Source organism: Rattus norvegicus, chromosome X (genome assembly GCF_036323735.1).
Source record: "Rattus norvegicus strain BN/NHsdMcwi chromosome X, GRCr8, whole genome shotgun sequence".
NCBI classification, from domain to species: Eukaryota; Metazoa; Chordata; class Mammalia; order Rodentia; family Muridae; genus Rattus; species Rattus norvegicus.
In genome coordinates, this window is record NC_086039.1 from 149,004,674 (window position 1) to 149,076,762 (window position 72,089).

At 36.8% G+C, this 72,089-nt stretch overlaps 1 long non-coding RNA gene across 1 annotated transcript; it reads right to left on the minus strand.

Moving 5' to 3' along the window:
* Positions 1 to 12,648: 12,648 nt before the first annotated feature.
* On the minus strand, positions 12,649 to 47,675 carry LOC134484026 (uncharacterized). The gene is made up of 2 exons (XR_010061345.1): positions 47,568 to 47,675; positions 12,649 to 12,785 (listed from the first exon to the last, which is right to left on the minus strand). It is a non-coding gene; the product is annotated as an uncharacterized LOC134484026 (long non-coding RNA).
* Positions 47,676 to 72,089: the final 24,414 nt, after the last annotated feature.

The following is a 72,089-nucleotide window of genomic DNA, read 5'->3' on the forward strand; positions in this document are numbered from 1 at the left end:
GGGGAGGCAGGAATGGAATGTAAATAAACTAATTAAATTAAAACAAACAAAAGAAGCAAATCTCAGCTATTTGTATTTAATCATTTAAAAACTCTCTGATATTTTCAAGTTTGAAAGATAGAGTTTTAAATTAGCTCAAAACTCAGCAACAGGATCTGACTCAGGAAGACAGATTGTTAAAAATGCAGGAGAACTGGTTCAGAGACACTGACCCTCCCGCTTATCACCAGACCGAGTAAATGAGTAATGGGTTTTGTTCTGCCCCTGTGGTGTTTGTTTAAGTCCCCTTTGTGCTCTCCAGCCAATGTGTCCTGCAGAGAGTATTCCAGGAAACCAGGTGCCCAAGCCTAACTAGATGTGTTTCAGATGCAGATGCCTCATCAACTCTGACAAACATTTACCCAGAAGGACAATCAGGATCTGTTCTCAGGAGAATGTTTGACCTTTCCCCTCATTCAAACCCTAAAGTCTTAAGTTGAGAGTTTCCCCTTGTGACATTTTTGGTATTTCCTTTTGACATCCCCCCATCTCCTGGAGCTTGTGACTTCTTCCTATAAAAAGCCCTTCTCCCAGCAACTCGGGGTCGACACCTCTGTCTTCTGTGTGGGATACGTGTTGGCCTGGAGATCTCCGTAATAAACCTCGCCTTTGCATATATTACATCTAAAATGGTCTCTCTGTGTCTTGGATCCGTGATTTCCCGAGACTTGAGTAAGGGTCTCTCTTCGGGGATCTTTCAAGTTCAATTTTTTTCTTTTTTCAATTAATTAATTGATAAATTGACTGATTGGTTGATTGATTTACTTATGTATTTTATATGCTGATCATGCACAGATCCCTTCTCTCCTGGGAGTTCCACCTGCCTAGCCAGCCCAGGGGTTGGGGAGGTTTGTCTTATTTCTTGTTGGTTCTTTTTGAGGCAGCAGAGGTAAAAGAGCTTCAGCAGAGGGGAAGACTTTTGTCTTACAAGATACTTCAGGTTGCAGTATAATAAAAAGTTTACTTATCTAAGTCTCAGTATGTTACTAAGCTACTGTAGCTGACTTGTCTTCTGCATTCCTCTGAGGCCGGAAACTGCAGTATCTGGCACTTAGCACCACATCCTAATAAAGCAAAGGATTAAGTACACAGCCTTTGTTCTATCTCAGCAGGAGCTTCTAACCTCTAACTTTCAATCTGCTAGTCTGAAAATACAGGGACACTCAGAAAAGCCAACCTTGAAAGAAAATGTAAAATTCAAAATGCTCCTACCACAAAACATCCAAGAAATCCAGGACACAATGAGAATACCAAACCTAAGGAAATAGGTATAGAAGAAAATGAAGATTCCCAACTTAAAGGGCCAGTAAATATCTTCAACAAAATTATAGAAGAAAATGTCCCTAATGTAAAGAAAGAGATGCCCATGAACATACAAGAAGCCTATAGAACCCCACCCAGATGGGACTAGAAAATTTGTCCCTTCACATAATAGTCAGAACAGGAAACACACAAAACAAGGAAAAATATTAATGCAGAAAGTGAAAAAGGTCAAGTAACATATAAAGACAGATCTATCAGAATTATACCAGATTTCTCACCAAAGACTATGAAAGCCAGAAGATCCTGAGAAGATGTCATACAGATTCTAAGAGAACACAAATTGTTGGCAGCGATGCCCTTGAAGCCCTCCATTGTTAATGTTATTATTATGGTTAGAATTAAGTATGACTGGGTTCATGGAAAATCCCCAGTCAGCTGCAGAAGACTAATACAAATCTGGTGGTCAAAATAATAAACATATGATAAAGATTTCTAAACAAATATCAGGTACCAAAGTTAAATCAGGATCAGATAGACCATCTAAACAGTCCCTGAACTCCTGAAGAAATAGAAGCAATTATTAAAAGTCTACCAGCCAAAAAAAGCCCAGAACCAGATGGATTTAGTGCAGAATCCTATGACCTTCATAGAAGACCTAATACCGATACTGTGCAAACTATTCCACAAAAAAAAAAAAAGCCAAAAAACAAAAAAACACAGAAGTAACACTACCAAATTCCTTCCATGAAGCCACAATTATGCTTATACCTAAACCACACAAAGATGCAACAAAGAAATTGAACTTCAGACCAATTTCCCCTATGAATATCAACACAAAAGTACTCAATAAAATTTTCACAACCCGAATCCAAGAACACATCAAAAAGATCATCCATTGTGATCAAGTAGGTTTCATCACAGGGATGTAGGGATGGTTCAATATACAAAATCCATCAACATAATCCACTATGTAAAGGAACTCAAAAGAAAAAAAAACACATGAACATCCCATTAGATGCTGAGAAAGCACTTGAAAAAATTCAACACCCTTTCATGTTAAAAGTCTTATAAAGATCAGGAATCCAAGGCCCATACCTAAATATAGTAATGGCAATATACAGCAAACCAGTAGCCAACATCAGACTAAATGGAGAGAAACTGGAAGCAATCCCACTGAAATCATGGACTAGACAAGACTGCCCACTCTCTCACTCTTATTCAATATAGTTCTCGAAATCTTAGCCAGAGCAATCAGACAACAAAAGGTAAGTCAAAGGGATTCAAGCTGGAAAGGATCAAAATATCACTATTTGGAGATGATATGATAGTATACTTAAGTGACCCCTTTAGTAAACTACTCAGCTTTGATAAACAAATTCAACAAAGTGGCTGGATATAAACTTAACTCAAACAAATCAGTAGCCTTCCTCTACTCAAAGGATAAACAGGGTGAGAAAGAAATTAGGGAAATGACACACTTCACAATTGTCACAAATAATATAAAATACTTCATTGTGACTCTAACCAAGCCAAGCAAAAGATCTGTATGACAAGAACTTCAAGTCTCTGAAAAAAGAAATTGAAGTTCTTAGAAGATGGAAAGACCTCCAATGTTCATAGATTGCCAGGATAAATATAGTCAAGATGGCCATTTTGCCAAAAGCAATCTACAGATTCAATGCAATCCTCATCAAAATTTCAACTCAATACTTCACAAAGTTAGAAAGAGCTGTTTGAACATTCATCTGGACTTAGAAAAACCCCAGAATACTGAAAACTATCCTTAACCATGAAAGAACTTCTGAGGGAATCACCATCCCTGACTTCATGCAGTATTACAGAACAATAGTGATAAAAACTGTATGGTATCAGTACAGAGACAGGCAGGTAGATCAGTAGAATAGAAGTGAAGACCCAAAAATGAACCCATACACCTATGGTCACTTGATTTTTGACAAAGGAGCTAAAACTATCCAGTGGAAAACAGATAGCATTTTCAACAAATGGTGCTAGTTCAACTGGATGTAAGCATGTAGAAGAATGTAAATTGATGCAGTTTTATAAACCTGTACAAAGCTTAAGTCCACGTGGATTAAGGACCTGCACATATAACAAGATAAACTCAAACTAATAGAAGAAAAATGGGGAAGAGCATTGAACACATGGGGACTGGGGAAGATATCCTGAACAGAACACCAATGGCTTGTGTTCTAAGATCAAGAATCCACAAATGGGACCTCATGAAATTGCAAAGCTTCTGTAATGCAAAGGACACTGTCATTAGGACAAAACTTCAACCAACAGATTGGGAAAAGATCTTTACCAATCCTAATACAAAGAACTCAAGATTGTAGACACCAAAGAATCAAATAACCCTATTAAAATATGGGGAACAGAGCTAAACAAAGAGTTCTTGGTGGATGAATACTGAATGTCTGAGAAGTACCTAAATAAATGTTCAACATCCATAGTCATCAGGGAAATGCAAATCAAAACAACCCTGAGATTCTACCTCACACCCGTCATAATGTCTAAGATCAAAAACTCAGGTGACAACAGATGCTGGTGAGAATGTGGAGAAAAAGGAATACTCCTCCATTTTTGGTGTGATTGCTAGCTGGCACAACCACTCTGGAAATCCATCTGGAGATTCCTTAGAAAACTGGATATAATACCATTTGAGGTCCCAGTTATAATATTTTGGGCATATACCCAAATGATGTTCCAACATATAATGAGGACATATGTTCCACTATGTTCATACCAGCCTTATTTATAATAGCCAGAAACTGGAAAGAACCCATATGCCCTTTAATAGAGGAATGGATACAGAAAATGGGTACATCTACTCACGTATCAAAAACAATGACTTCATGAAATTCATAGGCAAATGATGGAACTAGAAAATGCTTTCTTGAGTGAGGTAACCCAATTCCCCAAGAAATATCCATGGCATATACTCACTGATAAGTCGATGGTAGCCTAAAAGCTAGAATTACCCAAGATACAATCTACAGACCACATGACACTCAAGAAGGATGACCAAGGTGCTTCATTTCTTCTTAAAAGGGGGAATAAAAATATTCATATAAGGAGATATGGAGACAAAGTTTGGAGCAGAGACTGAAGAAATGACTATTCAGGGCCTGCTCCACCTGGCCATCCAGCCCATATATAACAGCCACCAAAACTAGACAATATTGATGAAGCCAAGAAGTACATGCTGACAGGAGCCTCATATAGCTGTCTCCTGAGAGACTCAGCCAGAACATGAAAAATACTGAGGAGAATGCTTGCGGCCAACCAGTGAACTGAGAACTCTGTCCCTATTGGAGGAGTTAGAGAAAGGATTGCAGGAGCTGAAGGGGCTCGTGACCCCATAAGACCAACAATATTGGGGGGAGGGTAATGGAGGGAGAATGGGGAGTGGAACACCCATACAGAAGGGGAGGGGGAGGGGCTAGGGGGATGTTGGCCCAGAAACCGGGAAAGGGAATAATAATCGAAATGTAAATAAGAAATACCCGTCAATAAAAATGAAAATGAAAGAAAGAAAAAAAAAAGAACAACAATATCAACCCAAGAGAGTTCCCAGGGAATAAACCACAACCTAAAGAGACATTGGTTAGACCCATTGCTCCAGCTGCATATGTATTAGAGGATGGCTTTATTGGGCACCAATGGGAGGAGAAGCCCTTGGTCCTGTCAAGGCTGGACCCCCCAGTGTAGGCGAATGTCAGGGTGGCAAGGTGGGAAGGGGTGGGTTATTGGGGAGGGTGAACACCCTCATAGAAGAAGGGAAAGAGGCTATGGGATAGTGGCTCTTGGACTATGGACAGGAAACCAAGAATAGGAATAACATTTGAAATGTAAATAAAGAAATATCCAGTAAAAATAAAAGGAAAAATAGAAAAGTGATTATAATGTTTATAACTAAGTTGTAAAAAGTTTCCTATGAAATTTATCTAAGGGGAAATGCAGAAAGATCCTCAGAGATAAAAGGGAAAAATTATTTCTTAAGGGAATAAGGTTCCTTCTTTCTCTCTTTGTCCTCAGTAGTTATACATCTTTCAGAATACATGATCACATGTTACAAAGTTCATTGCAAGTTCACACAGAAATCAAATCATAAATAGAAATGGAAGTTTACAACAGAGTATTTTTAAATGCATATCCATTAGGAGTAATTATATGGCTAAACATCTATCACCTGTCTCAGTTCTACAGGTTCACTGAATGTTTAAAACCATATCTAAGTTTATTAGTGAAGTTTTGTATAAATAGAGCCAGTCAATATTTTATCTTCTGTCCTACCACCTATAATAAATCATTAGCTCTCTTTTTATGACCTTTGGTTAATTGTTTTAGAACCTCTTGGAATGTGCTCTGAGTAGGAGAAAGTTTGGCTACTATTTAAGAGCAATTAATTGGTGATACTTGGGAGACTGGCAGAGTTCTAATTGCTGTTTTGACAATCAGAAAAAGACATAATAGCAGTACCCTATAAAAGAGGTTAATAATCACTGACATAATTTTAGGAATTCTTATAGGATCATTATTAAGACTTAAGAAGTCATCTATTTCTCTATATAGCATCACTACGAGAGAGTAGATCTGTAGAGATCTGCTCCAAAGGGGTGGACTATTACCTAAAATAAATTCCTTATATCCTTGCTTAATAAGGGCAAACCTGTCACAGATTATACAATAGTGTGAAGCAGGACATCTTAGTGGGATCACCTGCTAGTTATTAGCTTGTCCCATTTTAGCTCCTGAAACCACCCTTACATAACTATACCCCCATTAGTTCCACCCTTCTCCTCAGAGAAGGAGAAACCTACCCCACTACCTTGAGTACCATCCCACATCCAGTCACAGGCCTAAGCACATCAATTCCAAGTGAGGTCTGACCAAGCAATTCAGGTAGTCAGGGACGATGCAATGGGAGGCAACAGAATCAGAGACAGCCCTCACTCAGTTTGCATGAAGGCCAAACTGCACATCTTCTATGAATGTGTAGGGGACCTAAGTATAGTCCCTGCATACTCTGTGATTGGTGGTTCAGTCTCTGTGAGCTCCATGGGCGCAAGTTAGTTGACTCTTTAGGTCTTTTTGTGTCTGTGAACAATCCAGTTCACTCAATTATATTCCTCACTCTTTCCAAGACTCCATGAGCAATACCTGATGTTTGGCTGTAAGTCATTTCATCTGTTTCCATTCACTACTGAATAAAGCTTCTCAGGAGACAGTTATGCTAGGTTCCTGTTTGTAAGCATAGCAGAGTATCATTAATAGTATAAGGGATCGGCTTGCTTACATGCAATATGTCTCAAGTTGGGCCCCTTTTTGGCTGTCTGTTCCCTGAATCTCTGTTCTATCTTTAGCCCTGTAGGCAGGAGAAATTTTGGGTTGAAGGTTTTGTAGGTGGTTTAATATCCCTCTCCCTACACTGAAAGTCTGGCCTGGCTAAATGAAGGTATGCCCAAGAAAGACACCCATAGTTTGTACTCACTTACATGTGGACATTAATGATATTCAGTTTTTATATTCTCTGCTGATGGGAGTCACTGCCATAGACATCTCATGGCCTCCACCATACCAGGCCCTCAGCCAGACCCAGAGATTTCGAACATAGTTTTTCATTTTTTTTTCTTTTTCTTTTTTTCGGAGCTGGGGACCAAACCCAGGGCCTTGCACTTGCTAGGCAAGCGCTCTACCACTGAGCTAAATCCCCAACCCCATAGTTTTTCATTCTTAATCCCAGCCCTCTCCCAAACCTCTTTATCCACCTGAATCCCATCTCCATTCTCCTTCTTATTGCCTCTCCCACACATTTCTCTCTCCCCATCCACATCCAAGGACTATTTTGTTTCCCATTGTGAGAGTCACACATATTCCCTAAATTTTATGGCTAAGGTCTACATATCAGTGTACCATGTGTGTCGTTCTGTGTTTGGATTGCTTTACTCAGGGTGATAATTTCATTTCCATCCATTTTACCTGCAACTTTCATGATATCTTTGTTTTTACTAGCTGAATAGTATTCCATTTACTACATTTTCCTAATCTATTCTTCAGCCAAGGGACATATAGGTTGTTTCCAAATCCTGGTTATTCTGAATAAAGCAGTTATGAACATAGTTGAACAAGTGTCCTTGAGGGGTTGTGAAGCATCTTTTGGGTATATGAACAGGAGTAGTATAGCTGAGTCATAAGGTAGAACTATTCACAGTTTTCTGATAAATGGCCAAATTAATATCCAAAGTGGTTGTAAAAGTTTACACTGCTACCCACAATTGAGCTCCAAATCCTTGCAGTCATGGAATATCACTTTAGTTTTTGATTTTATCCATTCTTACTGGTGTCAAATAGAATCTCTGTATTGTTTTGATTTGCAATTCCCTGATGACTAAGGTCTTTGAACATTTCATTAACTACGTCTTGGTCATTCAAGATTTATCTGTTGAGAATTCTTGGTTGAGCTCTATAATCCATTTTTAAATGGGTTATGTGCTTTGTTGATGTTGAACTTCTTGAGTACTTTATATATTTTGGATATTAGACTCTGTCAGATATAGGATTCATGAAGAACTTTTTTTTATTCTGTAGGCACCATTTTTCCTATTAATGGAGTCTTTAACCTTACCAAAGCTTTTTCAGTTTCATGAGGTCCCAGTTATTAATTGTGGATCTCGACATTGTATTTGTATTTGAAGTTCTAGCTAGAACAATAAGAAAACTAAAGGAGATCAAGGGGTTATAAATTGTAAAGGAGAAGTCTAAGTATCTTTATGCAAATGATGTGATAGTATACATAGGTGACCCACAAATTCTATCAGAGAATTCCTAGAGCAGATAAACACCTTTAGAAAACGTGACTGGATACAAAATCAACTCACAGAACCAGTAGCCCTCATTTATACAAACAATTCATGGGACGATAAGGAAATTAGGAGCAGACACACTTTACATTAGCCACAAATAATATAAAACAATGGGTGTAACTCTAACCAAGCAAGTGGAATAACTATGTCACAATAACTTCATCTCTTTGAAGAAAGGAATTGAAGATACCAGGAGATGGAAACATCTCCCATGCTCATGGATCAGTATTATTTATTGCCAATATCCAGCTTTGGCATCCAAGGGGTGGGTAAACCAAGGCAGGCAGTTGATGGAGGTCAATGCTTAGAGTAGCTTAATGGGGTTGGTCCAGATATTGACAGTTGTTACTGCCTATTAGCTAGTGATTAGAGAAAGTACTTATAAAACTTTTCTCTGATGCAACAAAGCTTAATTTACTGAAACTGGTACTCCCTGTTGCTAACAAAAACTTTGAACTCTTTAAATTCTTTGGGGTCAATGAGATAACAAAAGGAAAGAGAAAAATTTCATACACAGACCTACACAAACATACACATTGAGTAAATGAAGCAGAAGGCAGGCTCCAGTAACTTCATACATAAAAATACATACATGCATGCATACATACATTCATATATACTACAGATATGCATAGAAACCTACAAACAGGCATATATATATGATCACACATTGAATGACTGGACCAAAGATCCAATAAACAGGTTCCAGTCATTTCACACATGGATATACACACCAAGACAAGCTTTACATATACACAAACATACAGGTTTGATGGATGGAACAAAGTTCCAACACATTCTCACACAGACTTTACATATACCCATACATACACACACATCTATGCATATATACTTGGACAGTGGAAGGAACAAATTTCCAATATACTCTCACACAAACATTTCATACATACAAATATACATGTAGTTGATGGATGAAAGAACCAATGTTCCAACAATTATATTCTTTCTCTTATGACTTATATATCTCAGGAAAATATTTCAAGCAATATAAAATTACAATGTGATTTCATTTCAACATTCTGTTGTGAATGACTATGAAAAAGCAATGTGTCCACCAATAACTTTACAAGAAAAAAGTTACATAGTACAGATAAAGAAAACAATTATTCTCAAGAACCTATGTACATTCATAACTAGTCAACTAGGTATAGATTAACAAAGTGTATGTAAACAAGTATTCTCAAACAGTTTCTGTTATTGGCAGGTAGCAATTGGCAGTTGCAAAAAGATTATTTTGTTATTTATCTTTAAAAGTAATCTTACAAGGGAAGGGAATATCATTTGAAATAAAAATAAAAAATATCCAATAAAAAGGAAAAAAAAGAATATTAAAATCACAATCAGAAATCTGAATTTTGATATAAAACCACTCATATGTACTTTAAATCCTCAGAATTCATATATACTAAGCAGAAATTCTTAAACCCTATCATGAAGCTGAGGGTGAAAATGGATATAAGAAATCAATTATCTCCGATACAACCACAATGAGAATCACATCAGCCAGTGCTGCCATTGTTCTTGTTCCCTGACCATAAAGTGCCTTTCTGAACTTCAAATTATTTCCTAAGATTTTCTACATCAAAGACAGTTGCAAAAACATCTTAAACTACCTTCATTAAAATTTTTATTTTTCCATATGTTGTCTAAGGGTGACGGTCATTGCTAACAATCTTCATCTCTAAGTTCTTTCTTAAGGTGGTGACTGAATCATTAATCTGCTCAAGCAGCAATGTCTGAAAGAGATCAAGCACTATTATTGTGAATACCAGAGACAGAGATACTGCACAGTGAGGGGATGGAAGCCCCCTTAGCATTTTCATGTCATGCGTAGATTAAAAGCAAGTGATGACAGGAAACAAAGCAGAACTCCATAACACCATGAAGGCCCCAGGACAAGTAGTCCTCAGGGCCTTGCCTCAACTGAGGCCAACCATCATGGGTGTGATAACTGTTAGACTGCATTCCATGAATACTAAAGTCTTTTGTATTTCCTCCTGCATGCCCCTCAGCAATTAATATAGTAAAATTAGCTATCTAACCAAAAGCAGTCTACTGATTCAATGAAATCCTCTCAAAAATCTGAAACAATTCTTGAAAGAGCAATTCTCAACTTCATATGAAAACACAAAAAACCCAGCATAGCTAAAACGATCCTGCATAATAAAAGAACTTTTGGAGGCCTTACCATCCCTAATTTCAAACTATCCTATAGAGCAATAGCAATAAAAACCACATGTTATTAGCATAAAAACAGACAGGTTGATCAATGGAATAGAATCAAAATCCCAGAAATATAACCATGAACATACCGACAAAGCATACAATGGAAAAACAAAGCATCTTCAATAAATTGTGCTGATCCACCAGGATGTCTGCATGTAGAAGAATGCAAATAGATACATATTTATCACGCTACAAAAATCTCAAGTCCAAATAGATAAAGACCTTTGACAAGTATTTTTTAAATGCTGGTACTATATTGATTTTACTATTACAACTATGCTGTATAACTTGAAATCTTTTCAAAATTGTCTTTGCAATCCTTGAACTTTTGTGGTTCCATGTGAATTTTAAGATTTTTTTCAATTTAAGATCTCTACTGTAGTTTTAATGATCATTGTATTGAAATCTTTTTGGAAAAGTGTTTATTGTCACAAAATTACGTGTACTAATTGACAAGTATAGGGACTCTCTCTGTATTATGATATTGTGTTCAGTATAATGTTTTTAGTGTCTGAATGATTTCATTGTACACATCATTCACTTCCTTGGTTAGAGGTATTCTAATTTTTATCTTTGTGGTTATTGTGAAGGAGATTGCTCCATGGATTTTTTGACATTTTGTTATTGTTATATAAAAAGATTACTTGCTTGTCTTCCTTTCTTTCTTTCTGCTTTCTTTCATTCTTTCTCTTCCTTTGTTCCTTTCTCTTCTTTCTTTCTCTCTTTTTCCTGAACTTAATTCCCATTTGCCCTCCTCTGCTTTCTCTCTTTGCTTTTTTTTCCCATAAATCTTTTACTGTTTTTCTTTCTTCAGGAATCTCTATTACAGTTACATCACATACTAAAGAAACTATTCTATAAATCATGCTAAGTATGCACTCCTATATTCAGCATGCTGTTTCTGCTATTCTTTACCTATTATTTTTTGCATTTATGAGTTCAAAATATATGTTCTCTTCCTTAAAAAAAATCCTTTACTCTGATGTGTACATGACTTCTTTCATCCTGGTTCAGATTAATTCTTTGATTTTATTTTTTCAATAAGAGCCTTCTTTGAACATTTATCTAATATAACTCTTTATTCAACCTACTTTTTATTTCTTTCCTTCAGCAGTCATTTTCATGTTTGTGTAAAGCTATTTAAAATATAAGCATCGTTTATTCATTGTGTTTATTCAAATTATCATTAGTGCAAGTGCTTTTTATGTTATATTTCTATGCCTACCTCTAAGACCAAGAAATGCTCTTGGCACATAAATATTGATGAATAAATAGTTGAGAAATCGAATGAATGAGTTAATATATGCACATAAAAGAACTGTAATTTTGTGGTAGGTCATTTTATTGCTTACTTTTGAAACTGCTTCATGCACTTTTAGTTAATGACAATTTATTGATTTTATAATGACAAATATGTAATTAAAACTATTGCAAGTTAATAGTTGAAAGTGAGTAGATTACTTGAATCAAAAGGTCAATGTGTTTGTAAGTCATTTATAATTTGAATTTTCTGTACTTTTGAAGCTGCCAGTATAATGAAAATAATGCATGCAGATTGAGCAACTGACAAAAAATAAGTAGAAAGATAAAAAATATTAAATGCTAATTACTTAAAAATAATTCATATATTAGTAATCTCTAAAATAAGAGATCACAGACTATTAAAAATGAACAATTTCCAGATCATTTATTAAAAATATTTGTGATATAAAGTATTAGTTCACAGCTGTACTCACCACAGTGAATATAATATTTTATGGATAATAGAAGAATGTTATTTTAATTCATAACAGGAAAATTATTTATTTCACACTTTGAGGGAAATTTTTTCTCAAGGTTGACATCAATAAACCCAGAAGCTTCCTAGTGCCAGAGCCTAGATTGAGAATGTTCTTTGTGTGTTAATGTCCTTTCCTGGGTAGGTTCTTTCTTGTTTTTGCACCTGCCCCTTCTCACCAAGCTCTGAAATCCCATAAGCCTAGTTTCATATCTATAGCCATAAACCCTCCTCCTTTGTATCCTCTTTGCATGGTATAAGTCTAAACTGGTGTTTTGGGAGCACTGGTTTCTAATCTAATTTAACAGCTTATTCTCCTGCTGTCACTTTGTCTAAGGATGGCCAGATTATCACATTAGACCCACCACCAAAGGAAAGAAATACACCTATCCAGGAAAAATCACAAAAAGAAAAAAAACATGATTGACCAAAACATCATATCTTAAATCAACCCACCAGTTCTATTAAAGTGTTCTTTCAGTCTATGGTAGAGGAAGAGATACATTTCAGGTCAATGTTCAAGAGGGTTGTCTTATAACACCAACAGTAAGGCCTGAAGGTGAGAGAGTCGGGATCTGGAAAACATGAAGGACATTATAGAAAAACAAGTTAAGCAGGAACAATAATTGGTAGTTAAATCTGAAATAGAGTACAATGAAAAGTGGTAGTTCCATTGTTCGAATAAAATAAAACATAAACCTAAGAAAATTCTTTGGATTAATATTATGATAGGCTAATACCATTTTCACAAGAGAACCTCTTTTTCTTTATTTTGTCACTTTTTGTGCAATAAAAACTCATACCATGGCCAATTTCAAATTGGTAGCATAAGTCATTGAACACTGAACTGGAAAGTAAATCATATGATGCTTTTTTATGACTTTTATTAAATATTTATATTAACTTAAATTTTCACATGTGTACTATGTTCTCATTACTTTCATAATTTCCTACTGTTTCTTAATTCCTTCCCATCCCTGTCTACCTGATCCTCTCTTCAGGTGACTTTCTTATGTTCAAGACTTTTTATTTTATTTTGTGAGTTACTGAGTTTGATCAGAATTGTCTGACCATGGGTTTTAAATTGAACACTATGGCTGCCCTTTCCCTAGAATTCATCAGAAGTCTATAAGTAAAGAGATAATATCCTCTTTTCTTGTTATCAACTGTGAATGAATAACTGGGCGACCTACTCAAGCATAAATCTGTAAACAATCACAAGGGCAATGAAATCATGATTGCAATGGGTAGCATACCCTGAAGCCAGTATGCTGCAGACCTTCTCTATGTTCTGAATTTTACATTCTTACTTCTCTAATAACTTCTGGGGATCCAATGGGAAATGACTGTCCAATGGTCCTGCATAAACAAAATTACACATTTATATAGAAGATGGTGTTGGTGTTGTGAGGATTTCACAGATCAAATTTGAAGCTTAGTTAAGACACTGAGACATCTTTATACTTCAAAGCTGTCAGCCGTTTGCTGGGACAGGCTCTCAGCTAACGTCTAACTCATCCTGATTTTTTTCACCATTTTGTCTCTTCACATGGTTCTCACTGCCTCCTTCTAGCTCTGTCCTTTCTCCTTTTTGCATCCTCCTGAAACTGTCTCCTGCCTCCATAACTGCCTGGAAGTGCCACCCTAATACTTGCTGAGCCAGGCCCTGCTGTCAGCTCTTTATAATACAAAAAGGCATTTTACTCTGAACCAATCAGCAACAAGATAATACCTTATCCATCTCTTAGAGCTTTCCTTTGATATTGAGGGCTGCTTTATCTTTACCAGGGAAGCTTTCTTCAACTTTTGGGCAGGTGAAAAAGGAAAAAATTTACAAATAGAAAAGGGATAATAGTCCATAGAAATGGCAATACCAAGATCCTGACAGCATTTGGTTCTTTGCTGTCAACAACACTTATTGAGAATACAGGGATATACCTTCATACAATGTGTGTCAAAGTTATCTAAACAGGATGAAAACTGAAATGGAGAGTTTTACTGCTAAGAAGGGCATATTGTAGTACGTTTTGGGACAGTGCTCATCTCATCAAGTTTTCTTAAAGATTGAAAATATGATAAACACTAGAAAAATAGAAAATAAGTTATTTTAGTTGAGAGTAAAGACACAAATTCATATAAGAAAGGATTGTCTCACAAAATGGTGGAGTCATAAGGGAAATGTTTAAAAGGGTGAGAAAGGTAGTTGGCAAATTTGGAGCTACCTGTGCTTTTATGGTTTCTTGGCCTTTTGATTAGGCTTGAGTGCACACAACAGAGATTACTGACTGTATAACAAGACAAAGAGGATAAAATGACAAAAATCTGTTATTCTCAGATTTGTAGTTGGATACCTGGGTAAATGGTAGTGCCTTTGGAAATTATGAATAATAAGAGAAAAACAAATATTGACTAGGATTTTTAAAGTGGTGGTTGAGAAGAAGTTAATTTTCATGTACTGAAAAGATAATTGATTCAATGAAATTAAATTCCACAGAAAACTAAGTCATATTCAAGGCATTTGGATTGTAATTTCAGGTTTCTATTGAGGAGATAGTATTGTATCAAATGACATTTATTTTTATGGATTCACTTTTACTTGCAATTTAACTGCCACAAAAATTATCTTAAATTATACCGTAACCAACACTCTTTTACAGAATAAATTGTAAATATGAATTAAGTCATAAAACATACCTGCCCTTTGACACAATAATACTATCTCTAGAAAAATAAATGAAAGAAAGTATGAACTTACATCTTTTTGTTTTATTTTGCACATATATGTGTTTATATGCATATATATGTTTTTGCTTTGTATATACCTATATCTACATATAGATATATATCATCTTACGTTTAAATTTATCAACAAGATTTACTTTTTCATGGTGATTCTTTGTAGGAACATCATTCCAAATTGTTTTGGTGGGTTTTCAAGTTTGAGCTTTTACTGACCGTTGGGCTGTCCTTTACTCATTACTCCTAATTCATCTTCATGTGAATTTACCTTAGAATATCATTAATTTTGCCCTTTTTAATTCACCCAATCATTTAGTTTTAGTTTAGTTTGTAAACTCTATTATTCCACACATTGTCTTTCATTTTTCTAAAACATTATTATTAGTTCTGACAGAACATAGGAATGGACTATTTGTTGGAAAGAGATGAATCAGCAGTTTAAGTATCTAACTCTAATTTCATCAGTTTCCATATAACTACACTGCGGTGTGAAACAACTAAAGGTCTATTAAAACTGTCATTGTTCATGAATATTTACGGCCTTCAGAAAACGAAAACAATGTGGGATATTATGCTCAATCATTTCTTTTGTGCTTACTGAGCCTATATTGATGTTGTTCAAACTCTCCAAGGAGCAAGAATATGGATGTGACTTTTCAAATTAATCTCAGTGCCCTTTGCCCAAATACTGAAGGCATTATCACTAATATGCTGGATATTAAAAACCATGATAGTCTGTTATGGAAATATGTCTTAATCCTGTTTTTATAAAGGGTGAATGCCAATTTTAGAAAGCTTTAAACCATTTACTTCTTCTGAAATGTAACATATTGATAATAGCATATATAGAAGTAGATGAACTTTAGCATCCATATTTTATTGATATGCATTGAGAAAGTAACTTTGTCTTAAAACTTTGTCTTAAAAATTAACATACTAATTTTCTCAGAAAAGATACAACACATTTAGAGGGAAAACTACAGATTATATAAACACATTCTAGCTTACAAAAACAAAATAATTTCAGCAAATTAGTTTGTTGAAAATTATCAAACATGAACATAAGCTACCTCTACTAATATTTATTCACATACCTATAATAATACCTATGTATATGCTCAAATACACACATGTAGCCCCAATTTAGGACAATGGTTTCTTGCACCCAAAACTACATATTCTTCATCCCCCCGCCCAAGGACCCAACTCATACTATCTCCTGGAGAAAATAAGGGACGTTAATTTCCTTTCCTTAGGACCATCTAATCTAATTGCAAATTTCTTGAACCATAATTCCAGATTTATAGGCTACTCCAGCAAGTAATGGTCTAGCTTCTTTTCTTATGAGCTGCTTATAACACCAGGGAAATTCCTGAACTGGATGCTACCTTGCCATCCCCTCTTTTAAGCCCGTCTATATAACTCCCCCTGAAAACACACAATAAAATTAAACATGAAAATGTTTCAAATGCCTCATCTTAATAAGGCATTTCTAAATTGAAAGGACAAGAATTATCAACCTACACTTCAATATCCTATTGGAATTCAAAAACTCATTGCCCAGTTAATTAAGTTCAAAGTCTACCATGTCCTGCTAGCCTTCTGAACTAGGCACAATATGGCGGGCTCCCTTCATTGGCATGCCTTCTTTAACCCTCTTTGACCTTCTCTTTCGAGTTCAAAAACCACAACACACCTCTACCTTGAGAATGCCACATAACCTAGTTCTTTTCTGCTTTTAAGAACTTGGTCAGCAAGCAACTTAGATTCCTGAAATGCTTCCCCATCCTAATGAGGCATTTTGGAAATAGAAGCAATCATCAAAAGACCCCCCCCCCCCAAAAAAAAGGCATGGCCAGAAAGTTTTATGGCAGAAATATCAAAGAAGACCTAAAATTAACATTTCTCAAAGTATTCCTCAAAATATCAATGTAATAAACATAGCCAAACTTGTATGGGAACACAGTTATCCTGATGAAACCTAAACCACAGAAAGACTTAACAGGAAAAAAGAATTACCAACAGATTTACCTCATGAACATTGATGCAAAAATACACAATAAAATCTCTCAAAACAAATCCAAGAACACTTCAAATAATCATCCACCATGATCAAGTAGACGTCATCCCATAGATGATGCGGGTTTCAACATATAAAATTCTGCCAAGCTAATCCATGATATACATAAACTAAAAGAAGAGGAAACACATGGTCCCTTCATGGGATGTTGAAAAAACCTCTGACAAAATCTAATGTTCCTTGATGTTAAAAGTTTTAAGACAACACATTACATGTGATATACCTAAACATTATAAAGGCAATTTATAACAAGCCAATAGCCAATATCAAATTAAATGTATAGAAACCTTAAGCAATTAAAGTAAAACCAGTAACAAGACAATGCTGTGCACTCTCTTCATACCTAATCAACATAGCACTTGAAAATCTCTATAGAGCTAAAAGAAAACAGAAGGAGATCAAGGGGATACAAATTGGAAAGGAAGAACTTAAAGTATCACTATTTACAGATGGTACGATAGTATACATACATAAAATTCTACCAGAGAACTCACATAGCTGATATACTTCAGCAAATTGCTTGGATGCAAAATTAACTAAAAAAATCAGTAGCCCTCCTATATACAAATGACAAACAAACTAAGAAAAAGATCAAGGAAGCGGCATCCTTTATAACATCTACAAATAGTATAAAATATCTTGGTTTGTTACTTTAAGTTATATTATCGTGGATTATAGGTATCTTTTTATATCATATTTTAAAAATTATTTTATTTATTTATATTTCAAATGTTGTCCCCCTTCCTGGTCCCCCTTACCAGAATTTCTCATCCCATCCCTCTTCTCCTTTGCCTCTGAGAGTGTGCTCCCACTCTAACGCACCCCTACCTTATTCTCCCACCCCCAGCATCCCTTTCTCTTGAGCATCAAGTCTTTACAGGATTAGGCACATCCTCTCCCACTGAGTCCTCTGCTACCTTTGTGCCAGGGCCCACTGACCAGCCCATGTATGCTCTTTTTGGTGGCTTAGTCTCTGGGAGTTCTGAAGGGTCCAGTATAGTTGTTACTATTGTTCTTCCTATGGGGTTGCCATCCCTTTCAACACCTTTGATCCTTTCCCTAACTCTTCCATAGGGTTCCCTAACTTCAGAGGTGTCTTAAAAGAAAGGCATGCTAATAAATATTTGAAGAAAATGTTCCCTCTTATTATTCTATAACCCTCAAATAACAAACAAAATAAGATTATTGGCTTCCTTTCTTAGAGATCAATGTGCTATCTGCAGGAAGAAAAAGATTTACTCTTTTTGATAAAATTAGGGGTACAGTGGTTGAACAAAGAGAATTGTGTGTGCTAAAAATGTCTATTTTAATCAAGAAATACTTTGGGCCCTCTTCATGACTTCATTATATGAACAGCTTGGTTGATTAGAGTGATATTTAAATAAGGTTAAAAAATAGAAAAATGCCAAGACATATATTGTTTCACCAAGAGACTAAATGTTACCTAAAAACTGAGTAGAGCTCACATAAAATGTATGATATACTCTGGTATAGAGGAAGAAACTTTGTGATGGAATTTGTTGAGTAATACAGTTAATAAATACTTGGGTATGTTTAAACAACAAACAAAACAACATAAAGTCCTGAATTCCTGAATAGTAGAAATTATAATCTTTATAGTAATAGCATCGAAAAAGATAATTTTAGTTTTAAAAACATTTTCTGTTTTCTTTAAAATATGTGGAAACAAAAATTATTTCATTATACTTATTAAGCCCTACTCATTGATTGAATTATTAAAATGATCATAAGGGAGAAGAGTAAATATTATAAGTGATGCAATGCAATGTCTACTAATTAAGGACAGAAAACGCTTAGAAGAATACTTAGAAAGATATAGATTTAATTGATTTCATATTCATAGGTAACAAAATATTTCAAATTGAATTTTCATAAAGTATTTGTGCAGCTTATTTTTCCAAGATTTCCTTTTGTATTTTTCCACTAGATTGTGAATATTATAAAAAGTTCTGTGTTTTATTCAGAATGGTGTTAGCTCTTCAATAGTGTTTGGATTATAATAATACATAGTTTCAACTCAGTATGTGTTTGGTCAATGAATAGACTAATTAATTCTGGAAAACATTCAGACAATAAGCATGAATTCTAATGGATTTGCCAGCTCTTTATTCTTCTGATTTAGGATGACCTTTGAATTTCCTGAGAGAAAAAAGAAAATTACCACAGAAAACTTGAAAAGCATTGTTCTATTGAACCAGCATGTACTACATTTAAGCTATGCTAAGTGGTTTAAAAGTCTTTAAAATAAACAAAATATGCCAAATTATGTGTCAAGGTAACAGTGACATTAAAAATAGACATTTCTTAATCTACAAAATCTGATGTAAAAAATATAAGTAGATGGTGTGTCCATACCATGGGAACATCTAGGAAAGACCATTTATAAATTAAATTATAATTGTTATATTAAATCATCAACAATTTTAAAGTTGTCAACAATATACATTATGATATGAAAATTATTTTAAATTTAAAATAATGCATATTTCAGATCAAAATTTTAAAATATAGTAGTTATAAAGATAGAATACTGTTTTGTAGTCAAGTTGTTTACATTTTAAATGTAAATAATTTTCTGATAATATGTGTGTCAGCAAACAACAGAATTGTACTTATTGTTATACATTCTGCACTCCCTCATCTATAGAAAAGAAAATCTTGCTTCCTTAATGTAGGCTGATGTCCTTATGCAGGTGAAGGCAGATAAGAGAAAATGATGCCTGTTACTGGACAAGAAGGAAGGGTGTGCTGGAATAAAGTTTTAGGAAGAGGAGAAAGAGCCGGATCGAGCAGAAGGAACTGAAAGAACATAGAGGCAAAGGCTAAGATTCTTCTCTATGCATAGATACAGTTTGTTATGAATATTTTTAAGGGATGGCTGTATAAAGGATTTTGGTCTGTCTAGATGGGCAAATTATATCTTATCAATTGGACCAGAGGTTATTGTATGTTGTATTCTTTCATGTGGCAACTTAATTGAGTTTAAGAGAAGGTATGTTGGCAGGACACACCAAGCCTGCAATGGAATTGGGATGTGTATGCCTGGTGTGGTAACAACCGAACAAGGGAACTCTGATTGAAGGCAGCGTGGCAAGGGGCTAAGCTGAAACAGCTTGCGGACTACCCAGGTCAGAGAGTACTTGAGGGCAGCGTGGAACCGCTGAGATAGAGGGAACCCATGGTGCCATGTGGCCCCAAGTATACAAGCACAAAAGAGAGATAAAAGTACCCAGCAGTGCCATGTGGCCCCCTTGGTGTTGGTGGTAACGTGGGCTAAGAGGTTACCAGTTTTTAATATTTACTACAACTTATAATTGCCTGATCAGTGAAATCAGAGGAAAAAATAAACAGCTAAAGAAAGATGATATGGTAGAACATTTGCATACTACAAACATAGGAAAAAGGTCAGTCTACAATGCACACGACTATACTAAATTATGTTGAAATTATAACAGAATAAGTACCATAAAACCCATCAGTACTTTCCCTATTTCCTGCCATTTTATAATAATAATCGTGTTATTCAAATTAAGTTTTAATCAAAAAAGTATATTAATAACATAGAATATCTTCCAGCCATCTCTATCTTGAGGAAGTGAGAAATAATTAGTTGGTGGTCTTGTCTAGGAACGAGTTTATTATCATTTAATGACAGATTTAAATTATATATGAAATTAGAATGAATTTTCACACATGCTCATATTTACTCTCATATCACTCAGTCAATGGTATAGGAGCCAACAACCGTGTCAATTAACTATTTTACACAGTTACTAACTATATCTTACCCACTCTACATGTGGTCATTGCTACATGAGAGTTTACACAACTCCTAAGTGACAGAAGGGTGCCTTGCTTTGGTTGGGTAATTTTATGTTAATTAGCTTGTGTTACCAGCAATGCGTCTGCACTTTTGTTTTTCTTAGACCCTGTTGAGTTTGATGCTGTGTAAGGGAATGAAGTTTACTTAAAGAGAAGGAGATACAATAAGGAAGACAATAGTAATTTTAAGAGAGGGAGAGAAAGGGAGGGAGCTGGATGGAAAAGAGGAATGGGAGGGGAAGATGGGAACATGATCAGTTATTGGGTGAGGGAACAGGACTGAAGCCCTGAGAGTCAGCAAAAAGAATGGAAAACAGTCAACCTTGGGGGACAGGAGGTGGGGGGACCTTCTAGAATGTATTAGAGACCTAGGAGGTGAGAGACTTTCAGGACTCAAAGGGAGGAACCATAGATGAAATGCCGTATGGTGAGGGGGGACTTGTAGAGTCCACCTCCAGTAGAAAGACAGGGCATCAATTGGAGGAATGGGTTTGCCATCCAATAGTCAAAAATTGTGGCCAAGGATTGTTCCTGTCTTAAAGAACTGCAGGGGTAAATATGGAGAAAAGCCTGAGGAAAAGGAGGTTCAGGGACAGGTTCAAATTGGGATTCAGCTCAAGAGGAGATCCCAAGGCCTGACACTATTATTGATTCTATGATGTGCTTACAAAAAAGAGCATAGCATGACTGACTGCCCTCTCAAAGACACAATGAGCAGCTGAAAGAGTCAGATACAGGTATGTGCACCCAACCAATGGACAGAAGCTGCTGACCCTTCTGATTAAATTAGGAAAAAGCTTGAAGAAGCTGAGGACACAGGCAACCCTATGGGAAGATCAGCAGTCTCAAATAACTTGGACCCTAGAGATCTCTCAGAAACTGAGCCACCAAGAAGGCAGCATACACCAGCTAATATGAGGCCCCCAATACATATACAGCAATGAACTGCTGTGAGAAAAGATGCTTCTAACCTTCAAAAGACTTGAGGCTTCAAGGAGTGGGGAGGTTTGGTGGGGTTCAGGGGCTGGGGACATCTTGGAGATGGGGGAGAGAAGGTATGGGATGCATAACAGTAAGAAGGCAGACGTGGAGAGAGATAAAGCCTGGACTCTAAAAAAAGAATAAAGAAAAAAAAAAGGATTCTTTCATGCTGCACTTAGGCAGTATTTACTACTAAGATTAAAAATACTGTACAATATACTTTACATGTAGTTAAATTTAAAGATACACTTCTGTTAGAACAAAGCAGTTGAAAAGGTCTTTTGAGACTTTATAGTTACACTGACAAGCACAACAAGTTAAGTGACAAGGTTGGACTGTAAGCTGGAGAGCAGCAGAGGTTTTATGTATCATCTGATCTTGTCAGTGAAGTGCTTCTCTTGTAAATTTTCTTGTCTTATATTTGGGAATATTTGATAATATTTGCTTAAGTACATCACTGAAAGGATCTTTTTAGACAATGCACCCATATAGAAGTTTTTGACTAATTATCCCTGTCTAATGATCCTTAAAATACTCAAAAGCAAATCACACATCATTTTCATAGAAAATTGTCTTAAATACTTTGTTATTGAATGGAGAAAAAGACAATAGGTTGTTTGAAAAATTTGCATGTTACATATACTCAAATATCAGCAAATACCTGTGGGTAACTGGGAACAAACACATAGTATTAGAAGATTATGTCTTTCTCTATGGTACGGATGCTTATGTTTAGATTTGTTCATATTTATTGAATTCCATTTTTTGATAATGTATGCATAGATGAATTGGATATCAATATGACCTTCCTCCTGGCATAAAACAATTTATAGACTAGAAAGCCAAAAGTTGACAGTATGTCTGGAAGAAGGATAAGAAAAAAGTCTGCTCTACAAGTTAATTTTTAATTATAAATATTCTAAGATATAGTCCATAAAAATTTATACTGTAGGAAATATTAAATATAAAAATGCTAAAATTAAAGCATTTCATATAAATTCCTTGGTTGTGTGTGGCAATTTTTTCAATAGTTTTTGAATGTTAAAAAGAGATGAGCAAACATCTTTCATTAATGTTGTCTCTACTGCTTTATCTAAAAGTTATTTCATTCCATAATGTTGATCTCAGGAATTGGCTTTATGGTTGCATATCACCTCCAAATCCAGCAATGATGGTGACATCACATGCAGGCTCCAGGGACATGTACATCTATTGCCATGGCAATAGCCATATATTCCCAACCTTCAACTGACTCACTTCTCACCGTTACCAGTGATCAGTTATTCACTGCCCAAATAAAAAGCAGACCCTTCCTAACCTTTGCCCCTTCTCTCTTTTTTCCCCATTTGTCTCTGTCACCTCCTTTGCTCTCTTCTCACCCAATAAACTTTCTCATATGGAACTATTATGGCCTGGTGTGGTCTATCCAGACACAAGGATGATTCCAACACAACACAACACAACAGAACACATAATATTTATAGAACGTAAGATTTATTAATAATTGGGAATAGCTATATACTTGGGTTTGGTAGGCAAAATTGGTCAATGGTACATAGATTTGGTTGAAAGAGATTAAATTGATTATTTACAAAAATGGCCCACCAAAAGCTCAGTGATATCTTTAATTCAAGGTCCATCAAGCTTACTAGGTAAAAAACAAATTTCATCAGATTTCGAGTTAAATGACTAGGCTAAATTCGAGTTCTGATAAAGCCTTTTAGCTATAGATACTTTTAATAAAAGTATGAAGTATGAGTATAAGAATCCCATCTCTATTAAGATCATAGCATATTCTATTGAAGGTATACATTATTTTTGAAGATTTTCCTTGAGAATCTTATTGAAGTTACTTCCAGTGTGATATCAAGAGTAATGTACCACAATGGGTTTCAAATTACTGTATCCCTTTATTTATGCCCATGATACTACAAAGTTGAATAAATATAACATATCGTCTGGTAACATTTATATGAATATAAGTTATTAAGTAATATGCAACAATTCAAACCTCTACTGAACTGTTTCCATGAGAACCCAAGTCAGGTAGTGAAAATTAAACTAATGTTTCTTGTTATGTAGGTATGTGTCATCATCCTAGACCTTCTTCTGCATAAGAGATAAAGTTACTAACTTTATTAATTAAAGACATAATTACCTAACTGAATGTCTGAAAGGTCAAAAGAGGGAACACAATAGGTATTTTAAACAATTTGATTTTCAACACACGGCCTTCAGTAAATTTCAAACCAAAAATTCTAGACCTTTATCAATATAATGTGGTTGGAGATGTGTTTTTTAATTGGAATTTTTTTATTTACATTTTAAATGTTATTCCCTTTCCTGGTTTCCCAGACATAAGCCCACTATCTCATCCCCCCATTCTTCTAGAAGGGTGTTCCCCTTCACATCCACCTCTGCACCCCAACATTCCCCTACACTGGGAGATACAGCCTTGGCAGAACCAAGGTCAAGGTCCAACAAGGCCTTCCTCTGCCACATATGCAATGGGAGCCATAGGTCAATCCATGAATAGTCTTTGTGTAGTGGTTTAGTCCCTGGTAACTCTGGTTGGATGAATTTGTAATTCTTATGGGGTAGCAAGCCCCATCAGCTCTTTCAATCCATTCTCTAATTCCTACAATGGGGGTCTGGGTCTCAGTTCAGTGGTTTGCTGCTAGCATTCCCCTCTGTATTTCACACGCTCTAGCTATATCTCTCAGGAGACATCTAAATCTGGTGCCTGTCAGCATGCACTTCTTAGCTTCATCAATCTTATCTCGTGTTGATGGCTGTATATAAATATGGGCCACATGTGGGGCAGGCTCTGAACAGCCATTCCATCAGTCTCTGCTCTAAACTTGGCCTCCGTATCTCCTCCTATAAATATTTTTATTCCCCCTTTTAAGAAGGAGTGAAGTATCCCCATTTTGGTCATAGTTCTTCTTGAACTTGATATGGTCTGTGGATTGTATCTTAGAGTTTTTGGGCAAATATCCACTTATCATTGAGTACATACCATGTGTGTTTTTGTGTGATTGGATTACTGTTCTCATGATGATATTTTCTAGTTCAATCCATTTGCCTATGAATTTCATGAAGTCATTGTTTTTGATACATGAGTAGTATTCCATTGTGCATATTTTCTGTATCCATTCCTCTGTTGAAGGGCATATGGGTTCTTTTCAGCTTCTGGTTGTTATTAATAAGGCTTCTATAAACATAGTGGAGAATGTGTCTTTGTTGTATGTTGGAGCATAATTTGGGTATATGCCTAAGAGAGGTATAGCTGAGTCCTCAGGTAGTGCAATGTCCAATTTTCTGAGAAACATCCAAATTAATTTCCAGAGTGATTGTACCAGTTAGCAATTCCACCAACAATGGAGGAGTGTTCCTCTTTCTCCACATTCTTTCCAGCATCTGTTGTCACCTGAGTTTTTTATTATTATTATTATTATTATTATTATTATTATTATTATTATTATTTTTTATTAACTTGAGTATTTCTTATACACATTTCAAGTGTTATTCCCTTTCCCGGTTTCTGGGCAAACATCCCCCTCCCCACTCCCCTTCCTTATGGGTGTCCCCCTCCCAACCCTCCCCCCATTGCCGCCCTCCCCCCATAGTCTAGTTCACTGGGGGTTCAGTCTTAGCAGGACCCAGGGCCTCCCCTTCCACTGGTGCTTTTACTAGGATATTCATTGCTACCTATGGGGTCAGAGTCCAGGGTCAATCCATGCATAGTATTTAGGTAGTGGCTTAGTCCCTGGAAGCTCTGGTCGCTTGACATTGTTGTACTTTTGGGGTCTCGAGCCCCTTCAAGCTCTTCCAGTTCTTTCTCCGAATCCCTCAACGGGGGACCTATTCTCAGTTCAGTGGCCTGCTGCTGGCATTAGCCTCTGTATCTGCTGTATTCTGGCTGTGTCTCTCAGGAGCGATCTACATCCGGCTCCTGTCAGTCTGCACTTCTTTGCTTCATCCATCTTGTCCAATTGGGTGGCTGTATATGTATGGGCCACCTGTGGGGCAGGCTCTGAATGGGTGTTCCTTCAGTCTCTGTTTTAATCTTTGCCTCTCCCTTCCCAGCCAAGGGTATTCTTTTTCCTCATTTAAAGAAGGAGTGAAGCATTCACATTTTGATCATCCGTCTTGAGTTTCGTTTGTTCTAGGGATCTAGGGTAATTCAAGCATTTGGGCTAATAGCCACTTATCAATGAGTGCATACCATGTATGTCTTTCTGTGATTGTGTTAGCTCACTCAGGATGATATCTTCCAGTTCCAACCATTTGCCTACGAATTTCATAAACTCGTTCTTTTTGATAGCTGAGTAATATTCCATTGTGTAGATGTACCACATTTTCTGTATCCATTCCTCTGTTGAAGGGCATCTGGGTTCTTTCCAGTTTCTGGCTATTATAAATAAGGCTGCGATGAACATAGTGGAGCACGTGTCTCTTTTATATGTTGAGGCATCTTTTGGTATATGCCCAAGAGAGGTATAGCTGGATCCTCAGGCAGTTCAATGTCCAATTTTCTGAGGAACCTCCAGACTGATTTCCAGAATGGTTTTACCAGTCTGCAATCCCACCAACAATGGAGGAGTGTTCCTCTTTCTCCACATCCTCGCCAGCATCTGCTGTCACCTGAGTTTTTGATCTTAGCCATTCTCACTGAGTGAGGTGAAATCTCAGGGTTGTTTTGATTTTCATTTCCCTTATGACTAAAGATGTTGATCATTTCTTTAGGTGTTTCTCAGCCATTCGGCATTCCTCAGCTGTGAATTCTTTGTTTAGCTCTGAACCCCATTTTTAATAGGGTTATTTGTTTCCCTGCGGTCTAACTTCTTGAGTTCTTTGTATAATTTGGATATAAGGCCTCTATCTGTTGTAGGATTGGTAAAGATCTTTTCCCAATCTGTTGGTTGCCATTTTGTCCTAACCACAGTGTCCCTTGCCTTACAGAAGCTTTGCAGTTTTATGAGATCCCATTTGTCGATTCTTGATCTTAGAGCATAAGCCATTGGTGTTTTGTTCAGGAAATTTTTTCCAGTGCCCATGTGTTCCAGATGCTTCCCTAGTTTTTCTTCTATTAGTTTGAGTGTGTCTGGTTTGATGTGGAGGTCCTTGATCCACTTGGACTTAAGCTTTGTACAGGGTGATAAGAATGGATCGATCTGCATTCTTCTACATGTTGCCCTCCAGTTGAACCAGCACCATTTGCTGAAAATGCTATCTTTTTTCCATTGGATGGTTTTGGCTCCTTTGTCAAAAATCAAGTGACCATAGGTGTGTGGGTTCATTTCTGGGTCTTCAATTCTATTCCATTGGTCTATATGTCTGTCTCTGTACCAATACCATGCAGTTTTTATCACTATTGCTCTGTAATACTGCTTCAGTTCAGGGATAGTGATTCCCCCTGAAGTCCTTTTATTGTTGAGGATAGCTTTAGCTATCCTGGGTTTTTTGTTATTCCAGATGAATTTGCAAATTGTTCTGTCTAACTCTTTGAAGAATTGAATTGGTATTTTGATGGGGATTGCATTGAATCTGTAGATTGCTTTTGGTAAAATGGCCATTTTTACTATATTAATCCTGCCAATCCATGAGCATGGGAGATCTTTCCATCTTCTGAGGTCTTCTTCAATTTCCTTCCTCAGTGTCTTGAAGTTGTTATTGTACACATCTTTTACTTGCTTGGTTAAAGTCACACCGAGGTACTTTATATTATTTGGGTCTATTATGAAGGGTGTCGTTTCCCTAATTTCTTTCTCGGCTTGTTTCTCTTTTGTATAGAGGAAGGCAACTGATTTATTTGAGTTAATTTTATACCCAGCCACTTTGCTGAAGTTGTTTATCAGCTTTAGTAGTTCTCTGGTGGAACTTTTGGGATCACTTAAATATACTATCATGTCATCTGCAAATAGTGATATTTTGACCTCTTCTTTTCCGATCTGTATCCCCTTGATCTCCTTTTGTTGTCTGATTGCTCTGGCTAGAACTTCAAGAACTATATTGAATAAGTAGGGAGAGAGTGGGCAGCCTTGTCTAGTCCCTGATTTTAGTGGGATTGCTTCAAGTTTCTCTCCATTTAGTTTAATGTTAGCAACTGGTTTACTGTATATGGCTTTTACTATGTTTAGGTAAGGGCCTTGAATTCCTATTCTTTCCAGGACTTTTATCATGAAGGGGTGTTGAATTTTGTCAAATGGTTTCTCAGCATCTAATGAAATGATCATGTGGTTCTGTTCTTTCAGTTTGTTTATATAATGGATCACGTTTATGGTTTTCCGTATATTAAACCATCCCTGCATGCCTGGGATGAAGCCTACTTGATCATGGTGGATGATTGTTTTGATGTGCTCTTGAATTCAGTTTGCCAGAATTTTATTGAGTATTTTTGCATCGATATTCATAAGGGAAATTGGTCTGAAGTTCTCTTTCTTTGTTGTGTCTTTGTGTGGTTTAGGTATAAGAGTAATTGTGGCTTCGTAGAAGGAATTCGGTAGTGCTCCATCCGTTTCAATTTTGTGGAATAGTTTGGATAATATTGGCATGAGGTCTTCTATGAAGGTTTGATAGAATTCTGCACTAAACCCGTCTGGACCTGGGCTCTTTTTGGTTGGGAGACCTTTAATGACTGCTTCTATTTCCTTAGGAGTTATGGGGTTGTTTAACTGGTTTATCTGTTCCTGATTTAACTTCGATACCTCGTATCTGTCTAGGAAATTGTCCATTTCCTGAAGATTTTCAAGTTTTGTTGAATATAGGTTTTTATACTAAGATCTGATGATTTTTTGAATTTCCTCTGAATCTGTAGTTATGTCTCCCTTTTCATTTCTGATTTTGTTAATTTGGACGCACTCTCTGTGTCCTCTCGTTAGTCTGGCTAAGGGTTTCTCTATCTTGTTGATTTTCTCAAAGAACCAACTTTTGGTTCTGTTGATTCTTTCTATGGTCCTTTTTGTTTCTACTTGGTTGATTCCCGCTCTGAGTTTGATTATTTCCTGCCTTCTACTCCTCCTGGGTGTATTTGTTTCTTTTTGTTCTAGAGCTTTTAGGTATGCTGTCAAGCTGCTGACATATGCTCTTTCCTGTTTCTTTCTGCAGGCACTCAGCGCTATGAGTTTTCCTCTTAGCACAGCTTTCATTGTGTCCCATAAGTTTGGGTATGTTGTATCTTCATTTTCATTAAATTCTAAAAAGTTTTTAATTTCTTTCTTTATTTCTTCCTTGACCAGGTTATCATTGAGTAGAGCATTGTTCAATTTCCACGTATATGTGGGCATTCTTCCCTTATTGTTATTGAAGACCAGTTTTAGGCCGTGGTGGTCCGATAGCACGCATGGGATTATTTCTATCTTTCTGTACCTGTTGAGGCCCGTTTTTTGACCAATTATATGGTCAATTTTGGAGAAAGTACCATGAGGAGCTGAGAAGAAGTTATATCCTTTTGCTTTAGGATAGAATGTTCTATAAATATCCGTTAAGTCCATTTGGCTCATGACTTCTCTTAGTCTGTCGACATCACTGTTTAATTTCTATTTCCATGATCTGTCCATTGATAAGAGTGGGGTGTTGAAATCTCCCACTATTATTGTGTTAGGTGCAATGTGTGCTTTGAGCTTTAGTAAGGTTTCTTTTACATATGTCGGTGCCCTTGTTTTTGGGGCATAGATATTTAGGATTGAGAGTTCATCTTGGTGGATTTTTCCTTTGATGAATATGAAGTGTCCTTCCTTATCTTTTTTGATGACTTTTAGTTGAAAATTGATGTTATTTGATATTAGAATGGCTACTCCAGCTTGCTTCTTCTGACCATTTGCTTGGAAAGTTGTTTTCCAGCCTTTCACTCTGAGGTAGTGTCTGTCTTTGTCTCTGAGGTGTGTTTCCTGTAGGCACCAGAATGCAGGGTCCTCGTTTTGTATCCAGTTTGTTAATCTATGTCTTTTTATTGGGGTGTTGAGGCCATTGATATTGAGAGATATTAAGGAATAGTGATTATTGCTTCCCGTTATATTCATATTTGGATGTGAGGTTATGTTTGTGTGCTTTCATTCTCTTTGTTTTGTTGCCAAGACGATTAGTTTCTTGCTTCTTCTAGGGTATAGCTTGCCTCCTTATGTTGCGCTTTACCATTTATTATCCTTTGTAGTGCTGGATTAGTGGAAAGATATTGTGTAAATTTGGTTTTGTCATGGAACGTCTTGGTTTCTCCATCAATGTTAATTGAGAGTTTTGCTGGATACAGGAACCTGGGCTGGCATTTGTGTTCTCTTAGGGTCTGTATAACATCAGTCCAGGATCTTCTGGCCTTCATAGTTTCTGGCAAGAAGTCTGGTGTGATTCTGATAGGTCTCCCTTTATATGTTACTTGACCTTTTTCCCTTACTGCTTTTAATATTCTTTCTTTATTTTGTGCGTTTGGTGTTTTGACAATTATGTGACGGGAGGTGTTTCTTTTCTGGTCCAATCTATTTGGAGTTCTGTAGGCTTCTTGTATGTCTATGGGTATCTCTTTTTTTAGGTTAGGGAAGTTTTCTTCTATGATTTTGTTGAAGATATTTACTGGTTCTTTGAGCTGGGAGTCTTCACTCTCTTCTATACCTATTATCCTTAGGTTTGATCTTCTCATTGAATCCTGGATTTCCTGTATGTTTTGGACAAGTAGCTTTTTCTGCTTTACATTATCTTTGACAGTTGAGTCAATGATTTCTATGAAATCTTCTGCTCCTGAGATTCTCTCTTCCATCTCTTGTATTCTGTTGGTGAAGCTTGTATCTACAGCTCCTTGTCTCTTCTTTTGGTTTTCTATATCCAGGGTTGTTTCCATGTGTTCTTTCTTGATTGCTTCTATTTCCATTTTTAATTCCTTCAACTGTTTGATTGTGTTTTCCTGGAATTCTTTCAGGGATTTTTGTGTCTCCTCTCTATGGGCTTCTACTTGTTTATTTATGTTTTCCTGGAATTCTTTCAGGGATTTTTGCGATTCTTTCAGGCATTTTTGCGATTCCTCTCTGTAGGCTTCTACTTGTTCTCTAAGGGAGTTCTTCACGTCTTTCTGGAAGTCCTCCAGCATCATGATCAAAAATGATTTTGGAACTAGATCTTGCTTTTCTGGTGTGTTTGGATATTCCATGTTTGTTTTGATGGGAGAATTGGGCTCCGGTTGTGCCATGTAGTCTTGGTTTCTGTTGCTTGGGTTCCTGCGCTTGCCTCTCGCCATGAGATTATCTCTAGTGTTACTTTGTTCTGCTATTTCTGACAGTAGCTAGACTGTCCTATAAGCCTGTGTGTCAGGAGTGCTGTAGACCTGTTTTCCTCTCTTTCAGTCAGTTATGGGGACAGAGTGTTCTGCTTTCGGGCGTGTGGTTTTTCCTCTCTACAGGTCTTCAGCTGTTCCTGTGGGCCTGTGTCTTGAGTTCACCAGGCAGCTTTCTTGCAGCAGAAAAGTTGGTCTTACCTGTGGTCCCGAGGCTCAAGTTCGCTCGTGGGGTGCTGCCCACGGGCTCTCTGCAGCAGCAGCAACCAGGAAGACCTGTGCCGCCGTTTCCGGGAGCTTCAGTGCACCAGGCTTCCAGATGGTCTTTGGCTTTTTCCTCTGGCGTCCGAGATGTGTGTGCAGAGAGCAGTCTCTTCTGGTTTCCCAGGCTTGTCTGCCTCTCTGAAGGTTCAGCTCTCCCTCCCACGGGATTTGGGTGCAGAGAACTGTTTATCCGGTCTGTTTCCTTCTGGTTCTGGTGGTGTCTCAGGCACAGGGTTCCTGCAGCTCCTGGGCCCTCCCCCACGGGAGCCCAGAGGCCTTATACAGTTTCCTCTTGGGCCAGGGATGTGGGCAGGGGTGAGCAGTGTTGGTGGTCTCTTCAGCCCTGCAGCCTCAGGAGTGCCCACCTGACCAGGCGGTTGGGTCTCTCTCTCACAGGGTCTGGGGGCAGAGAGCTGCTGCCTCACCTGAGTTTTTTATTACAGCCATTATGTCTGGCGTGAAGTAGAATCTCAGAGGTTTTTTTTTGTTTTTTGTTTTTTGTTTTTTTTTTTTTTTTGTTGTTTTTTTGATTTGCATTTCCCTGATGGCTAAGCATGTTGAACATTTCCTTAGGTGCTTCTCAGCCATTCACTATTCCTCAGCTGAGAATTCTTTGTTTAGCTCTGTACCCCATTTTTAATAGGGTTATTTGGCTCACTGAAGTTTAACTTCTTGAGTTCTTTGTATATTTTAGCTATTAGCCCTCTATCAGATGTAGGATTGGTAAAGATCTTTTCCCAAAGTGTTGGTTGCCATTTTGTCCTAAAGACAGTGTCCTTTGCCTTAAAGAAGATTTGAAGTTTTATGAGGTACCATTTGTTGATTCTTGATCCTAGATCCTAAGTATTTTGTTCAGGAAATTTTCCCCAGTGCCCATGTCATAGAGACCCATCCCCACTTTTTCTTCTATTAGTTTGAGTGTATCTGGATTTATGTGGAGGGCCTTGTCCCACTTGGACTTAAGCTTTGTAGAGGGTGATAAAAATGGGTCAATTCTCCTACTTCTAAATGCTGACCAGTTTGTTGAACCAGCACCATTTGTTGAAAACTTTATCTTTTTTCCATTTAATGGTTTTAGCTCCTTTGTCAAAGACCAAGTGACCATAGGTGAGTGCGTTCATGTGTGGGTGTTCAATTCTATTCCACTGATGTACCTGCCTGTCTCTGTACCAATACCATACAGCTTTTTTCAATGTTGCTCTGCAATACTGCTTAGGGTCAGGGATGGTGATTCTCCCAGAAGTTCTTTAATTGTTGAGTATAATTTTCACTATTCTGGGTTTTTGTTATTCCAAATGAATTTGCAAATTGCTCTGTCTATCCCTATAAAGAATTTAGTTGGAATTTTGATGGGAATTGCATTGAATCTTTAGATTGTTTTTGGAAAAATGGCCATTTTTATTATATTAATCCTGTCAATCCATGAGCATGGAATGACTTTCCATCTTCTGAGATTTTCGATTTATTTCTTCAGAGACTTGAAGTTCTTCTCATAAAACTCTTTCATTTGCTTGGCTAAGGTCACACCGAAGCATTTTATATTATTTGGGTCTATTTTGAGGGGTGTCATTTCGTTAATTTTTTTCTCAGCCTGTTTATGCTTTGTGTAGAAGAAGGCTACTGATTTGTTTGAATAAAGTTTATGCCCAGCCACTTTGCTGAAGTTGTTTCTCATGCTTAGTAGTTCTCTGGTGGTTCTTTTGGGGTCACTTAAGTATACTAACATATCATCTGAAAATACTGATATTTTGAATTTTTCCTTTCCAAATTGTATCGCTTTGTCCTCCTTTCATTGTCTGATTATTCTGACTAGAACATTGGGTACTGTATTGAATAACTAGGAAGAGAGTGGTTAGCCTTGTCTAGTCTCTGATTTTAGTGGGATTGCTTTAAGTTTCTCTCCATTTATTTTGCTGTTGGTTACTGGTTTATTCTATATTGCTTTTTACTGTTTTTAGGTATGGGCCTTGAATTCCTGATCTTTCCAGTACTTTTATCATGAAGGGGTGTTCAATTTTGTCAAATGCATTCTCAGTATCTAATGAAATTATCGTGTGTTTTCTTTTTTTTTAGTGTTTGCTTATATAGGGGATACATATATGGATTTCCATATATTGATGCATTCTTGCATCTCTGGGGTGAAGCCTACTTGATAATCATTTTGATGTGTTCTTGGATCCAGTTTGTGAGAATTTTATTGAGTATCTTTGTGTCAATGTTCATAAGGGAAATAAGTCTGAAGTTCTCTTTCTTTGTTGGGTCTTTGTGTGGTTTAGGTATAAGAGTAATTGTAGCTTCATAGAAGGAATTTGGTAGCACTCCGTCTGTTTCAGTTTTGTGGAAAAGTTTGGAAAGATTTGGTACGAGGTCTTTTAATAAACAACTGATAGAATTCTGCACTAAACCCATCTGATCCTGGGCTATTTTTGGTTGGGAGACTTTTAATAACTGCTTCTATTTCTTTAGGAGTAATGGGGTTGTTTCATGGTTTTTCTATTCCTAATATAACTTTGGTACCTGGTATTTGTCAATTGTCCATTTCCAACATATTTATCACTTTTGTTGAATATAGGCTTTTGTAGTAAGATCTGACGATTTTTTTTTAATTTCCTCAGATTCTGTTGTTATGTCTCCCTTTTCATTTCTGATATTGTTAATTTGCATAATCACTCTGAGCCCTCAGGTGAGTCTGTCTATAGTTTTATCTATCTTTTTGATATTCTCAATGAGCCAGCTCATGGTATTGGTGATTCCTTTTATAGTTCTTTTTTTTTTATACTTGGTTGATTTTTTTTTTTATTAACTTGAGTATTCTTATATACATTTCGAGTGTTATTCCCTTTCCCGGTTTCCGGGCAAATATCCCCCTCCCCCCTCCCCTTCCTTATGGGTGTTCCTCTCCCCATCCTCCCCTCATTGCCGCACTCCCCCCAACAGTCTAGTTCACTGGGGGTTCAGTCTTAGCAGGACCCAGGGCTTCCCCTACCACTGGTGCTCTTACTAGGATGTTCATTGCTACCTATGAGGTCAGAGTCCAGGGTCAGTCCATGTATAGACTTTAGGTAGTAGCTTAGTCCCTGGAAGCACTGGTTGCTTGGCATTGTTGTACATATGGGGTCTCGAGCCCCTTCAAGCTCTTCCAGTCCTTTCTCTGATTCCTTCAACGGGGGTCCTATTCTCAGTTCAGTGGTTTGCTGCTGGCATTCGCCTCTGTATTTGCTGTATTCTGGCTGTGTCTCTCAAGAGCGATCTACATCCGGCTCCTGTCGGTCTGCACTTTTTTGCTTCATCCACCTTGTCTAATTGGGTGGCTGTATATGTATGGGCCACATGTGGGGCAGGCTCTGAATGGGTGTTCCTTCAGTCTCTGTTTTAATCTTTGCCTCTCTATTCCCTGCCAAGGGTATTCTTGTTCCCCTTTTAAAGAAGGAGTGAAGCATTCACATTTTGATCATCCGTCTTGAGTTACATTAGTTCTAGGCATCTAGGGTAATTCAAGCATTTGGGCTAATAGCCACTTATCAATGAGTGCATACCATGTATGTCTTTCTGTGATTGGGTTAGCTCACTCAGGATGATATTTTCCAGTTTCAACCTTTGCCTACGAATTTCATAAAGTCATTGTTTTTGATAGCTGAGTAATATTCCATTGTGTAGATGTACCACATTTTGTGTATCCATTCCTCTGTTGAAGGGCATCTGGGTTCTTTCCAGCTTCTGGCTATTATAAATAGGGCTGCGATGAACATAGTGGAGCAGGTGTCTTTTTTATATGCTGGGGCATTTTTGGGTATATGCCCAAGAGAGGTATAGCTGGATCCTCAGGCAATTCAATGTCCAATTTTCTGAGGAACCTCCAGACTGATTTCCAGAATGGTTGTACCAGTCTGCAACTCCACCAACAATGGAGAAGTGTTCCTCTTTCTCCTCATCCTCGCCATCATTTGCTGTCACCTGAGTTTTTGATCTTAGCCATTCTCACTGGTATGAGGTGAAATCTCAGGGTTGTTTTGATTTGCACTTCCCTTATGACTAAAGATGTTGAACATTTCCTTAGGTGTTTCTCAGCCATTCGGAAATCCTCAGCTGTGAATTGTTTGTTTAGCTCTGAACCCCATTTTTAATAGGGTTCTTTGTGTCCCTGCCTTCTAACTTCTTGAGTTCTTTGTATATTTTGGATATAAGGCCTCTATCTGTTGTAGGATTGGTAAAGATCTTTTCCCAATCTGTTGGTTGCCGTTTTGTCCTAACCACAGTGTCCTTTGCCTTACAGAAGCTTTGCAGTTTTATGAGATCCCATTTGTCGATTCTTGATCTTAGAGCATAAGCCATTGGTGTTTTGTTCAGGAAATTTTTTCCAGTGAACATGTGTTCCAGAAGCTTCCCTAGTTTTTCTTCTATTAGTTTGAGTGTGTCTGGTTTGATGTGGAGGACCTTGATCCACTTGAACTTAAGCTTTGTACAGGGTGATAAGCATGGATCGATCTGCATTCTTCTACATGTTGACTTCCAGTTGAACCAGCACCATTTGCTGAAAATGCTATCTTTTTTCCATTGGATGGTTTTGGCTCCTTTGTCAAATATCAAGTGCCCATAGGTGTGTGGGTTCATTTCTGGGTCTTCAATTCTATTCCATTGGTCTATCTGTTTGTCTATGTACCAATACCATGAAGTTTTTATCACTATTGCTCTGTAATACTGCTTGAGGTCAGGGACAGTGATTCCCCCTGAAGTCCTTTTATTGTTGAGGATAGTTTTAGCTTTCCTGGGTTTTTTGTTATTCCAGATGAATTTGCAAATTGTTCTGTCTAACTCTTTGAAGAATTGGATTAGTATTTTGATGGGGATTGCATTGAATCTGTAGATCGCTTTTGGTAAAATGGCCATTTTTACTATACTAACCCTGCCAATCCATGAGCATGGGAGATCTTTCCATATTCTGAAGTCTTCTTCAATTTCTTTCTACAGTGTCTTGAAATTCTTATTGTACAAATCTTTTACTTGCTTGGTTAATGTCACACCGAGGTACTTTGTATTATTTGGGTCTATTATGAAGGGTGTCGTTTCCCTAATTTCTTTCTCGGCTTGTTTCTCTTTTGTGTAGAGGATAGCTACTGATTTATTTGAATTAATTTTATACCCAGCCACTTTGCTGAACTTGTTTATCAGCTTTAGTAGTTCTCTGCTGGAACATTTGGGATCACTTAAATATACTATCATATCGTCTGCAAATAGTGATATTTTGACTTCTTCTTTTCCGATCTGTATCCCCTTGATCTCCTTTTGTTGTCTGATTGCTCTGGCTAGAACTTCAAGAACTATAATGAATAAGTAGGGAGAGAGTGGGCAGCCTTGTCTAGTCCCTGATTTTAGTGGGATTGCTTCAAGTTTCTCTCCATTTAGTTTAATGTTAGCAACTGGTTTGCTGTATATGGCTTTTACTATGTTTAGGTATGGGCCTTGAATTCCTATTCTTTCCAGGACTTTTATCATGAAGGGGTGTTGAATTTTGTCAAATGCTTTCTCAGCATCTAATGAAATGATCATGTGGTTTTGTTTTTTCAGTTTGTTTATATAATGGATCACGTTGATGGTTTTCTGTATATTAAACCATCCCTGCATGCCTGGGATGAAGCCTACTTGATCATGGTGGATGATTGGTTTGATGTGCTCTTGGATTCGGTTTGCCAGAATTTTATTGAGTATTTTTCCGTCGATATTCATAAGGGAAATTGGTCTGAAGTTCTCTTTCTTTGTTGTGTCTTTGTGTGGTTTAGGTATAAGAGTAATTGTGGCTTCATAGAAGGAATTCGGTAGTGCTCCATCTGTTTCAATTTTGTGGAATAGTTTGGATAATATTAGTATTAGGTCTTCTATGAAGGTCTGATAGAATTCTGCACTAAACCCATCCTGGACCTGGGCTCTTTTTGGTTGGGAGACCTTTAATGACTGCTTCTATTTCCTTAGGAGTTATGGGGTTGTTTAACTGGTTTATCTGTTCCTGATTTAACTTCGGTACCTGGTATCTGTCTAGGAAATTGTCCATTTCCTGCAGATTTTCAAGTTTTGTTGAATATAGGCTTTTATACTAAGATCTGATAATTTTTTGAATTTCCTCTGAATCTGTAGTTATGTCTCCCTTTTCATTTCTGATTTTGTTAATTTGGACACACTCTCTGTGTCCTCTCGTTAGTCTGGCTAAGGGTTTATCTATCTTGTTGATTTTCTCAAAGAACCAACTTTTGGTTCTGTTGATTCTTTCTATGGTCCTTTTTGTTTCTACTTGGTTGATTTCAGCTCTGAGTTTGATTATTTCCTGTCTTCTACTCCTCCTGAGTGTATTTGCTTCTTTTTGTTCTAGAGCTTTCAGGTGTGCTGTCAAGCTGCTGACATATGCTCTTTCCTGTTTCTTTCTGCAGGCACTCAGCGCTATGCGTTTTCCTCTTAGCACAGCTTTCATTGGGTCCCATAAGTTTGGGTATGTTGTACCTTCATTTTCATTAAATTCTAAAAAGTCTTTAATTTCTTTCTTTATTTCTTCCTTGACCAGGTTATCATTGAGTAGAGCATTGTTCCATTTCCACGTATATGTGGGCATTCTTAGTTTATTGTTATTGAAGACCAGTTTTAGGCCGTGGTGGACCGATAGTACGCATGGGATTATGTCTCTTTCTGTAATTGTTGAGGCCCGTTTTTTGATCAATTATATGGTCAATTTTGGAGAAAGTACCATGAGGAGCTGAGAAGAAGTTCTATCCTTTTGTTTAGGATAGAATGTTCTATAAATATCTGTTAAGTCCCTTTGGCTCATGACTTCTCTTAGTCTGTCTACGTCTCTGTTTAATTTCTGTTTCCATGATCTGTCCATTGATGAGAGTGGGGTGTTGAAATCTCCTACTATTATTGTGTGAAGTGCAATGTGTGTTTTGACCTTTAGTAAGGTTTCTTTTACGTATGTAGGTGCCCTTGTATTTGGGGCATAGATATTTAGGATTGAGAGTTCATCTTGGTGGATTTTTCCTTTGATGAATATGAAGTGTTCTTCCTTATCTTTTTTGATGACTTTTAGTTGAAAATTGATTTTATTTGATATTAGAATGTCTACTCCAGCTTGCTTCTTCCGAACATTTGCTTGGAAAGTTGTTTTCCAGCCTTTCACTCTGAGGTAGTGTCTGTCTTTGTCTCTGAGGTGTGTTTCCTGTAGGCAGCAGAATGCAGGGTCCTCGTTGCGTATCCAGTTTGTTAATCTATGTATTTTTATTGGGGAGTTGAGGCCATTGATGTTGAGAGATATTAAGGAATAGTGATTATTGCTTCCTGTTATATTCATATTTGGATATGAGGTTATGTTTGAGTGCTTTTCTTCTCTTTGTTTTGTTACCAAGACGATTAGTTTCTTGCTTCTTCTAGGGTATAGCTTGCCTCCTTATGTTGGGCTTTACCATTTATTATCCTTTGTAGTGCTGGATTTGTAGAAAGATATTGTGTAAATTTGGTTTTGTCATGGAATATCTTGGTTTCTCCATCTATGTTAATTGAGACTTTTGCAGGATACAGTAACCTGGGCTGGCATTTTTGTTCTCTTAGGGTCTGTATGACATCAGTCCAAGATCTGCTGGCCTTCATAGATTCTGGCGAAAAGTCTGGTGTGATTCTGATAGGTCTGCCTTTATATGTTACTTGACCTTTTTCCCTTACTGCTTTTAATATTCTTTCTTTTTTTGTGGGTTTGGTGTTTTGACTATTATGTGATGGGAGATGTTTCTTTTCTGCTCCAATCATTTTGGAGTTCTGTTGGCTTCTTGTACGCTTATGGGTATCTCTTTTTTTAGGTTAGGGAAGTTTTGTTCTATGATTTTGTTGAAGATATTTACTGGTCTTTGAGCTGGGAGTCTTTACTCTCTTCTATACCTATTATCCTTAGGTTTCATCTTCTCATTGAGTCCTGGATTTCTTGTATGTTTTGGACCAGTAGCTTTTTCTGCTTTACATTATCTTTGACAGTTGAGTCGATGATTTTTATGGAATCTTCTGCTCCAGAGATTCTCTCTTCCTTCTTTTGTATTCTGTTGGTGAAGCTTATATGTACAGCTCCTTGTCTCTTCTTTTGGTTTTCTATATCCAGGGTTGTTTCCATGTGTTCTTTCTTGATTGCTTCTATTTCCATTTTTAATTCCTTCAACTGTTTGATTGTGTTTTCCTGGAATTCTTTCAGGGATTTTTGCGATTCCTGTCTGTAGGCTTCTACTTGTTCTCTAAGGGAGTTCTTCACGTCTTTCTTGAAGTCCTCCAGCATCATGATCAAATATGATTTTGAAACTAGATCTTGCTTTTCTGGTGTGTTTGGATATTCCATGTTTGTTTTGATGGGAGAATTGGGCTCCGATGTTGCCATGTACTCTTGGTTTCTGTTGCTTGGGTTCCTGCACTTGCCTCTCGCCATCAGATTATCTCTAGTGTTACTTAGGTCTGCTATTTCTGACAGTGGCTAGACTGTCCTATAAGCCTGTGTGTCAGGAGTCCTGTAGACCTGTTTTCCTGTTTTCTTTCAGCCTGTTATGGGGACAGAGTGTTCTGCTTTCGGGCGTGTAGTTTTTCCTCTATACAGGTCTTCAGCTGTTCCTGTGGGCCTGAGTCTTGAGTTCACCAGGCAGGTCACTTGCAGCAGAAGAGTTGGTCTTACCTGTGGTCCCAAGGCTCATGTTTGCTCACGGGGTGCTGCCCACGAGCTCCCTGCGGCGGCATCAACCAGGAAGATCTGCGCCGCCGTTTCCGGGAGCTTCAGTGCACCAGGGTTCCAGATGGCTTTTGGTGTTTTCCTCTGGAATCAGTAATGTTTGCAGAGTGCAGTCTTTTCTGGTTTCCCAGGCGTGTCTGCCTCTCTGAAGGTTTAGCTCACCCTCCCACGGGATTTGGCCGCAGAGAACTGTTTATCTGCTCTGTCCCTTCCGGTTCCGGTGGTCTCTCAGGCCCAGGGGTCCTGCTGCTCCTGGGCCCTCCCCCACGGGAACCCAGAGGCCTTATACAGTTTCCTCTTGGGCCAGGGATGTGGGCAGGGGTGGGCAGTGTTGGTGGTCTCTTCCGCACTGCAGCCTCAGGAGTGCCCACCTGACCAGGTTGTGAGGTCTCTTTCCCATGTGGTCTGGGAGCAGAGAGCTGCTGCGGGCCAGGATACGCGGGTGTGGGACTCCTGGTAAACACAGGGAGTGCCAGGTCCTAGAGGAATTCTTCCTCTGTGTGTCCAGAGTTCAACAGGCAGGTCACTTGCAGCAGAAAAGTTGGTCTTACCTGTAGTCCCAAGGCTCAAGTTTGCTCGCGGGGTGCTTCCCACGAGCTCTCTGCGGCGGCAGCAACCAGGAAGATCTGCGCTGCTGTTTCAGGGAGCTTCAGTGCACCAGGGTTCCAGATGGCGTTTGGTGTTTTCCTCTGGAGTCAGTAATGTGTGCAGAGTGCAGTCTCTTCTGGTTTCCCAGGCGTGTCTGCCTCTCTGAAGGTTTAGCTCTCACAGGATTTGGGTGCAGAGAGCATACTTGGTTGATTTTAGCCTTGAGATTGATTATTGCCTGCTTTTTACTTTGCTGTATTTTTTTTTTTTTTTTTTTGAGCTGAGGACTGAACCCAGGGCTTTGCGATTACTAGGCAAGCGCTCTACCACTGAGGTAAATCCCCAACCCCGTATTTGCTTATTTTTGTTCCATAGCTTTTTGATATGCTCTCAAGCTGCTGACGTATGCTCTCTACCATTTCTTCCTGCAGGCACTCAGAGCTATTACTTTTACTCTTAACACTATATTCATAAGCCACATAAGTTTGGGTATATTGTGTCTTCATTTTCATTAAATTCTACACAGACTCTAATTTCTTTCTTTATTTCTTCCTTGACTAAGTTATCATTGAGTAGAGTGTTGTTCATCTTCTATTTATATGTGGGCTGTCTGTAGTTGTTTTTTTTTTTTTTTTATTTTTTTTATTTTCGAAGAGCAGCCTAAGCCCATGGTGATCTGATATGATGCATGGAATTCTTTCTATATCTGTTGAGGCCTGTTTTGTGACCCATTATAGGGTCAATTTTGGAGAAGGTACCATGAAGTGCTGAGAAGAAGGTATATTCTTTTGGTTTTGGATGAAAAGTTTTATAAATATCTGTTAAGTCCATTTTGTTCAAAACTTCTATAAGTTTCTGTATGTCTCTAATTAGTTTCTGTTTCCATGATCTGTCCATTGATGAGAGTGTAGTGTTGAAATCTCCTACTATTATTGTGTGAGGTGCAATGTGTGCTTTGAGCTTTAGTAAGGTTTCTTTTATAAATGAAGGTGCCCTTACATTTGGAGCATAGATATTTAAAATTGAGAGTTCATCTTGGTGGATTTTTACTTTGTTGAGTATGAAGTGTCCGTCCTTATTTTTTGATGATCTTTTGTTGAAAGTTGATTTTATTCAATATTAGTATGGCTACTCCAGTTTGTTTCTTCAGACCATTGGCTATGAAATTTGCTTTCCAGCGTTTTGCTCTGAGGTAGTGTCTGTCTTTGTCTCTGAGGTGTGTTTCGTGTATGCAGCAAAATGCTGGGTCCTCTTTAAGTATCCAGTCTGTTAGTCTATGTCTTTTTATTGAGGAATTGAGTCCATTGATGTTGGGAGATATTAAGGAACAATGATTGTTGCTTCTTGTTATTTTTGTTGTTAGAGGTGGAATTATGTTTGTGTGTCTCTCTTCTTTTGGTTTCATTGCAAGAAGATTACTTTTTTTTTTTTTTTTTACTTTTTCTAGGGTGTAGTTTCCCTCCTTGCATTGGAGTTTTCCATCTATTATCCTTTGTAAGGCCTAGATTTCTAGAAAGATATTGTGTAAGTTTAATTTTGTCACAGAATATCTAATTTTCTCCACCTAAGTTAATTGAGAGTGTTGCTGGATATAGTAGCCTGGGATGGCATTTTTATTTCCTTAGGGTCTACAGTACATCTGTCCAGGATCTTTTGACTTTCAAAGTCTTTGGTGAGATGTCTGGTGTAATTCTGATAGGTCTGCCTTTATATGTTACTTGACCTTTCCCCCTTACTGCTTTTAACATTCTTTCTTTGCTTGTTCATTTCCTATTTTGACTATTATGTAATGGGAGGAATTTCTTTTCTGGTCCAGTTTATTTGGAGTTCTGTAGGCTTCTTGTAATGTTTATGGGCATTCTTTCTTTAGGTTAGGGAAGCTTTCTTCTATACTTTAGTTCAAGATATTTACTGGCCCTTTAATTTGAGAGTCTTCGCTTTTTTCTATACCTATTAACCTTAGGTTTGATCTTCTCATTGTGTCCTGGATTTCCTGGATGTTTTTGGGCTATGACCTTTTGGCATTTTACATTGTCTTTGATGGTTGTGTCGATGGTTTCTATAGTATCTTCTGCCCCTGAGGTTCTCTCTTCTATCTCATGTATTCTGTTGGTGATGCTTGCTTCTATGACTCCTGATCTCTTCCCTAGGTTTTCTTTCTTCAGGATTGTCTCCCTTTGTGCTTTCTTTATTGTTTCTATTTCCATTTTTAAATCCTGGATGGTTTTGTTCATTTTGGATTGTTTGGTTGTGTTTTCCTGTAGTTCTTTAAGGGAATTTTATATTCCCTCTTTAATGGCTTCTACATGTTTACTTGTGTGTTCCTGCATTTCTTTAAGGGAGTTATTTATGTCCTTCTTAAAGTTCTCCATCATCATTATAAAATGTGATTTGATATCTTAATCTTGCTTTTTCAGGGTGTTAGGATATCCAGTATTAGCCTTGGTGGGAGAACTGGTCTCTGATGATGCCAAGTAGTCTTGGTTTCTGTTGCTTAGGTTGCTGTACTTGCCTGTTGTCAACAGGTTGTCTGTGGTGTTAGCTTGTCTTGCTGTCTCTGACAGTGGCTTGACCCTCCTGTAGGCCTGTGTGTCAGCACTCCTGTTGACCTGTTTTCTTTCAGATGGAACTGGCAACAGAGACATCTGCTATCAGGTGTGCAGGTGCTCCTGGCAACTGGCTCTCAGCTCTAGGTGCAGGCAGAAACCCAACGGGTCCTGCCCCTGACTGTTCCTTGGTCCATGTGCCCTGGTGGCATAGATAGCACTAGGCAATTTCCTCTTGGGTCAGGAATTTGGGCAGAGAGTAGTCTCCTCTTATTTCTCAGAAGTGTCTGCACTTCTGAGGGTCCAGCTCTCTCCCCCACAGGATTTGGGTGCACGAAGCTATGTGATAGGTTCAGTTCAGTTCCTGGCACAGGCCAGAATTTCTATTTACCTCCTGACTTTTAAAAACTGTATATTGTCTAGTACTAGAAGATAAATCAAAGATATATTTTATTAAGAACCTTTAGAATATAATTAAATATGATTTCTAAATATTTGTTAATGGAAGTTGTAACTACCATTATATGAGCTCTTTGTGGACGAAGCTATTACTATATATTGTTAAAGTTTGATTATATTTTGAAAATCACCATCATTCTGTAGATTCAAAAAACTAAGCCATCAAGATTATAGTACAAGGGGTTAAATTATATAATTTAGATCCAGCCTTCAATCCAAACAGTATGTATATAATTATTCAAAGACAGCCTGGCCAGTACTGCACCAGTGGTCACACTTTTTCTGGAAGGTTTACACTATGGCATGAAGAGTCTACTGCTGAGCAAGATCACTGATACTCTTTATCCCTCAGAAGCCTGCTTAATGAATACACTCCAAAGCTCTGAACCCTATATAGTAGGAAGTTTACATTTAGTTTGAGATTAATGTCTTCACATCTTGTAGCCAAAACACAAGGAGACTTTAATCAATATGGTCTTACCATGTAGCCATGGTATTAACCAAGGACAATGGCAGTAGCCTGTGATATCTTGGAGATCTCTGGGACCTCCAGAACCATTAACTTATTAAGGAGGTAGCCTGTGCTTTGTATTGAAAATTTCCTTTAGTATATCATACATTTTTAGGAGAAGTAAACCTATGCAATCAGATGCCATAGGTCCTAGTGTACAACACAGTATCATTAGTTTCCTAAATACTCAGGTTTCAAATTGCCATCCAAATATCTATGTTTATACTTATGGCTCTGTGCTGCTTTCAACCTTGATCAATAAATTTCCTTTTTAACAAGTGGGCAGCAGACAATGGATAGATAAATATTAAAAATGCTAAGAAAAAGAGATTAATCAGTTTATGCATTCATAAGCTTTGCCACTACAACTCAGAGACAATTACTAAAAAGGATGTAGAAAGATTACAAAAAAGTTGAGAATGTTGTAGAGTGCAGTGAAATATACAGAAGGCAATTCTCTTTTTATAGGACACATATTGTCCACATTTTAAATTTTATATGGCTTATAAATTTTTGTATCTTAAATGTCAATAATAACTATAACCCTCATGAACTTACAGCAGTTATATTTACTACACAAGATCAAGCTAGCTAAAACTAGAACAGATGGGAAAGGTTCTCTCCAGGTCTCACTGCTTAATAGTGGGGTAGATGCTTGAGTAAGGAAAGGCTTTAGTTATTTTGGAAATGCACTTATTTCCTCTAGTGTCTAAAAAAGAAAAATATCTGTTAAAATGAATATTCATTTCATGTTGTTGTGATAGAAAATTGCCAGAAACTTAACTTGGACAGTCACAATGGACTGGTTTGAATAAGAAAAAATCTTCCATAATCTCAGGCAGTTGTTTAACATTTTGATCATCAGTTGGAGGAAATATTTGGGTAGCTTTAAAGGGAGAATGTGTCATTTTCCTAAAGGAAGTGTATCACTGGGAGGATTTTTCAAAGCCAAGTGTTACTTTCAGGTAACTTCTCTATTTCATGCCTGTTGTCAAAATGTGAGTACTCAATTTGCTGCTTCCAACACCAGGTTATTGCTGCCACCTGTAATCAAGCTGTCCCTTCCATCATAGACTCTTATTCTTCTGGAACCATAAGCCAAAACAAACTCTGTCTTTGTTACGCTACCTGGGTCATGATTGTTTATGACAGTGACAGAAAAATAACTAAGATACATATGATTTAAAACAAGTGTCGTTTCTAAAGTCTTTAAAGTCTATTATTTAAACTTACAGTGGAATCAAGATTATGCTACTTCTAAAAGTTTAAATATATTCATGAGTTTTCATTAAAACACTTTGTGAAATTGCATCAGTCTCTTACTTCTTTCTTGACATATAGTATTAAGAAAAAGATTTTCCTCTTTCTCCATATCCTCACCAGCATTTGCTGTCACCTGAGTTTTTGATCTTAGCCATCTCACTGGTGTGAGGTGAAATCTCAGGGTTGTTTTGATTTGGTGGGATAGCAGACTGGTACAACCATTCTGGAAATCAATCTGGAGATTCGTCAGAAAATTGGACATTGAACTACCTGAGGACCCAGCTTTACCTCTCTTGGGTGTATACCCAAAAGATGCCCCAACATATAACAAAGACACGTGCTCCACTATGTTCTTAGCAGCCTTATTTATAATAGCCAGAAGCTGGAGAGAACCCGGATGCCCTTAACAGAGGAATGGATACAGAAAATGTGGTACATCTGCATAATGGAATATTACTCAGCTATCAGAAACAATGACTTTATGAAATTCATAGGCAAATGGATGGAACTGGAAAATATCACCCTGAGTGAGGTAACCCAATCACAGAAAAACACACATGGTATGCACTCATTGATAAGTGGCTATTACCCCAAATGTTTGAATTACCCTAGATGCACAGAACACATGAAACTCAAGAAGGATTACCAAAATGCGAATGCTTCACTCCTTCTTTAAAAGGGGAACAAGAATACCCTTGGGAGGAAATAGGGAGGCAAAGTTTAGAACAGAGGCAGAGGAACACCAATTCAGAGCCTGCCCCACATGTGGCCCATACATATGCAGCCACCCAATTAGATAAGATGGATGAAGCAAAGAAGTGCAGCCGACAGGAACCGGATATAGATCTCTCCTGACAGACACAGACAGAATACAGCAAATACGTAAGCGAATGCCAGCAGCAAACCACTGATCTGAAAACGGAACTCCCGTTGAAGGAATCATAGAAAGGACTGACAGAGCTTGCAGGGGCTTGAGACCCCATATGAACAACAATGCCAACCAACCAGAGCTTCCAGGACTAAGCCACTACCTAAAGACTATACATGGACTGACCCTGGACTCCAACCTCATAGGTAGCAATGAATAGCCTAGAAAGAGCACCAGTGGAAGGAGAAGCCCTTTGTCCTGCCAAGACTGAACCCCCAGTGAATGTGATTGTTGTGGGGAGGGTGGTAATAGGGGGAGGACGGGGAGGGGAACACCTATATAGAAGGGGAGGGGGAGGGGTTAGATGGATGTTGGCCCGGAAACTGGGAAGGGGAATAACAATCGAAATCTAAATAAGAAATATTCAAGTTAATAAAGATGGAAAAAAATTCTAAGAAAAAAACAAAACAAACAAAAAAACAAACAAACAAACAAAAAAAGAAAATGATTTTCTTGCCTCAGTTTTCAACATATTTATGATAACATTGTACCCATTTTGATAATGCCTAATCTCAAGATGACTTACATCTTCAAACTCTTTTCTCACAATATTCAGAGTTTCTAGGATTTAGAATATGGATCTGATAGGATGATATTATTCAATGTACAAAAATCTTTCGCCTAGGCAGAAGTTATACAACAATTTCTCATGAAGAACATATAAAGAATACAGACTATTTTATAATCCTACTAATCATCAGCCCATTAAGGAATCAACTCTAGTCAAATAATGCACCAACTTTTCTTCACAAAGTAGTACCTGTTCTTATCATATTAAACATCTAGCAAGCTGCATATGGTTTCTTGTTCTAAATAATTTAGCGGCAAAACTCTGTATCTTTGAACCATTGAACTTCAATAAACAGCTCATTTGTTCCAAAAATACATTGTATATTACGGTGTGGAGTAGTTTTCATATACATTCCTTTCAAAATTAAAGATTAGTAGTTTACATAGGTTGTGAGCTACATAACAGGAAACAATTGCTATGAGGAATAATAAAGAAAGAAATATATTAAAATACAGTGTGATAGTTTCACAAATTTATTAATGTTCTAAAATTTTCAGTTATAAATTCTGAGTTAACTTTACCATGTATGAAATTAAAACATCATAAAATCATTTAGAAGGGAAGTTTGTTTATTGTGGTATATACCTGTTCTTCTATCTCTTGAGAAGAGTAGACACAGAAGAAACAGAAATCCAGGAACAAATTTCTCTGTATAATTAGTTTGAAGTTAGTTTGAGTCACATGAGGCTCTCTATACAGAAAAGGAACAGAAAAATTTAAAGATAAGCAAAAGTGTAAAAACAAAAAAGAAAACTCATTACGGATCATAAGCAACTTTAAATTTCAACAACATAGTTTAAACTATGTTTAAAGACTAAGAATAATTCTGTATCTCTGTGCTTTAAAGTAGGTGTGGATGTCCACAGAACTACAAAGGAAAAAAATAAAAATAACAATGGTCCCTTAGCCTTTTCCATTAAAAACATGAAATTAAAAAAACAAAAGATTGCACTAAGAGCTCCCTAAGACAAGTTAAACCTGGTGGAGTTACACCAATGCCAATGAAAGGGAAGAGGGACCATTGTATTTATGAAATTAAATGATTATTTAAGTTCACTTGGAATTAATTTAGAATAATAGCTAAATATTCACAGTTGAGAAAAACATTTGTGTTTTCACTAGCTCTGACACTATCTGTGATGGAAAAATTATGATAACAGTTGCCTAGGTTACTTCATAGGAACTAAAAGGCTGCTTTTGCTTTAAAAACTGATACTTGAAACGGTTCTCTGCACCCAAATCCCGTGGGAGGGAGAGCTAAACCTTCAGAGAGACAGACACGCCTGGGAAACCAGAAGAGACTGCACTCTGCACATATCTCTGATGCCAGGGGAAAACACCAAACGCCATCTGGAACCCTGGTGCACAGAAGCTCCCGGAAAGGGCGGCGCAGATCATCCTGGTTGCTGCCAGTGTGGAGAGCTTGTAGGCAGCACCCCACTAGCAAACTTGAGCCCCGGGACCACAGGTAAGACCAACTTTTCTGCTGCAAGCGACCTGCCTGGTGAACTCAGGACACACGGAGGCAAAATTCCTCTAGGATAAGGCACTTCCAGTATTTAGCGGGGGGAGTCCCAAACCGGCGGATCCCTGCCCCCAGCAGCTCTCTGCTCCCAAACCCCGTGGGAGAGAGACCTCACAACCTGGTCAGGTGGGCACTCCTGAGGCTGCAGAGCAGAAGAGACCACCAACACTGCCCACCCCTGCCCACATCCCTGGCCCAAGAGGAAACAGTATACGGACTCTGGGTCCCCGTAGAGGAGGGCCCAGGAGCAGCAGGACCCCTGCGCCTGAGAGACCACCGGAACCTGAAGGGACAGAGCTTATAAACAGTTCTCTGCACCCAAATCCCGTGGGAGGGAGAGCTAAACCTTCAGAGAGGCAGACATGCCTGGGAAACCAGAAGAGACTGCACTCTGCACACATCTCTGTCGCCAGAGGAAAACACCAAACACAATCTGGAACCCTGGTGCACAGAGGCTCCCGGAAACGGCAGCGCAGATCTTCCTGGTTGCTGCCGCTGCGGAGAGCTCGTAGGCAGCACCCCAGGAGCAAATTTGTCCTCGGGACCACAGGTAAGACCAAATTTTCTGCTGCAAGTGACCTGCCTGGTGAACATCAGACACAGGCCCACAGGAACAGCTGAAGGCCTGTAGATAGGAAAAACTACACGCCCAAAAGCACAACACTCTGTCCCCATAACTGGCTGAAAGAAAAAAGGAAAACAGGTCTACAGCACTCCTGACACACAGGCTTATAGGACAGTCTAGCCACTGTCAGAAATAGCAGAACAAAGTAAAACTAGAGATAATCTGATGGCAAGAGGCAAGCGCAGGAACCCAAGCAACAGAAACCAAGATTACATGGCAACATCGGAGCCTAATTCTCCCACCAAAGCAAACAAGGAATATCCAATCATACCAGAAAAGAAAGATCTAGTTTCAAAATCATATTTGATCATGATGCTGGAGGACTTCAAGAAAGACGTGAAGAACTCCCTTAGAGAACAAGTAGAAGCCTTCAGAGAGGAATCGCAAAAAAACCCTAAAAGAATTCCAGGAAAACATAAATAAACATGTAGAAGCCCATAGAGAGGAGTCACAAAAATCCCTGAAAGAATACCTGGAAAACATAAATAAACAAGTAGAAGCCCATAGAGAGCAGTCACAAAAATCCCTGAAAGAATTCCAGGAAAACACATTCAAACAGTTGAAGGAATTAAAAATGGAAATAGAAGCAATAAAGAAAGAACACATGGAAACAACCCTGGATATAGAAAACCAAAAGAAGAGACAAGGAGCCGTAGATACAAGCATCACCAACAGAATACAAGAGATGGAAGAGAGAATCTCTGGAGCAGAAGATTCCATAGAAATCATTGACTCAACTGTCAAAGATAATGTAAAGTGGAAAAAGCTACTGGTCCAAAACATACAGGAAATCCAGGACTCAATGAGAATATCAAAACTAAGGATAATAGGTATAGAAGAGAGTGAAGACTCCCAGCTCAAGGGACCAGTAAATATCTTCAACAAAATCATAGAAGAAAACTTCCCTAACCTAAAGAAAGAGATACCCATAAGCATACAAGAAGCCTACAGAACTCCAAATAGATTGGACCAGAAAACAAACTCCTCCCGTCACATAATAGTCAAAACACCAAACCCGCAAAATAAAGAAAGAATATTAAAAGCAGTAAGGGAAAAAGGTCAAGCAACATATGAAGGCAGACCTATCAGAATTACACCAGACTTTTCGCCAGAGACTATGAAAGCCAGAAGATCCTGGACAGATGTCATACAGACCCTAAGAGAACACAAATGCCAGCCCAGGTTACTGTATCCTGCAAAACTCTCAATTAACATAGATGGAGAAATCAAGATATTCCATGACAAAACTGAATTTACACAGTATCTTTCTACAAATCCAGCACTACAAAGGATAATAAATGGTAAAGCCCAATATAAGGAGGCAAGCTATACCCTAGAAGAAGCAAGAAACTAATCGTCTTGGCAACAAAACAATGAGAAGAAAAGCACACAAACATAAACTCACATCCAAATATGAATATAACAGGAAGCAATAATCACTATTCCTTAATATCTCTCAACATCAATGGCCTCAACTCCCCAATAAAAAGACGTAGATTAACAAACTGGATACGCAACGAGGACCCTGCATTCTGCTGCCTACAGGAAACACACCTCATAGACAAAGACAGACACTACCTCAGAGTGAAAGGCTGGAAAACAACTTTCCAAGCAAATGGTCAGAAGAAGCAAGCTGGAGTAGCCATTCTAATATCAAATAACATCAATTTTCAACTAAAAGTCATCAAAAAAGATAAGGAAGGACACTTCATATTCATCAAAGGAAAAATCCACCAAGATGAACTCTCAGTCCTAAATATCTATGCCCCAAATACAAGGGCACCTACATACGTAAAAGAAACCTTACTAAAGCACAAAGCACACATTGCACCTCACACAATAATAGTAGGAGATTTCAACACCCCACTCTCATCAATGGACAGATCATGGAAACAGAAATTAAACAGAGACGTAGACAGACTAAAATAAGTCATGAGCCAAACGGACTTAACAGATATTTATACAACGTTCTATCCTAAAGCAAAAGAATATACCTTCTTCTCAGCTCCTCATGGTACTTTCTCCAAAATTGACCATATAATTGGTCAAAAAACAGGCCTCAACAGGTACAGAAAGATAGAAATAATCCCATGCGTGCTATTGGTCCACCACGGCCTAAAACTGGTCTTCAATAACAATAAGGGAAGAATGGCCACATATTCCTGGAAATTGAACAATTCTCTACTCAGTGATAACCTGGTCAAGGAAGAAATAAAGGGAAAAATGAAAGACTTTTTAGAATTTAATGAAAATGAAGATACAACATACCCAAATTATGGGACACAATGAAAGCTGTGCTAAGAGGAAAACACTTAGCGCCGAGTACCTGCAGAAAGAAACAGGAAAGAGCACATGTCAGCAGCTTGACAGCACACCTAAAAGCTCTAGAACAAAAAGAAGCAAATACACCCAGGAGGAGTAGAAGGCAGGAAATAATCAAACGCAGAGCTGTAATCAAACAAGTAGCCACAAAAACGACCACAGAAAGAATCAACAGAAACTTTGAGAAAATCAACAAGATAGATAAACTCATAGCCAGACTAATGAGAGGACACAGAGAGTGTGTCCAAATTAACAAAATCAGAAATGAGAAGAGAGACATAACTACAGATTCAGAAGAAATTCAAAAAATCATCAGATCGTACTATAAAAGCCTATATTCAACAATACGTGAATATCTGCAGGAAATGGACAATTTCCTAGACAGATACCAGGTACCAAATTTAAATCAGGAACAGATTAACCAGTTAAACAACCCTATAACTCCTAAGGAAATAGAAGCAGTCGTTAAAGGTCTCCCAACCAAAAAGAGCCCAGGTCCAGACGGGTTTAGTGCAGAATTCTATCAGACCTTCATAGAAGACCTCATACCCATATTATCCAAACTATTCCACAAAATTGAAACAGATGGAGCACTACCGAATTCCTTCTATGAAGCCACAATTACTCTTATACCTAAACCACACAAAGACCCAACAGAGAAAGAGAAATTCAGACCAATTTCCCTTATGAATATCGACAGAAAAATACTCAATAAAATTCTGGCAAACTGCATCCAAGAGCACATTAAAACAATCATCCACCATGATCAAATAGGCTTCATCCCAGCATGCTGGAATGGTTTAATATACGGAAAACCATCAACGTGATCCATTATATAAACAATTGAAAGAAAAAAAAAAACACATGATCATTTCATTAGATGCTGAGAAAGCATTTGTCAAAATTTAGCACCCCTTCATGATAAAAGTCCTGGAAAGAATAGGAATTCAAGGCCCATACCTAAACATAGTAGAAGCCATATACAGCAAACCAGTTGCTAACATTAAACTATTGGAGAGAAACTTGAAGCAATCCCACTAAAATCAGGGACTAGACAAGGCTGCCCACTCTCTCCCTACTTATTCAATATAGTTCTTGAATTTCTAGCCAGAGCAATCAGAAAACAAATGGAGATCAAGGGGATACAGATCGGAAAAGAAGTCAAAATATCACTATTTGCAGATGATATGATAGTATATTGAAGTTCCACCAGAGAACTACTAAAGCTGATAAACAACTTCAGCAAAGTGGCTGGGTATAAAATTCACTCAAATAAATTAGTAGCCTTCCTCTACACAAAAGAGAAACAAGCCGAGAAAGAAATTAGGGAAGTGACACCCTTCATAATAGAGCCAAATAATATAAAGTAGCTTGGTGTGACCTTAACCAAGCAAGTAAAAGATTTGTACAATAAAAACTTCAAGACTCTGAAGAAAGAAATTGAAGAAGACCTCAGAAGATGGAAAGATCTCCCATGCTCATGGATTGGCAGGATTAATATAGTAAAAATGGTCATTTTACCAAAAGCGATCTACAGATTCAATGCAATCCCCATCAAAATACCAATCCAATTCTTCAAACAGGTAGAGAGAACAATTTGCAAATTCATCTGGAATAACAATAAACCCAGGATAGCTAAAACTATCCTCAACAATAAAAGGACTTCAGGGGGAATCACTATCCTTGAACTCAAGCAGTATTATAGAGCAATAGTGATAAATCTGTGTGGCATTGGTACAGAGACAGACAGATAGACCAATGGAATAGAATTGAAGACCCAGAAATGAACCCACACACCTATGGGCATTTAATTTTTGATAAAGGATCCAAACCCATCAAATGGAAAGAAGATAGCATTTTCAGCAAATGGTGCTGGTTCAGCTGGAGGTCAACATGTAGAAGAATGCAGATCGATCCATGCTTATCACCCTGTACAAAGCTTAGGTCCAAGTGGATCAAGGACCTCCACATCAAACCAGATACACTCAAACTAATGGAAGAAAAACTAGGGAAGCATCTGGAACACATGGGCACTGGAAAAAATTTCCTGAACAAAACACCAATGGCTTATGCTCTAAGATCACGAATCGACAAATGGGATCTCATAAAACTGCAAAGCTTCTGTAAGGCAAAGGACACTGTGGTTAGGACAAAATGACAACCAACAGATTGGGAAAAGATCTTTACCAATCCTACAACAGATAGAGGCCTTATATCCAAAATATACAAAGAACTCAAGAAGTTAGACCGCAGGGACACAAAGAACCCTATTAAAAATGGGGTTCAGAGCTAAACAAAGAACTCACAGCTGAGGAATGCCGAATGGCTGAGAAACACCTAAAGAAATGTTCAATATCTTTAGTCATAAGGGAAATGCAAATCAAAACAACCCTGAGATTTCACCTCATACCAGTGAGAATGGCTAAGATCAAAAACTCAGGTGACAGCAGATGATGGCGAGGATGAGGAGAAAGAGGAACATTCCTCCATTGTTGGTGGGATTGTAGACTGGTACAACCATTCTGGAAATCAGTCTGGAGGTTCCTCAGAAAATTGGACATTGAACTGCCTGAGGATCCAGCTATACCTCTCTTGGGCATATACCGAAAAGATGCCCCCAACATATAAAAAAGACACGTGCTCCACTATGTTCATCGCAGCCTTATTTATAATAGCCAGAAGCTGGAAAGAACACAGATGCCCTTCAACAGAGGAATGGATACAGAAAATTTGGTACATCTACACAATGGAATATTACTCAGCTATCAAAAACAATGACTTTATGAAATTCATAGGCAAATGGTTGGAACTAGAAAATATCATCCTAAGTGAGGTAACCCAATCACAGAAAAACACACATTGTATGCACTCATTGATAAGTGGCTATTAGCCCAAATGCTTGAATTACCCTAGATGCCTAGAACACATGAAACTCAAGACGGATGATCAAAATGTGAATGCTTCACTCCTTCTTTAAAAGGGGAATAAGAATACCCTTGGCAGGGAAGAGAGAGGCAAAGATTAAAACAGAGACTGAAGGAACACCCATTCAGAGCCTGCCCCACATGTGGCCCACACATATACAGCTATCCAATTAGACAAGATGGATGAAGCAAAGAATTGCAGGCCAACAGGAGCCGGATGTAGATCGCTCCTGAGAGACACAGACAGAATACAGCAAATATAGAGGCGAATACCAGCAGCAAACCACTGAACTGAGAATAGGTCCCCCGTTGAAGGAATCAGAGAAAGAACTGGAAGAGCTTGAAGGTGCTCGAGACCCCAAAAGTACAACAATGCCAAGCAACCAGAGCTTCCAGGGACTAAGCCACTACCTAAGGACTATACATGCACTGACCCTGTTCTCTGACCTTATAGGTAGCAATGAATATTCTAGTAAGATCACCAGTGGAAGTGGAAGCCCGTGGTCCTGCTAAGATTGAACCCCCAGTGAACTAGATTGTTGGGGGGAGGGATTAGGGGGATGTTTGCCCTGAAACCGGGAAAGGGAATAACACTTGAAATGTATATTAGAAATACTCAAGTTAATAAAAAAAACAAAACAAAACAAAAAAAACTGATACTTACTAGCACATGTAGATATATTACAGATGTGAAGTCTGTGACAAAAAGCTTTGTATCTTTCCTTTAATAATGTGTCTACGTTATATGTACCTTTAACCCCAAAGTCAGACTACTCAGCTCTGTGTAAAGATATACTTGAGAAAAGTACCGTTCAAGAATATAATAGGTTCTCTTGGATTATTGGACTAAATATGGAATTCTTCTATCCAGTCCTTGTGCATGGATTCAAGCACTGATATGCTATTAGCTTTACTACCAGTTCCAGGAAAAAAATATGAAGTTAAAATGTTTATTCTCAGTGATGCCAGTGATAGGAGAGTCTGAACAGTTGCTAAGATAAGTAATTGCCTATTAGCCCTCCGCGTACAAAGTCAAGATGTTTCATCATAAAAAGAAAAGAAAAGAAAACATACTTGAAGCTATGTCTTTGACTAATAGACAATCACCAGATGAAAGTCTAGCCTTTAAAAATCAACTAAATGATATTTTATAGTCCCATTCATTTGCCTGCAACATTCATGATGCCTTCGATTTTAATAGCTTAATAGTATTCCAATGAACCACATTTTCTGTATCCATTCTTCAGTTGAGTGACATCTCCATTGCTTCCACTTTCTGGCTACTACAAATAAAGCTGTTATGAGCATAGTGGTGCATGTGTCCTTGTGATATGGTGGAATATCTTTTGGGTGTATGTCCAGGAGCAGTATAGCTGGGTCTTCAGGTAGGACTTTTTTCAGTTTGATGAGGAAAAGCCAGATTGATTATACCAGTTTGTAATTCCAACATGCCTTCAAAATATTTGACCCAAAATTGTTCCTGTCTAAAAGAAATGCAGGCACAAAAATGGAGCAGAGACTGAAGAAAAGGCTGACCAGTGACTGACCAGCCCAACTTGGGATCCATCCCATGGGCAAGAAACAATTCTGACACTTATTTATGCTATGAGGTGCTTGTATACCTGAACCTCATGTGGATGTCCTCTGAGAGGCTCTAAAAGCAGCTGACTGAGACAGATGCAAATAATTGCAGTCATGCTTTGGACTAAGGTCTGGGAACACCTTCGGAATATTATGGGAAGGACCGAAGGAACTGAAGCGGAGGGCAACCATAGGAAACCAACATTGTCAAATAATCAGGACCATTGGGAGATCCCAGTGAGTAAGCCACCAACCTTAGAGCATACATGGCCTGTCTGAAGTCATATATGTAGCAGAGTATTGCCTTGTATGGCCTCATGGGAGAGGCTGCACCTAATCCGTAGTTACTGGATGCCACAGGGAAGAGGGATGCCAGGAAGACTACCCTCTTGTAGGCAAACGGGAGGGGGTAGGTGGTAAGGAACTCTGAAAGGGCAGCTCAGAGTGGTGGAAACATTTTGGATATAAAAATTAAAGTAATTAATTAATAAAATTATTTAAATGTCAACTAAATGCTTGCTGTAACCTGTCTCTATTGAGAGGAATAATCTACTCAATACTTTGAGCTATGTTAATTTCTTCTATCCCCAATAAAGAAACTTTACCTGTCTTATTTATATGTTGTTTGATCTAGTTCTACTGTTTTCATTTTATGATTCAATAAATAAATTATAGATGTGAAAAAAATGATTAGAATATGCGTGTGAATGGACAGGCATGGATGGAGAAAGGTCTCAATGTAGAAATATTTGCTACTGATGGATTTAGGGAAACTAAAATAATGCCCTTAAGTTGTAAACACATGGATGACTATGCTGGGCTTTAATAGATAGTTCCAGTTAAATTGTCAAAAAGATGGAAATGGTTAATTAAAAAATTGTCAAAACCAAACAAAATTCATGAATTGTAGAAGGGAATGGTATGGATTGGTAAGAAAGGAACTCAAAAGAATGGGTAGAAGATTTGAAAAAATGAAGTGACAGTTAAGTAAAAAAAAAATAAGTAGTAAACATTTTAAAACAACAGTAATTATGATATCTAAAAATAAATCCCAAGTAATATACATTAGTTTGGAAACCTTTAGAACATTATTATTTTCTACTACTAATAACTGACTGAATATTTTATCCTATTATTTCTGTCACAAGGTATGAAGAAAAAGAACCCATGGAAAATTAACGTAATTAATGTAATCTAATCAGAAGAACTTGATTTAATGTTGTTTTTTGTTAATTTTCAACAAATATCTAAAATATTTGCAATTTCATTTGTAATGGTCTGCTTATAATGATATTCTATTGAATGCAGAAGATTTAGGTAAATGAAACTGTCAAATTGTCTGAATTACTAAAAAAAAAACATTTATTTTTCTATTTTTTTTAATTCTTGCAGACCATAAGATTTGAGAAATTTTGCCATACGAAAACACTGTACTAGATGATGAGAATAAAAAAAAGGTAAGTTTTGCACTCACTGCTGTTAGAATAAAATCAATTATATATCCATGAATGTAGCTAATATTCATGAAAATAGGCCATTGATTTGAAATAGAGCAAGGGAATACATATTGTAGAGTTCTGAAGGAAGAAATGGAGGGGAAAATTATAAAATTAATTTAAAATATGCAAAAGGTTAAAAGATAGGCTAAAAACAGGTAGACCAATAGCACATTTTTGAGACCCCAGAAATACATTAACATATTTGTGGCCAACTAATTTTTGAGAAAGTTGACTGTGTTGGCTAGTTTTTATAAGTATTTGACACACCTAGATTAATTTGGGTAGAGGATTCTTAATCAAGAAAGTGTCTCCCTAGGATTACCCAGTAAACAAGCCTGTGATAATCTTTTTTTGAATGATGGAAGGGCTCAGCTCACTCTAGGTGGTGCCTTTTTTGCTGGTGTTCATGAATTCTATGAGAAAACAATCCAAGGAAACCATGGGAACAAGCTAGTAAATCTCAGTGCCCCATAGCCTCTGCATGAATTCCTAATTCTAAATTTCTGCCTGGCCTGAGTTCTTGTCCTGATTACACTCAATGACAGATGTACTGTTAACTGCAAGTGTAAGATGAAATGAATCATTTTTCTCCCCAAGTTGATATTAGTCATGGTATCTTATCATAACAATAGAAAGTATAACTAAGACAGTGATAAGAGCATCCCATAGAAAAAGGCAGTCTAGTTAACAAAGGACGCTAATGAAACTAGGTACCTATTGAAGAATATAGATGCATATGTCTCAGCTTGTACAAAAATCAATTCAAAATGAATAAGACTTTAATTTATAATTCTAACATCTAAAATTAATAGCAGAATACTTGGTGAAAGCTCATTGAGACTTTGGAGTTGTACATACACATATAAAAATAAATTTAATAATAAGATGAATTTTCAAATGAAAAATTAATTATCCAGGTTTCACAATAGGAATACTAGGGTATTGTGAGATTATGCTGTCAAGTACTTTTATCAACTTGACACGTCTTAAGTCATACAGTCCTGAGTGAAGTCTATGGGGACATTTTTTGATTAATAATTAGTTTGGCAGGGTTCAGTCCACTGTGGGAAGTACCATCCTGGAATGTATATTCCTAGAAAGTATAAGAATGCAGACCAAGCACACCAACAAAAAGAATTCCCCCATGGCCTCTGCTTCAGTCCCTGCCACCAAGTTCATGCCTTGAGTTTCTTCTCGGGATTCCCTTCATGACCAACTACAACTATTAAGTAAAATCAATACTTTCCTCTCTAAAAATGTTTTGGGTCAGAGTATTTAATCACGGGACCCCCCAAAAAAACAAAACCCCCAAAAAACCCCAAAAAACAATAACCACAATAAAAACAACAACAAAAAATTTTCTATAGAAAACTTCAATAGTACAATATGTAGACATTTATAGCAAGAGATTGAAGTATACAAAATTAAACAGTCTCTGAAGAAATAACAAAACTATCAGCTGAGCACATAGATCACTCACATAATAAAAGAAGCCCTTTAACAGTTACTAATAGTTTTCTAGATTTTAAAGAGAACTGAAGGACATCAAGTATCAAGGAATTTGAAGTATCAACCAACATGTAGGTTAGTGAATTGAAAAAACAATTTTCAAAAGAAGAAACACAAATGTCCAATAACTATACAATTATTATTTCAAAAGTTTTTGTTATCTTTATTTATTTGAGAAAATGCAAATCAAGACTGTCTTGACATTCTATTTCACCCCATGAGAATATGACAACAAATACTGGAGAGGACATGAGAAAAAAACTATTATTTACTACTGTTAAGTGTGCAAGATAATATAGAAGTGGAGAAAATACATTTTGAGAGTCCTTAAAATTGAGCCACAGAATAGCCCATATTGCCCAGCTCTTCAATTTCTGATTTCATACCTAAGAATTATGTATTCATTCTCCCACTGAGACCTTTGCACACCATGTTTATTTTTGCTCTCTTTATGACACTGAAGAAATTGAATCAATCTAGCTCTCCATCAACAAATGAGGGGATTATGAAAATGTGTCCAACACACAAAATTGTTTACCTATAAAGGAATATCATATCATGAATCTTGCAGGAAAATAGAAGACCTCATAAGTATACTATTAACTAAGGTTACCTCAGTTTAGACAGGAACAAATCTACATGTTCTTCCACAAATTTGTCCATATCTCATATATATATAACTGTAAGTACAGGTATAGAAACAATTATGGAGTGAGAAAGCCTAATGTTAAGTGATGAGGAGGGATTCAATGTAGTTCAATGAAGTCATAAAAGGTTATATAAAGTCAGTTGTTTGCTCCATTTTCTAATCTGTCCTTTGTGTGATAAGTAAGATTATTAAAAATGAAACCTATAACTGATAGTGAAAATGTAAAACTCAAAGCAAAGTTCCATGATTTCACAATGGACGTCCAAACTATATAAAAGTTACCAGCCAAGGGATTAATGGAATATCTATCACATTCTATCTGTGTGATGTTTTATTTTATAGATTCCATACAATAAAATGATGTTTTTAATGCCCCATTTAAGGATGAAAATTTGCAGTCTCTTTTCAGATTCATGTTTCCAAGGGTGTGCATCTCTGCCTTAATCCCAACCCCCTAAAAAAAAGCTGCTTTGATAAGCATTTAGAGAGGCAGTAATATATGTACATAATGATAAGTCATTAAGAGATGTTTAATTTTATGTTCAACTATGCCTAGGGTCTTTCTCAACATTGGTGCCAGATATAAGTTTGATCTTCTGCAATGGGCTTTAAAACCTATCATAATGTATTTAGTCAATCTTCTTGTATTATTGATATACTGGTGGGCCTATATTTTCTGATCAGATGACCTGCCTTCAAGAATTTACTGGATAAAATTTTGCATTTATTTAGGTATTCATACAATTCCTATCCTTTTCTTAAAATAATATAATAATTACAAAAATTTTTTGAATATATTTTAATGCTTCAAAATAGAAGTGAAGCAATTAACCTGAGAAAAATAGTGTTCTTCCAGCCTTACTATATCATTATCTCTAAAAATTAATTAGTTCTATTCAAGTTTATCAGAACACATATAATAACTTATTGTGAACTGTAGACCTCACACTCTGCTTTGTAATGCCACTATATCTTTTATGGTTTATATAATCAAAGATATATTCATGTTCTCATATTTTCAACTGGTCCCAGGATCTAGAAATAGTATTTATCTTTTTCTTGTTTCTCTTAACATGTAATTAAGCTGGTTTGCTACACGTCACATGATTTCCAATTTATGGTTGAACTATATTAAATTATATATGTAATCACATTTTAGAGCACACGCTTATGACTTAGCTTATCTGTTGGTAATTGTTCCAAAACAAACATGAAGGAACAGATATAACTTCAGTTTTATTTCATTGTGTGTGTATATGTAACCATATGACTAATTTTTTTGTAACTTTAAAAAGTCTTCATGTTACTTTCCATAAAAATCAATAAATAATAGTCTGTATTACTATCAAAGTAATATACAATGCTTCCTCTTCTTCCACATTTTAGACAGCATGCATTTTATAATAACCAAATAATATTTCATTCTAGATTTGATTTGAACTTCTCTGATAATTTAGAAAAACAATATCAATTAATTAGATCCCTCAGAGTTCCCAAGGATTATTCCACCAATCAAAGAATCTATAAGGGCCTATCCATGCCAAACAGAAGATCGCCTCATCTGGCATCAGTGGGAGGGGAGGTGCTTGGTTCTATAGAGGCTTGATACCCCAGAGAAGGGGAATGCTAGAGAGGGAAGGCAGCAATGAGTAGGCAAAGGGGAAGGAGGTGAGGTGAGGGGTTTCATGGAGGGAAAATTGGGCAGGGGGATAACATTTGAAATGTAAATAAGTAAAATGATTAATAATAGTAAAAATAATGTGACTCCAAACTATGAAATAATATTTGCTTGGTTCCTCTCTTCTCAGAATTGGACTTGATATGTATATATGTATATGTGTACATTTATATTCATTAAATTCACTTCATTAACTTCACTCATCTCATGATCTGCTTTGGCCTCTGTAGTGCTGGGATTACAGGCAAATTCCAATATGTGTAGATTTCAAGAAGAAATTTGACAGAATAATCAGTATTCAATGTAAAAATTTTGAATTTAGTCACTATTTTAGTAATTTTCAGGTCTTACCTTCCTATTTTAGCTTGAGCTTACTTTGAAGACACAGTAAAACATGCAAGTTCATATTCTGCTGATACATACTTTCTCTCTCAAAATGAAGACTATTTTCAATCCCCAACCTAATGACCTCATTTTAATCCAATCATTTCTTAAGGATCCACATTACATACTATTGCATTGAGAATTTCACTTTTCCATGAATTTGCTAATTTGAAAAAATGTCATTTTGGGTTCTTTTTTTTTTTTTTTTTTTTTTGGTTCTTTTTTTTTTTTTTTTTTTTTTTGGAGCTGGGGACCGAACCCAGGGCCTTGGGCTTGCTAGGCAAGCGCTCTACCACTGAGCTAAATCCCCAACCCCGAAAAAATGTCATTTTAAATTTCAATTTTCATTTTAAAACATATGATGTTTAAATGGAAGAATGCTCCAAATATCCTAAAAGTTAATGGTGTTTAATTTATATTTTATTTCTTCACCAGAAATCAATTATTATGCTTTGTTGATCTTGGAAAAACTTGTCATCAGATGTTGAGTTGTTTGATTTTCTTTTTATGGTATCATCCTTCATTCTAGACTTAATTCATGAAATAAAGAAGAAAACTGATATCCATATGCATTATTCCTTTTAAATTATCTGTCATAATTTCAAGTGTCAAACTTGTATCAACTACCAGTAGACAGTTGTTCAAAATGTGAAGGTTGTAAGTAGTGACTTTTTTTTCAAATTAGCAATAGAAATGTTACTGAAATAACGCTTGATATACATTCTCTCAGTGAAGAAATTGCTAAGTATTAAAAACAAGGAAAAGACTAATATTTTCTCAGTTTACTAACATTGTGATGCTTCTAGAAATCATCACAACACTGTGACTATTTCTTTGGTAATTAAATTATTTAGAGGGAATTATTGGTAAATTTATTGTGCTAAAGTAATACTATTTATAAAAGGCAGAATTCAAAACCTAAAGCAATTCATCCATTACATGTGGTAGATTACAGAAGGATTATATTTATTTAATCTTTCAATTTTTATTAGATTTTAATGAAAGTGAGGTATTTATTTTAATACGATATGGGAATCAGATGAAAATTAATTAAGATGAAAAATAATATATCACTACCTTAAATATCTAATAAGAAAACATGGAAAACTCTTGGACATTCAAGGAATACAAATCCATTTTCAGGAATTAATTTGGACTTTGAAGAAGATTCTGGATAATTATCTTTGTACCTTATTTTAATTACTCACGACTGAAACTTCATTTTTTTCTTAGGAAATTCTCTTTTTTTTGTATAGTTCTTTATTATCCTTTGTGGTTGCTTGAACCTGAATGCTTCCTGTTGGGTCATATACTTGAATTCTTGTTCTGTAGTTGGTGTAAATATTTGGAAAGGACTGCGAGGTATGGCCTCATTGGAGAAGTTTGTCACTAAGGGCATGCTTGAGGTTTCAAAAGCACAATCCATTCCTAGTTACTGCTTTCTCTCCTCTTCCTACTTGGGGATGAGATGCGAGCTCTTAGTTAATTTTCTAGTGACATGAATATCTACCAGATGACTACATTGCTCCCTATCATGAAGGTTATGGTCTTCTACTCTGAAACTGTAAGGTGGCTCCAAAGAAATGCTTTTTTTTTTTTTTTTTTTTTTTTTTTTTTTTTTTTTTTTTTAGAAATTGCCTTGATCATGGTATCTCTTGATAGTAATTAAAAAAAAAAACTTAAACTTTATTTAATATGTTTATATTTCCTTCCAAAACCCTGGTACAATTAGGTTCACCCTCAAATTTGCATGTTGAACATGGTCTTTTTTCTTTTGTTGTTTTCTTTATTTTGTTTTCTTTCATATTCTCCTGATGTATTGAGCATGTTTAGTGTAAGAATTCGGTCTTTTATTGGCTTTACCCTTTTGAATCTTTCTGCCCACACTTAACTTGAATTAAATTGTATTAATTAATTTTTGTAGTCTGTCTTTATAAGTATACAGGTGAGAGAACAATTTGTGGGTATAGATCCTCTCCTACCATATGAATGTCAGAGGTGGAATTCAGTTCACTCTTTTTCCTGCTGAGCAATTTATTGGTTCTCTACCCATTTTTAAAATTTGGATTGTCTTTGATAATATTGTCCTTGGATAGTTAGAGAATGGCATTTTACAAATATAACTAAAGCAATTTTCCTATATCCAAGATGAAAGGAGTCAGGTGATCCATTTAGATTATAATGTTCCTAATGTTGAATATAGAGTAGTATACTCAGGTATGAAAAACAGATGAATCCTCAATAATTCTAACACTCAAAGGAAATAGTCTGTTTAAACTTGCAGTGTGTGGTTATAATATTTTTTAAGTACACAAAACCATTCCCTTGTAGATAGCCTCAAATATATAAAAATAAATACAAATAAATGAGTGCCTTTGGAAAAATATATAAAAATTAAGTATCTGGAGAAAAATTTAATATGCAATTATCTATAATCATGTGTAATTGAAGAAATAAATATTAATACATATGAAATCTTATAATTTGGCTATTTTCTTGAAATATGTTAACTACCAAATGGCAATAAATCCTTATTAAGTTATGTTTTCCTCTTATACCAGAAGTTTGGCTGGCTTTTAACCTTGTGTGGATCTTCTGTCATGTGCTCATGTGTGCAATAGCTGTATCATATGTATCAGTTACCATTTAATTTCTCAACTTTCCATCTTCTGCTTCTGTCATTCTTTCTGACTCACAGTCTTCAATATTTCTTGATCCGTAGGAAAGCAGATGTTGATCTAGGTGTCCAATCTAAGTCTGATAACGTTATTCTCAGCACTTTGACTAGTTATCCAGATAATTTTTTCAGAGTCACCAACCATCATTAAATTCATATATCATAATGTAATTTTCCTATTCCTCCCTATTAGAACTCATGTTGTTTCTACTATTTTTATTAATGTAAAATATTTCTGTGGAAATTATTGTCCATATATTTTTTGTAAACATGAACAAATATCTCTGTAGCAAAAATAAAAGATGAATGGTAAAGTGATGCATTATAATTTTCACTGTGAACTGTTAAATTGTAAAGTTAATTTTTTATTAAAAATAGATTCTCCTTTTATACAATATTTCCCTTTTCCCTTCCTCTACTCTTCCCAGCTACACTCTACTTCTATTCTCTCCCCGATCCATTCCCTCCCTGTTTCTTTTCTTTCTTTTTTTTTTTTTTTTGGTTCTTTTTTTCGGAGCTGGGGACCCAACCCAGGGCCTTGCGCTTCCTAGGCAAGCGCTCTGCCACTGAGCCAAATCCCCAACCCCCCTCCCTGTTTCGATTCCAAAAAAATCGGAGGCAAAGTTCTTAAAGAACACGTAGTAATTTTTCCATTATTTCAAATGAATAATGTAAAAAAAACTGTTGTTTTATTAGTTCCAGTTTAGCATTATAATTTTAATTATGTGATAAAATCTTAAGTTTACAAGCAAACTAATGGAGTCAAAATTATAACCAAGTCACTAAAACCTATTTTTTATTATTTATTTACCAACATTAGTGTGGAACCACATATAGGAGTTGTTAACATTTCGGTTCAAAGCCCTTACACTCATTTAAGCAATAAATTATGCCTAATATAACGAACTCCTGACGCCGAGAGAGGGACTTAGAATTTCCTAAGGACACTGTAATGACAGTTATCACCTAATGCTAATTCTGTAGAATGTGTGTTTGTAGGGAAGATTACTTAAGTTACTGTTTTGCTAACCCTTACACTTTGCTTTAAGTACTGATAATTCTGTGGATCAGATGCTAATGCAACAGGATAGACATGTATCTCTTCCATCTTAAAATCATTTAGAAAATGCATCTCAAACCCATAGTATTGTGTTAACTCTTCTATCTATTACCAATTTTCCACATGCATCATTAAAATAATAATAAGTGGATATTAGCCCAAAATCTTGGAATACCTAAGGGGGAAAAAAACCCACAAATCATATGCAGCTCAAGAAGAAGGAAGACCAAACTGTGAATGTTTCATTACTTCGTAGAAGGAAGAACAAAATACTCACTGGAGGAAATATGGAAGGACAAAGAGTGGAGCAGAGACTGAAGAAAATGTCATCCAGAGACTGCCCCACCTGGGGATCCATCCCATATACAACCACCAAACCCAAACACTATTGCTGATACCAAGAAGTGCTTGCTGACAGGAGCCAAATATGGCTGTCTCCTGAGAAGCTCTGGCAGAGCCCTACTGATATAGATGAGGATGCTTACAGCTAAACATTGGACTGAACAAGGGGACCCCAAAGGAAGAGTTAGAGAAAAGACTGAAGGAGCTGAAGGAGTTTGTAACCCCATAGGAAGAACAGTGATATCAACCAACCAGACCCAACATAACTCCCAGGGACTAAACCACCAACCAATGAGAACACATGGAGGGACCAAGACTGCAGTCGTATACATACTGAAGGATGTAGGGCAATGCCAGGGTGTTGAGGTTAGAGTGTGTAGGTGGGAGTGGGAGCATCCTCATAAAAGGAGGAGAGGAAGGAGGGGGTATGGGAGAGGGAGAAAGGGGTTAACATTCGAAATGTAAATATATAAAATACCCCAGAAAAATGAAATTAAAAAAGAAAAAAATAAATATATAAATAAAATACTATGCTAAAATTGACAATATTGCTGAACTCTTGAATTTCATAGTGCCTATGCAGGTATTGGAACATATTCTAAAAACTTAAAGAGATGAATTTGGGAGGAGATTTTTGTGGGGAATTGATGTAGAAACAAGTAGTAGATATAATGATAATACATTATATACATGTAAGAAATGTTTACATAATCGATGAAAATATTTTAAAAGAAAATTAAATGTTGTTGTTTAAATTTGAGCAACTTGTACATCCGCAGAAGTACTTTCAACTTAGGAAAATATAGAAACATAAGATCTGAAACTGGAAAGTGATAGAAACTATCAGCAGAAGGCTATTTATGCAGGACCTTCCAGAAGGAGACTTCATGTTATACTCTATCTCTCACATTATGTTCTTGTCATGCATATGTACACAACACATACATATATGCAACACTCACACAGAGGCACATACACCCAGAGGTGCGTGCGTGCGCGCACACGCGCACGCTCGCACACACACACACACTTAAAGAAACAAAGGTTCCTAATAGACCTGTATAACAAATGTCAGGAATGAAAATGAAATTTATAAAATTCTCTCTAAAGAGCATAAATATTCTCAAAATTTTCTACTAGAATAAATGGTAGATGTAAGAAGGTCCTTTTGAAATGAAACAGAAAATTATTTCTCTTTTTTCTTCTCATAGAACCCAATATCTCTGTACGTGAAAAAGTTGATATAAAATTGATCAGAAATAGCATATGGGAGCATTCCTTGTGAAATTGTGACAGAGATGCACACAGCTAACAGCATATACGGGGAGGAGTTTTATAGTCATATTTCAAAGTTATAATTGGTAGGCTTAATGATGAATATGCAATCTCGCAATATATTAAAAAAAAACTGAAAGACTCCAATTAGAAAGTCAGCAATGTATAAAGATATTAAAACACCGTAAGGAGTTTTCCAGCAGCTTTCTTATGCAACTGGTTATGAGACTGTGATTATGACTGAAAGGACTGCCTTCAGCCCCTTTTCAAGAACAAAACACAAAGAGGGAGGCAAGAAGGGAAGGAGAGTAGGAGGGAGAGAGAAAGGGAGGGAAGGAGGGGAGGAAGGAGGAAGAGAGAGAGAGAGAGAGAGAGAGAGAGAGAGAGAGAGAGAGAGAGAGAGAGAGAGATGTCACTCTTCAGTTTCCCTGGAATTAAATAGAAAGATATTCACAAAACAAAGAAATAGCTATGTAAAGCAATAATTTTAAAATATGATCATCGGAACTCAGAAAATGTGAAATGTTTTAATGATTTCTCTGCAAAGGCAATGTCACAGTATTTAAAAGAAATCTACAGTTTTCATTTATAAACTGATTGAATTTCTTCCTGATTCACCTCCTATTTCAGATTTGTCCATACATGACACTGATATCTGAATATATTCATCAATATATTTAATATAACTCACTAAAAGCAGTCCACACAAATTTGAAAGGGACTGCAAAAACCAGAAGTAAAGCTTGGTGACAAGATCTAGACCATAAGAAAGTTACTGTATAACAGAAACCGTGAACTGCAGAGATTTTCATGGAGAGAAGACTTATTTAGATATATGGGCTAGGATATTTTCATAAATGTGTAAATCAAATTTGGCATTGCTAAAACTGAGAGTTACATAAGGTCATGTATCTAACAAGAGATAAGACATCTAGTAATTAATATATGAGTTTGAAATTTCAAAACTTTCCTCAAAGAACTGAAATTTACTTAAGTTATTTAAAGGCTTTGGAGATGTAGTTTTAGTAAAAAAGTTGCTGAAAACAAAGAAGTACAAAAATATTAGAATGTACTCAATAGAACTAGAGTTAGATTTTTTTCTACAGGCACTGAAAGCACTACTTTTAAGAAACATTATTGTAATTGTACAGTGTTCTCAAAAATAGTTGGGATTCTGACTTTAACTCTTTAACATATTTTTGTGGAATTTTAACAAAACAAGTACTATATTATATCTCGTGTAGTTTTGGAATTGTTATATGACTTAAGGTGAAATGAGTGAAAATTTAAAATTATTGTCAAATTTTTAGTACATATAAAACTATAGAAACGTATATGTATTTATGTCCACTAAATAAATCTTTAATCAATAATAAAGCAATATATGGGAGCATAATGTTCATATGATATTTTCAGGTATTATCTTCTATCTAAAGAAACAGGGAAAATTAGTGAAATGTGTGGCTCCAGTATAAGAAACAAAAGACTCCTGTCAGCAGCACTTCTTGGAATCAGCAATAGTGACTGGACTTGGTGGCTGCACATGGGATGGATCTCCAGGTGGGACAGCCTCTGGATGACCTTTCATTTAGTCCCTGCTCTACTATTTGTCCCTGTATTTCCTCCCATGAGATTTTTGTTCTCCCTTCTAAGAAGTACTGAAGCATCCACAGATTGGTCTTCCTTTTTCTTGAGCTTCATATGATCTGTGAATTTTTTAGGTATTCTAAGATTTTGGGCTACTATCCACTTATCAGTGAGTACATACATACCATATGTGTTTTCCTGTGATTGGGTTACCTCATTAAGGATGATATTTTCCAGTTCCATCCATTTGCCTACAAATTTCATAAAGTCATTGTTTTTGATAGCTGAGTAATATTCCATTGTATACATGTACCACATTTTCTGTATCCATTCCTCTGTTGAAGGGCATCTGGGTTCTTTCCAGCTTCTGGCTATTATAAATAAGGCTGCTATGAACATAGTGGAACATGTGTCCTTGTTATATGTTGGAGCACCTTTGCGGTATTTGCCCAGGAGTGGTACAGCTGGGTCTTCATGTAGTACTATGTCCAATTTTCTGAGGTGCTGCTAGACTGATTTCCACAGTGGTTGTACCAGCTTGCAATCCCACCAAAAATGGAGGAGCGTCCTTCTTTCTCCACATTCTCACTAGCATCTACTCTCACCTGAGTTTTTGAACTTAACTATTCTTCCTGGAGTGAGGTGGAATCTCAGAGTTGTTTTGATGTGTATTTCCCTGATGACTAATGATGTTGAACATTTCTTTATCTGCTTCATGTCCATTTGATATTCCTCAGTTGAGATTTCTTTGCTTAGCTCTGTACCCCTTTTTAAATAGGATTATTTGTTTCTCTGGAATCTAAATTCTAGAGTTATTTGTCTATATTAGATATTTGCCCTCTTTTGGATGTAGAATAGGTAAAGATCTTTTCCCAATCTGTTGGCTACCATTTTGTACCATTGACAGTGTCTGTGTCCTTTGCCTTACAGAAGCTTTCCAATTTTATGAGGTCCCATTTGTCAATTCTTGATGGTAGAACATAAGCTGTTGGTGTTCTTTTCAGGAAATTTTCCCCTGTGTCTGTGTTAGAGGCTCTTCTCAACTTTCTCTCCTATTAGTTTCAGTGCATCTGGTTTATGTGGAGATTTTGAACTAATTGGACTTGAGCTTTGTAGAAGGAGATAAGAATGGTTCTATTTGCATTCTTCCACAAACTCACCTCCAGTTAAACCAGCAGAAAGTGCTTGTTGACAGGAACCCAATATGGATGTCTCCTGTGAGGCTCTGCCAGATCCTTACTGATACAGATGAGGATGCTTGCAGCTAACCATCAGATTGAGCCTGGGGACACAAATGGGGGTATTAAAGAAAAGATTGAAGGAGCTGAAGGAGTTTGCAACCTCAAAGGAAGAACTGTATTAATTAACCAGACACCTCAGAACTCCCAGGTAGTAAACCACCAATCAATGAATACACATCAAGGGACAAGCTCCAGTTGGTTCCAGCTTCATATGTAGCAGAGGATGGCATTGTCTGGCATCAATGGGAGAAGAAGCCCTTGATCCTGTGACAGCTGCTTTCCCCAGTGTAGCAGAATGCCAGGTTATGGAGGTGGGAGTGGGTGGTGGGAATAGGAGCATCTTCAAAGAAGCAGGGGAAGTGGGAAAAGGGATACAATTTGAAATGTAAATACATAAAATATCCAATAATGAATAAATAAATAAATTATTAACGAAAGAGAAGTGTCACCTGGACCATCATATGTCCCAAAATAAGATCTGCTTAAAATTATGTGAACAGATCAAAAATAACAGAAACAAGTTCTAGATATTTAATGGGATTCTATTAGCCCGAAATAGTACACTTCTACTGTTAAATGAAACACAATGACTTAATTAACAATTCACTAGATACTTTAAGAAAAGAAATATAAAATATGCTACAAATAAATATGTGTATGAACTAGAAGTGTAATGAGAATGATTTACTCACATGTGCAATGTCCAGTCTCAAAAATATTGTATAGCTCATGCTTCTCTATGATGCTTTTCTTGCCTCTACCTCTGAAGGTAATAAGTCTCTGCCAGCACAAATGTATCAAAAATGATTTTTAGTAACAAAGGTTGAATTTACAATTTTAAAAGTTATACATCGAAATGTAAATAAGAAATACCCAAGTTAATAACGATGGAAAAAAGCATAAAAAAAGTTATATATCTAAAGAGCTAATAATACCCACCTGGAATCATTACTTACCATTACCAGCATCATATTAAGCTAAACTTTCACATTTATATGAGTATAAAATTCATTCAGTAATATTTATATAAGGTGTTCAATTAGAACACATCATGAAGTAACATAAAAAAATGAAAGCAAAATAATTGGCTTACAATATTGAAAACTATCAAAGTTAGAAAATTAAAAGGAAGACCAAGAAAGTTAAAGCTGAATACTGAATAAATGTCAAATATTATTCAAAACTGGATCCTTTTCTGGATAAATGACAGTTACGAATGGTATTCTGGGCAAAAGCTAAAGTAACTATCAATGATGATATGGCTATACAATATCAAATTTTATTTCTTGTCTTGTGCTTGTAAGTAACATATAACAAAATATTCAGTTGGATCTTAATTTTAGGTCAATATTACTTTCAAATGTTTTAACTTCAAAATTCTTCTTGTAACCAAGCCCTGCCAATGTTAATGATATTCTGTTATGCTTGCAGACAGGAGCTACGATGGATGGACTTTGCCAGGTTCCATCCAACAGCTGACTCAGACAGATACAGACACCCACAGACAAACAGTAGACGGATCTTGGGGACTATTATGGAAGAATAGAAGGAAGGATTGTGGGACTTAAAGAAGAAAGGAACTACACAGGAAGACCTAAAAAGTCAACTAACCTAGTCTCTTGGGGCTCTCAGTGTCTGAACCACCAACCAAAGAACATACAGGGGTTGGACCTAGGCATGCTCCATGTATATGTAGCAGATGTGCCACTTGGTCTTCATGTTGGTCCATAGCAACTGGAGCAGGGGCTGTCCCTAAAGTTGATACCTATATGTGGGATATGTTCTTCTAGCTGAGTTCTCTTTTCAGGCCTCCATGGGAGAGAATGTGGCATGACTCACAAAGATTTATTTTACTGGGTTGGGGGGGGTACACAGAAGGACCCCATCTGCTCAGTGGAGAAAGGAGGGGAATGGGGAAGGAATTGTGAGAGGGGATGACCAGGAGGGGGTAGTAAGCAGGATGTACAGTAAATATGTAAAATAATATTAATAAATGAGATAAAAATAGCACTAAAGAAGTTTAAAAACATTTAAAGAATATTAAAATTTATCAGCATTTTCATCACTTCAAAAGTATAAAAGTTCATATATATATTCAAAAGCTATGAAAAACCTATCTTACATTACTAACTCTTTGTGGTTCAGTCAAGTATTTTAAAATATTTGTGAATCTTTCCACTTTCTGTTATTTTCTTTGATTTCTTTCTTCAGAGACTTGAAGTTCTTGTC